This window comes from Aphis gossypii, chromosome 2 (assembly GCF_020184175.1).
Source record: "Aphis gossypii isolate Hap1 chromosome 2, ASM2018417v2, whole genome shotgun sequence".
Lineage (NCBI taxonomy): Eukaryota > Metazoa > Arthropoda > Insecta > Hemiptera > Aphididae > Aphis > Aphis gossypii.
The window spans coordinates 23,237,641-23,309,729 of record NC_065531.1 but is presented as its reverse complement, the minus strand read 5'-3'; the positions used below and the strand labels follow the sequence as shown (position 1 = coordinate 23,309,729).

The 72,089-nt window shown below is 29.3% G+C and overlaps 5 protein-coding genes and 1 pseudogene across 9 annotated transcripts in view; 2 read left to right on the top strand and 4 right to left on the bottom strand.

The window, feature by feature from the left end:
• The window catches only part of LOC114130693 (regulator of G-protein signaling 1-like), an 11,988-nt gene extending 1,494 nt beyond the window's left edge, over positions 1–10,494 (bottom strand). The window contains exons 1-2 of one of the 3 annotated variants that reach the window (XM_050200693.1): positions 10,416–10,494; positions 1–80 (exon numbers count right to left, since the gene is read on the bottom strand). The exon at positions 1–80 is cut by the window's left edge and continues 164 nt beyond it. In XM_050200693.1, the coding sequence (XP_050056650.1) occupies positions 1–80; positions 10,416–10,479 (144 nt within the window). In that variant the 5' untranslated portion in view covers positions 10,480–10,494. Of the gene's footprint in view, positions 81–9,086; positions 9,561–10,415 lie in introns of those variants that run through there. The other 2 variants (XM_050200695.1, XM_050200694.1) reach the window with 2 other exon arrangements.
• Positions 10,495–16,719: 6,225 nt separating this feature from the next.
• On the top strand, positions 16,720–38,966 carry LOC114130684 (electron transfer flavoprotein-ubiquinone oxidoreductase, mitochondrial). The gene is made up of 12 exons (XM_027995710.2): positions 16,720–17,001; positions 18,050–18,154; positions 18,215–18,367; positions 18,781–18,939; positions 19,009–19,205; positions 19,299–19,511; positions 24,725–24,900; positions 24,975–25,186; positions 25,657–25,836; positions 25,902–26,123; positions 34,780–34,975; positions 38,562–38,966. Exons 1-11 carry the CDS (start codon positions 16,974–16,976, stop codon positions 34,941–34,943), a joined length of 1,809 nt encoding a protein of 602 aa, XP_027851511.1. The 5' UTR covers positions 16,720–16,973; the 3' UTR covers positions 34,944–34,975; positions 38,562–38,966.
• LOC126549922 (uncharacterized) lies at positions 19,479–20,439 on the bottom strand. The gene is made up of 3 exons (XM_050200373.1): positions 19,865–20,439; positions 19,707–19,796; positions 19,479–19,627 (listed from the first exon to the last, which is right to left on the bottom strand). The coding sequence occupies exons 1-3, from the start codon at positions 19,892–19,894 to the stop codon at positions 19,523–19,525; spliced, it is 225 nt and encodes a 74-aa protein (XP_050056330.1). The 5' UTR covers positions 19,895–20,439; the 3' UTR covers positions 19,479–19,522.
• Positions 38,967–44,069: 5,103 nt separating the features above from the next.
• LOC126550213 (uncharacterized) lies at positions 44,070–68,136 on the top strand. 3 transcript variants are annotated; one of them, XM_050201307.1, is made up of 13 exons: positions 44,070–44,287; positions 44,369–44,446; positions 44,504–44,654; positions 44,720–44,841; positions 44,911–45,082; positions 53,048–53,259; positions 53,327–53,425; positions 53,481–53,581; positions 53,650–53,707; positions 53,770–53,865; positions 53,922–54,076; positions 54,140–54,256; positions 67,670–68,136. In XM_050201307.1, the coding sequence occupies exons 1-13, from the start codon at positions 44,171–44,173 to the stop codon at positions 67,680–67,682; spliced, it is 1,491 nt and encodes a 496-aa protein (XP_050057264.1). In that variant the 5' UTR covers positions 44,070–44,170; the 3' UTR covers positions 67,683–68,136. The 3 variants fall into 3 exon arrangements, with proteins under 3 accessions (XP_050057264.1, XP_050057263.1, XP_050057265.1); XM_050201306.1 differs by lacking the exon at positions 67,670–68,136 and having other exon boundaries at positions 54,140–54,269; XM_050201308.1 differs by lacking the exons at positions 44,504–44,654; positions 44,720–44,841; positions 67,670–68,136 and having other exon boundaries at positions 54,140–54,269.
• LOC126550215 (uncharacterized) lies at positions 54,377–55,353 on the bottom strand. The gene is made up of 2 exons (XM_050201309.1): positions 54,895–55,353; positions 54,377–54,832 (listed from the first exon to the last, which is right to left on the bottom strand). Exons 1-2 carry the CDS (start codon positions 55,133–55,135, stop codon positions 54,378–54,380), a joined length of 696 nt encoding a protein of 231 aa, XP_050057266.1. The 5' UTR covers positions 55,136–55,353; the 3' UTR covers position 54,377.
• Positions 57,870–60,368, bottom strand: LOC126550214 (uncharacterized; annotated as a pseudogene).
• Positions 68,137–72,089: the final 3,953 nt, after the last annotated feature.

Sequence of the window (72,089 nt, the reverse complement as noted above, 5' to 3'; positions counted from 1 at the left end):
CAAATCATCTTTGGAAACAGAATTACATGGATCTACGCAAGGAACGCAACTCATTACGACCCAGTTTGTAAAACAATTACCTGAAAATTAGAAACAAAATGATATTATTTAAAGTAAGTAAAAACTATTATTTAGTAGGAACTTAAATTAGATCCCTGTTTACTCATATGAATCGATCATTTATACATAGATTTGAAATTTAGACATCGTTAAAACCGTTTCAATTCCATTTACACTATTGAAATTTAAAAATGTATGTTAACGATCAAGCGCGCGGTTGAGGTCACGTATTATTATTTATTTGAAGAATAATATTTAATATATTTACTGATAACTGACAAACATCAATACTAGTTAGAAATATATTTTGTTCATTGGCAAAAAAAAATATAAGCAGTTAATTACACCAATAACTCTCCGAACGGACAACTAAACCGAAGAAATTCTCACACGGTAAAAAATATAAATTTTTTTTTTTAATTAAATAATTTAATATTTTTAATGCACATTTATACAACCTTCTAATTTCAAAAACAGGTAGGTATAACTATTAGTAACTAGTAAGCTGAATGTTTGGTTGATATGGTAGATGTTTTAAACTTTAAAACCCGTCACAACAACTAGGACTATCGTTTTATTTTTATTTGTTTATATAAGATGTACATACATATATTTCATAACTTATACCTTAGGGCTATTATCTAATTAGTTAGTAATTTATTCCTCATCATTTTTATCTATATATTATTTATAAATACGACTGCAAAACGTAAAAAAAAATATTTATTTACCTATACTATTTTATTGGATGTCATAAATACCTAGTTATACGTAGGTACCTTAAGTTAATAATCTATAATTAAATTGTAATATTGATATTGCTATTATTGCCAATTTAATACTAATAAAATATTTAATATCAGTAATTTTGTATTTTATAGTTAGTATGTTTGTACACATAATGGAATTCGAATTATTATCTAATTTTCAATAGATAAAAATAATAAAAAAATTTCCAATATTGAGTATTTAGGTCATGTATCTTTTTATATTTAAATTAACAAGTTTTTTAAAACTAGGTTCACATTAAAAAAAATTAACTGATTTTTAAAGTAGATAAACATTTAAGTATAATAATTCCTTTGGCATTTAAAATAGAAAAATGATACAAACTATTAATTCATTATTTTATAAGTTAAATTAGGTTCATTGATGCAACGTAAAGGTGCTGGGGCTGTACTCTTCCCCATTCCAAAAATATTAATTGAAATTATGTACATTCTATTTTAGGTATAAACTATATTATGGTGTATATTGATCAAAATGATTATAAACGTGTGTCATCTATGTTATTTATCATTACGGATGTAATATTCTATATATGGGTTTTATGTACATAGATATTGATCTATTGGAGGGAGGATCTATTCACCGTAAGTCATAATCCTCTATCAGTGTTCTTTATTTGTGTACTTTGCTGCAGCAGTCTGATATCACATAACATTTCCGTTCTCAAAATTCACGTTCATATCGTAAAATATAAATACAATCAGTGGCGGGATTTTAAAAATGTTACATCGTAGTGAACGGTTCTGAAAAATAATTTACCTACATTTAAAATCAGTTTTCTATGATAAAAATAAAAGTATTTCGATTTATACTGTATTATCAAACTTGACAACTTTTTTCTAGAACTCAATTACATATCTCTCATCGTTATAAGGCAGCGTTCGTACGAAACGTTTTCATTCGACTGTTTTTTCTCCAAGTTACTATGCAAATCTGACTACTACGAAAAAGTCTTTTCATTTTTTGGGTTAATATATAGCCTATAACATTCACAAATAATGTGGCTTTCTAATGGTAAAATAATTTTCAAAATAGGTTCAGTAGATCCAGAGATTACCCCCTACTACAAACTCACATACTTTATCTCTTTATAATAATAGTTTAGATATAATAATAATAACGTTTTAACGTCATAATATATTAGTTTAATTTAAGAGAGTATTTTAAATTTTTTATTGTATACCACAAATAAGTACACATAGACTAATCATAACAGCGGAAGAACATTTTCAACTATAATGTAGGTATATGTTATTTTCGGTAGACCGCGTTTTGGTTAGGTTACCGTAACCAGACTCAGATCTATAATTCAAGTTTCACATTGACTTTAATATTGAGTTCATATAATATAATCAGTTTGTGAGAATATTTTTGAAGTAAATAATAATATAATATTGACTCATTTAGCTATATATTTTATACTTGTATCATATAGCAGTATAATTAAAAATGTTATTGTTATTAAAAATGTAAAAAACTTTATGACATGATATAAAATGTTGATTTAACCAAATGTTATGTATCTAGATATTTCATTTTATAAAATAATACATTTCTAACTCAAGGCAATCGTCTTGGAGAAAATAATATGTATTCTAACTTGTTGAAGTATGAATGTTGTAAAGAAATAACTCGATATAAAATGTCTGTATACAAAAACGGAATATAGTACCTATATTAGAAGCATTGATTTTATATTTTTATATATCATTATTATTGATTATAGTCTATACTCTATTACTCTGTAATCAATGTTGGTAGGTACTGCATTTACATATCCCACGAATTCGTCATTTGACCGAATTTGGAGCAAAAAACGCGAGAAAAATCTTCCTTTGTGAGACGATCGAATACTAGGTACACAGTTAGGTATTAATAAGATAAATAATATATTATAATTTATAATATATCTATAATTATTGCATCTAAGTATATGTTAAAATTATAAAAAATTATGTCAGGTTAAATTATGAAACTGAAAACAGTGATAATTCAAAACAACGACACACATGTTATGTACTTCTATATGAACAACAATTACAACCGATGAATAATTTGTAGTTTTTATACTAATTTATACGAGATAACTATTGTTAACTGTTGTAACTATTGTATTTTAAGTAGGTATAGTCATCAGCGCCCAGCGGTTTGTCGTAGTGTAGTGACGAAGATCACTTAAATATATAAAATCAGAGAACAGCACAATAACGGTGTGACCAAAAAATCATTATCGAACCACTCGAACGGCATCGCAATACAAATCCTATAATTTATTGTCGAGCAATAAAACAAACAATATTATATTATTGTATACGCGATACGATTCACCTGCTTCAGAAGTATCGAACATCAGAATACGTATACGGGTCAGGTGCTATGTGAAATTATTGTTATATTATATTTTATAATACTATATTATGTATATGAATAATTTGAATAGTGTCTTACATACAGAGTGATTCTTTCATCAAAATCAGCAATCACCTATCTGCAATAGCATAACTTGGACGTTAGCTTAAATACTTTTTTAAATGAGTTAATATGGTTCTATAATGTAGGTATACATAACATAATATTAGCCATTATAATCCTAACCTATAGTTACCTATACAAATAAATAACATAATATGGTTTACTTATTTCCCAAGTTAAACGTTATTACTTACATTTATAGTAAATGATCTAGGAGTGAGATGGAACAAGCGGCAACCCTTTACTACCAAATCGGGGTGGGTCGAACAAATCGAATTTAAAATTTTGATTAGTTATATTTTTTATCTAACTTCTACAATTTTTATTCATAGAAAATTATAGTTTTTAGATTGAAATTAATATCTTAAGATACAAAAATAATACGTTTCAATAAGAGTCAATAAAAAATAATGATTTATTTTCTTGTTCAAATGGTAGAAATAAATCAGTTATTTAATACTACAATTTTATTCGTTGTTATTCGTTGAACATACATATATATTAGTATTAAGTATAAGTAATATGCAATAATTAAACGTAACATACTATCAAACTCATTTTCAATTTTATTTATTTATACCTAGTGAACCGGCACTGGAATTTTATTTTTATTTTATAAGAATAACGGCTAATGCATGATAATTGTATTGATATATTTAAATTATAACTTAGATCCAAATAGAGGGGGCGACCTACTGGGCAAAAAAGTGATATCAAAACGATCAAAAATAGAAAACCTTAATCTGAAAACGTTTAAGTACCTACGTCTTGGTACTGTTAATATAGAAGACTTAAATTATGCCACACAACGACAGCTCAGAAAATGAGTATGTTCGCGTTAAAACAATCGTTCTTATAATATTATTATATAAAGTGCGCGGTGCACAAGTGCGTGCCGTGTATTTCGAATCCACCTGTATGTTATTATTGTAATTAGGCATTGTTCGGATAGAAAACCGTCGCTCTAATTTCGACCGCATTACTCTATTTCGCTCAGTCATTTTTTTTTCGTTTCCGAACAAACGCGAAGGTAAGGTATAATGTATATATGGTATACATATAACTATGCAACTATATAAGTATATAACATTAATATTATTATATTCGTGCGCGAGTCTTGTACGTCTCTATAGTTTAGGTAGGGTGTACACGTCTATACTACTGGCATGGCATTGCCTTCACGGTTCGGCACTTACCGGCGGCGGTTTCGGCGTCGTCCGCCGTCGTAGTACATCGCCACACGACATTGTTCAATGCCCAAAAGAAGAAGCTCGAATGAAGAGCGCTATAATACGTTACAATCGTTACTTTATATTTGTTTAGACGTGCGCATAATAATATATTTTATCGGTCCATCGTGTTTTGTACGCGTAGGTACACTGTACACGACGACGAAGACAACGACCGGACGACGATGATATAGCTAGGCGAGTCTCGTGGAAAGAATATAGCGAGAATAGTGGACGACGAGGGGAAAAAATGATCTATTCGGATGTCTACACCGTCGTCTTTGCGCGCTATGGTCACGTTTTATATTCGGGGCCGCCGGTCGGGCCACGAATAGTATCACGTCTCGAAGTTTTCGTGTGTTACGAATCACTAACGCCCGCGGGAGCGTAGCTATCTGTATACGCTATAATACGATCGGCGACGAATGACGACACTACGTGTACTCATAGACGCATAGTTTCAGCTATATAACACTGCATCTAGGTGGTACCTATGCTGTCTAAAATATATTGCCACGCCGTTAAAATATAAAACACATCATTTCGTATAGTGTCCTGGTTTCATAATTTCAGGCGAGTCAAAACAATGACCGGCGCCGAAATAAAAACGCACGACGACGCGGCTATCGTGAACGTCGTAGATTCCGGCGATGAACAGCGAGTCTCGTAGAATCTACGAGTATATACAATTCTGTTATATAATATAATTTAAAAAGTCGGATCGCGGGTAAAAGTAATACAAGTCAACTTGTAATCGGGTAAAGTGATAAGAAAATAACTATAAACGTACCTTTAACTAAATTATAATTATAATTTAAGTTTATTGGATTTTTACACAGCACATCTATATAGATATAACCGCTCTTATACTTCAATGAAATATTATAAAATGTAGAATTATAAAATAAAATAATGTATTGTCCTACCAATAACGCTGTGACAATGTATTAACTATTAAATCAGCTAATAAAGTAAAATATTTTGAGTTAAATTTTGACAAGCAATACTTATTTTAATAGATATCACACATATAAAAACAATATACAAATCAGTCAATACGAAACTGCACTCTATCTTCTAAAGCCTTTTTTAAGATCCAAAATGTCTCTAACAAAATAAATTAACATAATATACAAGTCGATAATTCGCCCAGCCTGATTATACGGAATACAACTTTGGGGAACTGCCAAATCGTCTAATACTATAATCTTGCAAGACTTGGACTTCCAATATGTATGTCAACTTTAAATAACCTTTGCCCCTTAGTATAAAACAAATAAAAATTTCTACTAAAACTACTTTACCAAACAAACTGGCCAAATCTCATTACACTAAATTCATTCTAAATTAAACTCACACAGTTTAATCAAACAATTATTCTCCATATTTCTTAGGTCCAGAGATCTCTTAATAAGTAGTGACATAAAAAAACCCTAGTTAGAAATGCTGGTCGTCTAAACCCATTTAATTTATTTTTTATTGTTATATCACCTTCTATTTTACTTTAGTATAAATTTGTAAATTTTCTAATAATAATAAAATAAAAAAATAAAAAACAATAGCATAACTATTAATAGATATATATACTTATTACATTATAATTTATATAAGTTATTACATTTTACACAATAAATAATAACTGTAAAACGTAAGTAGGACAAAAGTCAGAAGAATAATTAGATTTGGAAATAAATTTAGTTTTAATTAATATTTATCTTGTGATCTTGCCAATATTTTAAAACCAATTATTTTCATGTGTTATATTATTTATTTTAAAATATAATTTTCTTGTTAGTTTTGTGCTTGAACAAAAATAGTAAGAAAAATAATAAATCTTTCTTATGATTGTATTTTCTATTTTTGCGTTCATATTATTACTACATCTGTAATATAATACGTATCCGCTGTAACTGACCATTATCATAGATTAAATATACTAGTTACAATATACTAGTATATTTAATCTATGCCATTATTATGTATTTTAAACAGTAAAATTGATAATTAAGCTTATACTTAATAAAATTAATTAATTAAAATATTTTTATAATAATTGTATTTTCATCAGTTACGTATAATATGTAGAAATCTAGTAATGACAGTCGTGTCAGTTAATTTTCCGGTTAATTTTTTTTTAATAGTTGGTTTATATTTTTAACAGTAAAATTAAGTATATATAAATTAAAAATAATTAATTTTAATGAAATATTAATTTATAATAATACAAGCTCCAAATTAAATTTAACATGATGTTATACGACCATCGTATTTATAAAAAAAAATTCAAATTGTATTTTAAGCTTGATTGAATCGAACCCGGACGTACATGCATTTGTACGGAATCTTTTGGGCATTACACGCCATGATGGTAAATTGCTATAGCAGTATAGCCAGTAACGGACAAGCCCGGGTGTGCCATTATTCCATTGCACAATGATCCGGTAATAGATTAAGATACCTATAATTTGATATTTGTCCTTTTTTTATTTTTGTTTTATGTTATATAGTAATATAATATTATTATATTGGACGGTAGCGACCGTTGCCCGTTACAAACTACAAATAGTCACATAAACACAATAGTTAGGTACAAAAATATTAACATAAACTATAATAAGTATAGAGCTATGCATAGAGTATATAAATTAATTGAAAAGTAAGTAACTAGCTGTAATTCAAAATATAATGCAGATATTATAGTGAAATTTTTCCAATGTAATACGATGCACATAACAAATAGTTTACTTTTACAATGGTCTAAAAAAAAAAAAAAAAATAAGAATAATAAAAAAACCTATTTTTTTTTTTGATTTTTATCAAAAATTTAAATTTAATAAAATTAAATTTACTACTTTTGAATCCTAAGTATATAAAAATGGTGTTTATTCGTTTTGAAAATAATAAAAGTCAAAGAGCCACTGCCAAAATATTTGGTAAGTTGCATCCCGAGAGGTTTGTGCCAAATAATAGTGTAATTGATAAGTAATTTACAGATAAATAAGTACTTATTATTAATTTGCACAACAAAAAAAATACGATATTTGTATTTACCTAGATTAATAGAACATTTCCGAACTACTGATATAATGTTGCCGAAATTAAAAAATCAGGTATATCCAAAAGTGTTTCAAGTGAGTATAAATATAGTATAATATTTATGTTTTGGTCAGTCCAATATCACAATCCTAACTCTCATTACGTTGTCGTGCTCGAGACACTGCGTATTAGTCATATGTCAATAAAAAATCTAACATAAAGTATCAACGAGTAGTGGGTATAATCTATTTAATTATAAAAATAGTTATCAAAGTGTGAAAACCATACAATTTTACATTTAATATTAAGCTGTATTTTTTAAAATAAATGTTTCTTTCATACATTTAAAATTCAATCGATTTTTTTTCTCTATATTATAAAATAAAAATAATTAAATCTATGAAATAGGTATTTTAGAATTTTTAAGTAGTTTTTTTTATTTTTTGAACCATTTTCAAAGGTAGATTGTTAGTTATATATTAGGTAAATCAAAAAAAAATTTCACTATTTTTCAGATTACACAACTGACTTTCCAACTATAATAATTTACATACTGTTATAGACATGTATAAACAAAACAATTAAAATATTTTATTTCACAAAAACATTATCGTCTTATCGGAGGTTATATTCCATAAATAACAACGTATTTATAAATAAATAGTAAATACCCAACGCCGTAAAGTGTATAAAAGCCCATAAGGATAATAAGAGTAACTATTTAATTTAATTTAGGGGGCTAAGCCTTTTAGTAAGATGGGAGTCTAATGAACTTAGAATAGTGGGCTAAAGTGGCTAGACCCTTCCCAGTCCACCCCTGGGCCTGTAGCTCCCCCCAAAAATAATCGTTTAACCTTGTTAGCCATTGATTATCACGCACACAGGCACCTAGGACACAAAATAATTGCAATAATGATTAAGACGTTTCCAAACTCCAGTGGTGCACTTCCTCATACTATGTGGTAATACCTATACATGCGAACAAGGTGGATGTATAATATAATATTATAGGTCTGATGTAGTTAAATTTATAATTGAGACACGCCGCAGATTAAGGCTGTAAACACTGATATCATGTTATTGTTATCATATACAGTAGCAGTAATTACGTTATGTTCTATGGTAGTGACGGGGGTAGTTTTTAGAAAAAAACGGCAAACATGAACAAAAATTCCTCGAAAAATTCTTAAAAAGTCACTTAGGCTAGGATCACACTATGCGTTTTGTCGGTGCGACCGCATAAATATACGTTGCGGTCGAACCGACAAAACGCATAGTGTGGTCCTAACCTTAGTGCCACTGCTATTAAATTGTCACCCCTAAGGAACTCGTCGTCTACATTATACATTATCATCACAGTAATAGGTACAAACGATACGGATGTAGTACAACGAATTTATAATCGAACATCAACGATAAATGGGTAGAGCATGTAATAATATTTTAGTATAGTCACATACTGTGTTATATTTATTACGAAATATAAATTCAACCACGTACTCACGTTATGTTCGTCGTTGTCGTCATCGTACCCGGTAAAACGAGAGCCGCGGTAGCAGCGCTGTCGTATAATAATAGTCTCTGTCGTGTCGCATGTCAACAATAATATCGTTCTACAGACTTTTTGCCGAAATCACGACTGGCACTGGCAGTGAGTGCTAACCGCCAGTATTATGTATGTTATATTATATATGTTTATATGACAGTAAGTAAACGGTAATATTATTGTAATAATAACGGTATTAATATTATTAATTCTTTATTATTAGGGCGTAAGAGCGTGCGGTGTTGGTGCCTCGCGAACGTTTCCGCGACGAACGGGCGCTTACGACTACGTACAGCCCGTACGGCAATCGCCGTAACGACCGTAAAATCGTGTTTCGCGCAGACGACGGCGACGGTGGCGACGACGACGACGATAGACGGATCAGTGCAAGGCCCGCCAGAGAACACATGGTCGTGGAAAAATATCAACTCTACAACCGCTGTTAAAGGGTGGCTACTGCTCGCGAAACAGCTGATGTGTTTCGTCGGAGTTCGGGTCGATAAGCCCGGTGCCGCTACACCGGTTGTTTTTTTTTTTTTTAGACGATATAATATTTGCAAAAGTATAATAATATACACATTATATAATATTAAAATATTCTTAGTATAGAACTGAAATAGAACTTAATTGATGTTGGAAATTTCGATTATTATGCGACGTCAAGTAGAAAACAATGCCAAATGCCAATAACTAGTACCAGTAGTACCGCCAAAATATAAAATAATTATGTTTGTTATTATGAAATTATAATATACATTTATGCGTTATATTAGCGTATTGCTTGCATTACTACTGCAATAATACACAGAAATAAATGCATAATGCAGAATAATTTCTATTGTTTCTTACGCACATAATATATTTATATAGTCAAATGCAATATGGATTAAAGAACCAAACAAATATAAAAAGGTATTAAAAATTCGTTAGATACCTACTAAATACAATATATATATTATATATAAATAATTTATTATTAATTACATTTAAATGTACCTCTATGGCTGTATATAACTACAAAAAATTAAAGATGGAATATTTCTGAATGATAATATCAATTTAAAATCGGTATTTTTATTGTAGTTCATTTATATTTTTTTGTAATTATTATTGATAAACCTTTTAATTAATTTAAAGTAATAGTATTGATTAAATATACAAAAACGTATATTTAATCAATGGTAATAGTAACTACTAACTAATACTCCAAATAAAGTATTGAGGACTCGTTTAATTTAATTTAGTAATAACTAAGAAAAAAAAATTTTAAAAGCTAATCTTACCATTGTAGACATCTCGAAATGGTTGGACAATATATACAGCTAATGCACCGTCTATATTATACATATGAAATGGTTTTACTATTTACATTAATATTCGTGAGTTGTCAGTCATTGATGTTGGTCTAAACTTTGATATTAACTAATAAAAAAATAATTATCTTAGAAATATTTCTCACAAAGCATTTAAAACATTTTAAATAGAAAATAGAATCAAATTTAACAATAATTAATGGTTTTATCTTTATATTTATTAGTTATTAGTGACTGATATATAAATATAATTGGCTTTAATTAATTGATAACGGTATTACTTTAAATATACTTATAATATTTAATAAATTATGCAGTAATCAATTTTAAACATTAAAAGCCATCCGACTAGTTAATTTTGTTATTTAAGTTATGCTTTTATATAATTAACAACTAAATCTAGTAACCATAAAAAAATAAATTCTATAAAACATATATTATACATTATAGCATTACATCGTTTAAAAGAAAATTAAAAATTGTTAAAATTGGAACTATAATTTTACACATTTTTAAATTTGATATTAATTATAAAAAATATATTATTTATAAATTTATATTATAATATGGAATTATAGGTATAGCAAATTATGGTGATGCATTTTTGCGTCGTTTATATTGTATCTACCTAATACTTATTAAAATATTTAAGAAAGAAATACTGTATTATACAATACGCAAGAAAATCATTGTTGAATATTTTTTGTATCTCTCCGATACCAGCAATATGCTGCATACTATATTATAGTACCTATCAATATGGTCAAAGAGTCAGCGAGTGCCGAGGCGGACTGCCGATTAATTATTATTGGTGGCCGATGGCCTATTTGTTAATATTTAACATTTTTTTCGTGTATACTGCGTATTACTGCAGTAGTATAATATGTTGGTTGTTTGTACAAATATTGTTATCTTATGTTTTCAGAAGGCCCAATTATAAGTGTAACTACAGTGTTAATCATTTTCTAACGAAAATGGGTATATAAGCACAGAATCTGTGATATAAGTATGTAACCAATTTATTATAACATTTATTATAACCAATTTATAACATAGTATTGATTTATTGTACAATTTTAAATTTTATAAAAGTAATTTTATCAAAAATAAATTTGTTTTTTTAAACGAATATACAGCAGGCGTGCAATACATTTTACACTCATACTTATAAATTATAATGTACCTATAATATCTGTATAATATTATTGACTGAACGTTAATCTAGCAATAGGTATAGCTATTATTATTATTATTTTGAAGCTTAACTTTTATTTTATTCTTATTCTCTTTAATTTTTAATGCATTTAATGTTACGTATTATTTAAAATTGTTCTACCACACCATGATGTACTGACTTCTGAGCTCAAAAATATGGGGAAAAAATGTATGCCTTTTATTTTACTTTTCATCAAAATTTCCACTTTATAATCAATACAAATCAATGCAATCTGTTCGATTCTCAAACTCGGAAAGTGGTTTACTAGTTTATGACTGCAGTCATTAATCTAAGTTCCATGTGGTGATTAAGTTTCAAAAATGATATAATATAATATATCAAATTTAGGTTTATAAACAGTATAGATACAGTAGTATAATTTCAATTTTAATTCTTGAAAACAATCAAAAGAATATAAAATATTTTTATACAAATGTTTACATTTACTCATCCGTGCATACTATAGATAGGTACTAGATAGTGACTTATAGCCTGGGATTTTGAGTGTCCCTGTAAACAATTCTCTAATAAATATTTCTTTCATTTAAACTTTTTAAAAAACATGATTTTAAAATAAATTATCTAATAGCTTTTATAATTATATAAAAAAATAGTTTTTAAAAGTATTCAAATTTATAAAGTAATATAGTATTATAACTAGTATTATAATAATATAGGCTAAAATAAACACGCTCAATGGGGGTGACTATGCCCCTTATAGCCCTCCTTGTTATGCCTCTAATCTATATAGATACTAAAGGAATAACTCAATAACTATAAATAAAGATATGATTAATTAATAATTAATGTTTATCCTCTTCAGATCTCGTTCTACTTTTAATTTTTAAAAAGAATAAACTTTTATGACTTACATAGTAGTAATGCTGTATGAGTGAAAATATATGGCTAACTAGGTATATATTAATTATTAGCTAATATTTACCAAACTTAAGAATATAGAAAAATATTTTAACTAATATTATAATTTAGTCTTCAAAGATTTCCATTTGGAATTCCTAAATTGATATCTTTAATGTTTGTTGTAGTACCCTTACTCAAGGTCTAGGTCTATTTTTTTATTCCTAATTTTATTAATGAAATAATCATTTTATGTTTGAATTAATAATTTTTAAGTATAATCAACACTCGGCATTCGACAGCTACTATGCTTACCACAATATTAGTTTATACTTCGTATTATACATAAACAACGGAATGGAAATAGTTTCAGATCAGTTTTATACTTTAAAATAATCATGGGTTAATAATTGATAATTAGATATTATATTATATTAAACGCGATGACCTGCCGCCGTGACGTATAGTAACGCGGCGCGCCGTAATTTCAGGTAGTAGTTAAGTTAGAAGTGCACAGGTGCATATATATTATATACGCATAGAGCATTACGACGACCAGTGGAATCAGTGGACGCTAATCTTTTATCGTGTTCTTGATTTTTTTTTCATTAGACTATTAATCTTCTAGGAGATCATATATGAAAGTATTTAGTACTGATTTATAAGTCACGACTCACGGTAATTTATAATAATGTATATATGCATGAATATCAGAATATAGTTATGTCTTAATTTTATGTAGTAGCCATAGGTACTAGCCAGTAAATATTATTTAGAATTTTAAATTATTCATTTCATTTTTCATGTTTGACTAAATAAAACGATTAGACAATACGTTGAATACCTATACTTTGTAAATACAAGAGTTACGCTATCTACTCTTATATTAATACGAGATAGAACATTAAAAAATGTACGTATATTAAGTTATATTTTATTAATTTCATTAAAAAAAATTCTGTTACAAGCTACAGTAATCATTGGTTATGGTAATTTGTATTGTATTTTATTTTTTATGAATTCGCGTTTAATCAATGCTGGAGTTATTTAACTTTCATCATTACGCCGTGGACGTGTGTTCAATATAGTTACTCATACTTTCAGGTATATTCGCGGGCATCTGCCGATTTATCCATCATAATATAGTTAATCTTTGAAATAATTTTTAGTACTTAACAATATTAATAATAATTATTGTATTATAGTTTATCAATTAATATTTTTAAATCATTGGTGAGTTATATTTTGATTTATATATATTATATTTTTAGTTTTTTTTACGCCAAGGTGTTAAATAGCATATTATTATACTATACAGGTAGGTAGTGTACTCCTATACTAGCAATTATGTAATAGAAATATATTGACTAATGCTGCAGAAAATGTGTTACCTAGTTAATATTTATAGTCAATAGTATAATTGTGTGGCGTTCACACGGTCCACGGTCACATACGTCATGTAGTTCTACATATATTACCTATAAAATATAATGTATTTATAATTTATAAATATGATATTTTATACTATATTATAGTGTTGATATGGAACTACATGATGTAGTTATTATATACGCCTTAGCCCATAGGCGTAATATAGCGACGAGACATCGACGCATTGACGCATCGTTTATTATTACACAATAATGCGTGTGATTTTAATGTTCCTCGTCTTCACCATTTTATTTTTCCCGTACGCACGTACGCTCAGCTATAGGTTATATTATCGCGGTTATGTATGTATACTACGTTCTTCTAAACGTCGTCTCCGGCCGAATAACTATAATAACAATATTAGGTACATACGAATATAATATAAAATATATGTGTATAATGTGTATATATATTATAAGCATATATGTATTATAATATGTAGGTATGCGTGTGTAACTACATTTCTGTTTTTACGGTTTTTAATCCCACGACCTCCGAGGAGATCCGCCATGACCCGTAAACGACGCCGAAATCACTATTACATCGAATTATATAGGTATATTTATATAATATAATAATATCATGGAAGTGTGTGTTGTAGTATTGTAGTATATGTGCGTATACAGACGTACCTTACTGTCCTTACTTAATACATTATTATTCGGCGATCTAAGACTAGGTACGCGTTACATTATTTTCCTGGCCTAATTGTAATTTCATGTTTTACCCGACATCATATTATGTATAATAATAAAAAATAATTAACGAATCGATTATAGTATAGGTACTTACGATCAAGCATAACGATCGCGACGGTGTCAATAATCAGACTAGACGTTTAATGTGATTTTATGATGAGGCCCCATGCCCCATATGAATTCATAAAATTTAAAAATATTATTTTTCAACCTAATTTTTCATATATTTAAAAAAAGAAACAATACTTAGATACCCATATATTGTAGACAATTTATTTTTATGTTATTACTTATTATCATTATTATATTAATATTTAACATAATAATAATATGTAATATATATTATTTAGCTAATATGTTTGTAGAGTAAATCGATATTAGAATTTTTTTTATCATATCATTACTTTTTTTTTTTAGATACCACCTTGCTTATAATATGCCTTGAAAATTGATTGGTGATACTAACTCTGATTTGATGGACAGGAGAGCAAGAGAATTCAAATAATTTTTGCCAAATGCAGATCTTAAATACGTTTTAATCCTTTTTAGACACGAAATCCTCCAAACATAGTAAGTTGCTAACAACCATACAGAAATGTATTCTAAAGCAATGCTAGCATTAGTAGCATTTACAAATGGTTCTTTTAAATTCTGAATTCGTATGATGGTAATAATGTTGTTATAAGAAAATTACAAACCAAACAACAAAAAGTGTATGATTTAAAATTGTATTCAATCATCAAATATCATTGTATCAATAAAATCACAAAAATAAAATGTTATGTTTAACAATAAAGATTTTCAACAGCAATAATGTATAGCTAAAACGTCAACAAACCGTTTTTTTTATCACTTAAATAACGTATTTTTACTAAAAATTAATAAATACCCATCGATTGAGTTTCTCAGAATTCCGCTGTCGAGTGCCCAACCATGAACCAGTAACGAATCATTGTGTAGGTTATTATTATTTTTAAGTATCAAATTGTTGATGTTAACCGCTTTTTGCATTTTCTGCAGTTCTGCTTGTAGTTAAACCTGACGCTATTGTGCTGATTACAACAGTTGGTTGTACACTTGTACCTTAATAATTGTGAACAAGTTAATGAAAATGGCATGATCTTAACTAAAATATTATGAAAGATATAAATCGAGAAATCGAGTAGTTCGGCAATACTAATGAAGTATTAGGATATCTGTAGAGTGAAGATTTAACTAAATTAAATTAATTTTATAAAAAATTCATTTACAAAAGCGCTGACTAGTGGCAAACGTGCGCGTGAACGATGAAAATGATTATTGTTTGAAGTTTAAAATGGTACGACGGTAGATGGCGTTGCCAGTATCGTTCGTTCGGATTATAGGGAATATTTTAAGACGGCGCGGCGGAGGCACAGTATTTTTGTTAGATTCGCGACCCTTGAGAAAAAGGAATGAAGTACCAAACTTAAAACAGTTAAAACACTTTATTTTAAGAAACGAAAAACATCTTTGTTTTGCATTGTGATTGTCAATCATCATTGATTTTTCATTTTTTATACCTACCTAATTTAAAAACTAAAGCAGAAATAACACAGCAATAATGTTTATCAGGCAAGTTAGGTAAAATCTTGGTCGCGATTTTTTTTTTCAAAACTATTAAGGTGTAAAATATACTAAATACGTTACGGGTTTAAACTGTTTGTATTTAAAAGAATCGTTTAAGATTATTCAGTATTAAAAATCATCAGATATTTTCATTAGACAGCATCATTGGCATAATATAAAGTCATGTTCTCACACGGTAAAATATTTGATTAAACTTTAAAACATCAAATAATCAAGTAGGTAGGTAAATTATTTCAATTATTTTAGAACGTTTAAACTGTAAAAGATATTTTTTTATTTATTTTATTGTATATTAAAAATTAAAATAGACAGCATTGATAGGCATATATTATGTATTTTTTTAATGTAGTCAGGAGTCAGCTGATATTACATATTAAAACTCATATGATCACAGAACAATAACTGTGTGTAATAAACTATTCTGTTTTGGTGATAAACCTATGTAAACATACCTTGATATAAAATTGTTGTTCGCCGTTCGGTGATGTGATTAAATACCATTTCAAAACGAGGCCAATGGGCAATGTCTATCGTTTTTATTATCGAAACTATTTTACAGTGATACTCGATAGTCCCACTACTCACAAGTTACAAAATCGAATACGGAAGTAGCCAAAGTTCAGTTTAGACATCGGTAAAGTCTTAAACTTATCATAAGTAAATTTATCAGGGTGATTTCTGTATGTTTTTAAAAATTATTGAGAACAAATACTCAAGATGATGACCACAACGTCAAATATGTTATGTAAGTATCTAAGTATTTTTCAAATTTAAATAACAACTGTACAAGGTCAATCCAAAAAAAAATGTTTAACATTTCGGATCAATTTCGTTGTAACAAAATCATAATTTAAGAGAAAAGTTGTATTAAAAACCTATTTAGTTTAATATATACTAAACTGTAATTAATTAATTTAAAGTTGTACCATTGCATAAATTATGCTTATAAAATCATTTTATTTATACATAAAACTAATTCTCGTATTCTTGAATAGTGCAGTTGTACAATATATTGTAATATAATTGTATATTATACTTAAGAGTAATAAAGTCAATATTATATTAGTATATTATATTTTAAAGATAAAAATAATTTTTAATTTTTAACTAGCTGAAGGTTGCAGTCCTCGCCAGGGTTTTAGAAAGAGCTAACTGTTAATTTTGAAAATTACTCGCTTGTATTGAATTAATTTTGTATATGTTAAAATAGTTTGCTCGATTAGATAACTAAAATATAATGGATAATAAATATAATACAACCAAAATATAAGTATTTTATTTACTATTTAAAACTCTAGAACAGTGGTTTCTAACCTTTTTAGTTGTGGGGATCACCTATTTTGTAAAAAAAATCTTTGAGGCCCACTAATAGCATACCTTTATATGTAGTCATATGCATATTATAATATTATATAATATTTAATATTACTGTTCGCGGCCCATGGGTTTGGAAGCCACTGCTCTAGAATGTTCGGTTTTAGATTTTACAGTTCAGTTTTAGCGGTGTCATACAAAATTTGTTTAAGGGCTGCTTTATGAGGACTGCTGTCTTAAGTATATAAATATAAGTTTAAGTTAATTAAACAAATTGTTAATATTATGTCTATAAAAAGTACTTAAGTAATGCACTTATTGATACATTTTGTCAACGATGTGGAATTAATTGAGTCAACAATTCAATATTATATTATTACATTTAGATCAACAATTTGTTTATTCATTTTAAATTATTAGCATATTATAAATAACAATTTATTAATAAGTTTAATGTTTTTGAATGAAATCATTTATAGTTCGTAAAGTGGGAACATCATGTTTTCGTCTTTATTCAGTTGCTTCACCAAAAATAACAACACATTATACTGTGCGTCCACGAGAAACTGACCAAAGATGGAAAGGTACTTGTATTGTTTTTAGTTTAATTTATTTATAATTATGCTTTATGTTGTGCTATATAGATATATCAATGGAACGTTATGAGGATGTAGCAGACGTTGTAATTGTTGGCGGTGGACCAGCTGGTTTATCAGCTGCAATAAAATTAAAACAACTAGCAACTGAAAAAAACAAGGAGCTAAGGGTTTGTGTGGTGGAAAAAGCATCAGAAGTTGGTAAGATTTTAATTATTATATATTTTGTTTTATTTATTGAAAAAATAAAAATAAAAAAATTTAATTAATGACTTAAATTAATAATAAAAGTATTTTAATTAACTGTATCAAATAATAATTTAATTTTAATTTACTGTAAAATGTATTAAAAAAAAAAAAATAATTAAATATTTATACAGGATGATCCCATAATTACTATGCTGTAAATCTATTTGTACTATTAAGCATTTACAGAAATAGTGGATTGTGATTTTTAATACATATAATTTGAGAATTATTTTAGTTTTTTTCATTGTTAAAACAGGAATAAAGTGGTTAGCTGATAAGAATCTAGGCTTGCAAACATTTGATTAGATTAAAATATATACTAAAATTATTATATTATTGTGCACATTTTTAAAAATTTTTTTTAGGTAATCATATTCTATCTGGAGCTGTTGTTGATCCAATCGCCTTAAATGAACTATTTCCTGATTGGAAAGATTTAGGTGCACCATTAACTACCCCAGTGAAAGACGATAAGTTTGGTTATCTCACTAAAAGTAGTCGTATACCTATACCTATTTTACCTGGTAATAAACTTTAGATGTATAATATTTATCTAAGTATTGATTTAAATTAAATAAATATGTATAAAACAGGTATGCCAATGGACAATCATGGGAATTATATTGTGCGATTGGGACATTTAGTAAAATGGCTTGGTGAACAAGCCGAATCCTTAGGTGTTGAAGTATATTCTGGATATCCAGCTGCAGAAGTTCTCTATCATGATGATGGTTCAGTGAAAGGAGTTGCAACTGGTGATGTTGGAATTGCTAAAGATGGATCACCAAAAGTATTTAAATATCTATTGTAGTATTATCTAATCATAGCTTTAAGTATAAAATGTTATTTATAAACTAAATATTAAATATTATTCTATTTGTAGGATAGTTTTGAACGTGGTATGGAATTGCACGCCAAAATAACTATATTTGCTGAGGGTTGTCATGGACATCTAACCAAACAGTTATTTAAAAAATTTAAACTACGTGAAAATTGTGCACCACAATCATATGGCCTTGGTCTTAAGGAAATATGGGAAGTAAAACCTGAACATCATAGTCCTGGAAAAGTAGAACATACTGTTGGCTGGCCATTAGTAAGTTGCATTTAGCCATGTCTTGGCTTAACTAAAAATTGAGCTGGAGATATAGATTTTAATGAATCTTGAAATTGCAAAAGAATTATTACGTATGTAATAATCATCTCCATCATCTAAAATGTTAAAAAATTGTAAATATTATTCTCGAGTAATACATTTAATAATAATTATACTAAAAAAAACTATACGTACTGAAGCAACAAGTGACGGTTTAATTATAAAAAATCCTTTCACTGAAAATTCTAGTGGTCTTTTTAATAGTTGTTCAGAAAATAAATAAAGCTAAAAATATAATAGGTTTTTATAAACTATTAACTATTAATTAAAATATTAAAAATTATTCATCTTACTTCATCTTCAATATCTTGCTTTTGTCCCATATCTAACAATTTATGAATTATCTGCGTTATTTGTGCTCCCTATAATTGAGAACAATTAAATAAATTACTTTTCAGAATTATATCCATTTTATAAGTAAACATTCACATAAATTGATATTAATTTGATTTAATTTAACATAGGTTCTCTATGATTTACTTTAGAGTCCACACCAACATTTATTTTTTCTATCTGTCTATTTGTATGACTGCTTGTATAGCAAGAAAAGTATTCCAAACTTCCACAATTATAACTCAGGTTTATTTTAGAATAAAGAAACTTACTATATTATGTTTTATATAGATTATAGAAAGGTGTATCACTATATTCTGTGTACTGGACAGATAGTTTTAAATATTTTAATTAATTAAGTGGTTTATGGTTAGTAATGGTTAGAAGTAAGAAAAATTAAGTTTATTGTTTAATTAAAACACGTATCATTAAAAAAAAAAAAAACTATGGCTCATGCAAAGGAAATATTGTTCTTTTTTAAACATATTATTGGTTACATTGTCCTAAACTGAACCAAAGGGTCATAATTGTGGAAATATGCATACTTTTGTTTTTATACTATACATACAACAGATAAAACTAATGTTGCTGTGATAGTTACTTAATTATGAAACATAAGCATATTATGTGAACATTTCACTATTCATAGTATTTCATACTTTTTCAAAAGTGTTACTTGTACATTTTACCAGATGAATAATTGGCCATATTGTGAGAATAATTACCGATAAAGTAAATATTTGAGACCATTTATGTGATGCATTATGTTCATCGGCTACAAGTGCTGTAACTATATTATAATGAACTGGCAATACATTTAAAAATATAATTCTTGGTACCAGTACCAATAGTTGAATATTATAATATGAACAAACTTCTGTAAATGATATGTATGTAAATAAATGCATACGGTTTAATACAGTTATCTCCTTTGGTCTAACTGTGTACCACTGAATCCAATAAACACTTTGTGACTTTTCCATGTATGCTTCTAGTATGTTTTTTATATAGTTGAATCGTTTTGATAATTGATTTAATTTAGCATTTATTTGAAGTATAAGTATCCAAACTATAGGTATACAAACTATATCAGTAAAATCAACTGATGGGAAATCATTTTCATTTAATGCTAAATGATAAAGTATTATGTAACTGGCTGTTGTTGTGATGATGAGTAAAAGTGTCTTGAAATTGATGTATGTAATTATACTGTCTTTGTAACTCAATTCTAGATTTTTTGATAGAAAATCTACATACGCAATGTTTTTTGTAAAACTTTTATAAATATCATGTCCCATTAAAATATTTAAGAAACATACTATTATGAGTGTTATATTTAAAGTTACATACGTCATGTATAGAAGTATACTAATTCTTGAATCTTCATTTTCGGATACGATCCATGTAAATTTATAATAGTAGTAGATGAGAAGTGCAATTATAATTATTATAACTATTACTTGAGACAACTTTTTGAAATTATTATGTGAAAAAATATGATTAAGAGATTGTTTTAGAACTACAGTTGTATTATCTGTAGCCATTTTGCAACAGAATTGGTGATTTTCTTTCAACATAGAATTTTGAAATTGATGTTTATACATTTTCAGTAAGTTGTGTAGCACTTGTACTTTGTAGTACATTAGCACTTCAAAAGTAGTCTATAGAATACATGCTATTTCCTGTATTATTCATTTTAAAATACATTTTTAGTATTAATACTGCAAATAAATATTAGACAAATAAAACATGTACCACTTGATGTTTTCAAATTATAAAATCAATAAATATTTTGTATTATAATGGATTCATTTTTAAAGAAGCACTTTGTTGAGTATTACTAGTATATTTGTACAGTATATGTGAAGTATTTTTACTTATTTATTTATATTTATGAATTTAAAATTTATGATGGATATATATTTGAATTTAATTTTTAAAAAGGTTTCATTTAAACCACTTAGATAAATTGATATGTAATCAGTAAAATTAAAACTTTCAGCATTATTGTCTATTGACATTAATATTTAATTATTTTATCATCTTGATATTATTAAGTATATCGATTTGAAAATAAAAAGGAGCATTATTTCTTTTTTAAATTCATGTATTTTGAATTATGGATATTAATGAACCAGCTATTATTTTTCAAACGATTCACCATCTATTTAGACCTTATTTATAGAAATTGTTTTAAAATCAAAGTGATAAATGTATTGTTTTTATAATATATGTATGTTTTTTCTTTCTAATGTTTTATATTAGAAAAATATTTCGATCTTAAAGCTCGAGAATAGTTTCTGGTAGAAAAGAAATTTAGTTATTATTTTTAGTAGGTCAAAAGTGAAGATTCTTAGTATTTATTAAAGTGATCATAAATATTAAATAAAAATTAGGGTGAAACTGAGGAGGATGTCTTATCAATATTGTTTTTGTCTTAGTATATAACATACAACATAGCAAATTTGTATTCAATAGAATCCATTTTATGCTGTTAGCTTTAATAATACAATCAATTTATCTATTGTAAAGTTTTTTTTTTTTTAATTTAAACTTTGTAAATACAATTAGTTTTAGCAATTACAATTGAAATACAATTATAAATTACAGAATACAATTATTGATACAAATACATTAGAACAGTACAATATAAATTTAGATTAAAAGACCTGAATGGTTAAAGAAAGATAATATATTTAATATGATGTTTTTTTTGTTTGTTAGAAAGTATATTTATAGTATCGAAAGGGATATTGGAGGTGTTCAAAATAGATAGTAGGTGGTCAGGATATGTTGATAGGCTGGGGTAGAAGAAAAGAAAATGGTTGATATCACAGACCATAGGGTCATTGTGTAGTGTGCAGAGAGGGGAATCGTTCAGTGACAGTTTAAAAAAATGAGAAGGAAGTCAAGTATGTCCAAACCGGAGGCGAGAGAACGATGTTATGCATTTTCGAGAAATATCGAGGTTGTTAAACTATGGTATTGTTGGTATGATTGGAGATATATTTCTGTACCAGGTAGCGAAGTGAGGAGAGAATGAACTCCAGTGTCTAAGCCAAAGGTTGGATGTACTGGACCAAGGATGGGGATAAAATCAGACCATGGAATTTTCGTACTTGAAGGGCATCTGAGGGAGTCAGAGGATTTTGCTAACTTGTCAGCAAATTCGTTTCCCGCAATTCCAGTGTGGCCTGGTACCCATATGAATTGAATGTCCAAGCCAGATTCCATTAGGGAAGATAAAATAATTGTAAAGTTAAAAGTTCAGAATATTGTCTAGAGTATCTCATGTATCTCATGGGATATTATTAACATTATAATTTTCAAGCAAGTTATGCGTATTTTAATCATGTAATATTTTACATGGCTTTAACTCATTTTAAAATGAGAAAGTTATAGTAGATATTCTAGAGTATAAGATGTATAAGATACAGTCTAGTATAAGATATCCTAGTTATTTACCTGTAAGTTTAATATTAAGTAATTTGATTTCAATATTAAAGCTATCAGGATAAAATAGATTCTTTATAAGTAAATTTCCCATGTTGTATTTAAGTAAGTTGAAGATAGCATTATGTAGGATTGGCGCCCTTTTACATTAGGTACTCAAAACTGGTTTTTTGAAAAAATTGATTTTATTGTTTTACTGTTATTAAAAATTAAATATTCATAGATACTTGAAATTTTCATTAAATAATCATTTTGGCATTTACTTGATATGAAATATTTTTTAAAATATTTTGGCGCTTTTGGTGTTATTCGATATTTAAATTTGTGACGTTTTAACAAAAAGTTCAGTTTTGCAGATATGATATTGAGGGGTTCATCTCTGGCTTTCAGAAATCTGGTGTGATCAATACATAATTTTTTAAGGATGGTATCTTCTTAGCTATATGAAATTTGGGTTCATCCATCAATTAATATAATTTTTGATCTTGTTTTATTTTGTGTTTTGTTTGTTCCAAACACTTAGCCTTTTATTTTTAGTGATAACGTTGATAAATTTTTTTTAGTCATATGATTTTTTTTTAATTAAAGAAGTTTTATTATTGTTAGTGGCAATTGTTTGTCGGTTATTTTATTACCTATTATAGAGTGACCAGGTTAGATCTTAAATGAATCATTGTAGATACTTATAATTTCGATTTTAACCATATTGTTTTAAGATGTTATAGAACTTGATATTTATTAACAATAATATGTAAAATAATAAATTAAATGTTTCAAGCAAAAATTAATTCAACCTATTGGCTACTGTATTACCAACAGTTAAATAAATTACTATGATAGAATTATAAAAATTAACTAAATATTCTTAGTTATAGGCTGACAGATTGTCTCTACTCAGATTTTTTTTTCATATCATGCAATTATTATTACTAAATTCAAATTGAACACATTTAATTCATTGACTTACTCAATGATAAGGTACACTTTTGATTAATCTTGATACATGTACTGTGAAATAGTTTCTTACTTTTAAATTTCAAAAATCATAATTTACTATGATTGCTATATTTTTTATATTTATCTTGAAATTTTAAATAATTTTATTTGATAATTTGTTATATTAGAAGTGATTAAGTGTCCAACATTTAGTATAAGATAGTTTAATGTTAAATAATTCAGTTTTAATTAAATAAGGTAGAATTTAAATTGTATTATTTTGTATTTACCAATTATTTATTTTTAGCGATAAAATATTAATGTTATTAAATACTTGAATTGCGTTATTTTTCTTATAAAATTATAAAATACATTAATATATTTATTTATATTTGTAAATGTTTAAATTAAATTGTGATTTTTATTTTTAGGACAAAAATACTTATGGTGGCTCCTTTATTTATCATTTGAACGAATCCACTCCTCTTGTTGCTGTTGGTTTTGTTGTTGGACTTGATTATAGTAATCCATACTTATCTCCTTTTAGAGAGTTTCAAAGATTTAAACATCACCCTCATGTCCAACCTTTGTTTGAGGATGGTAAAAGGTTAATTTATAATGATTACTTATAAATAATATATTAGCAATAAATGGATAAAATTATTATTTTTTCTTATACAGGATTGCGTATGGTGCTAGAGCTCTTAATGAAGGAGGTTTTCAGTCTATTCCAAAACTTTCTTTTCCTGGCGGTGCTTTAATTGGTTGTACTGCTGGATTTTTAAATGTACCAAAAATCAAAGGTACTCATTATGCAATGAAATCTGGCATGCTTGCTGCTGAATCAACTTTTGACACCATATTTAATACATCTGAAACAAATGAAACTACTGGTAAATTTTTATTTCCATATTATATGAATGTACTGTAATTCATAAGTATATCAATGCATTTTTTAGAAGACGGGTTTCAATACTGAATAATTATTTTTTAATTTGGTCTCCATGTAAAAATATAGCTTGTAATTTAATTTGTACCAATCAGATTACTTATAAATATATTTTTATATAATCAAAAGACTATTAAATAAATGGTAACTTATTTCGTAGATAATATTAGAGATATAATAAAATAATGTTTTTATTAAATTATGAAGTATTTACTCAAATAATAATTGTTTAAAGTGTCTAATGCCTATTAAAATATTATACTCAATAATAAATGGTAGGATGTAGATTTTTATAGTAATTTAAATTAAATATTTTTAGAACTTCAATTTATTATTTTTACTTTAAAAAGTTATGTCTAATCGTTTTACACATATAAAATATAAATAAGTTTATTATTTTATACATTTAAACAGGACTGGAACCTAAAGACTATGAAGAAAAAGTAAAAAACAGTTGGATATGGTCAGATTTGAAACAAGTAAGAAATGTTCGACCATCATTCCATACTAAACTTGGATTGTTTGGAGGTATGGCATATTCTGGATTTACACTTGTTGTTAAAGGAAAAGAACCTTGGACACTCAGCCATGGAGGTATGTATAAAACTTTTTATTCACTTAACTGTTTATTATAAATATATTTTCATGATATATGTAAGTTCCTGATAATGAAAGACTGAAACCGAAGACTGAAGTTTCTGTTATTGAGTATCCAAAACCTGATGGAAAAATAAGCTTTGATATTTTGTCTTCTGTTGCATTAACTGGCACAAATCACGAAGGAGATCAACCTGCCCATTTAACATTATTGGATGATTCTGTTCCTGTGAACACAAATCTTAATCTTTATGATGGTCCAGAAGGCAGATTTTGTCCTGCAGGTAAGAATATTTGTAATTTAACTATAAACAGATTTAAGAATTTACTTACCATAAATAGTGTATACTAGTGATTAGTAAACATAAAATAATTCATAATTATAGGTATATAATTAAGCAGTGGTGGTGTGAACTGTTTGAGCCTTTGAAGCAAATGGTATATTTTTACCATCAACCATTCTTTTTATTACAACAAAATGATAATATAATAATGTATTAGATTTGATTATATTGATTATAATATTAATTGTCATGACAGTTATAGAGTTGAGGTGTTACAATTATACCACCCACTTTCCTGTTGCCACTGTAGTCTGTAACTATATTATTAGATAGCTAATAATATGTGATACATTCATATTGTTATATTTAATTCTACTTTTACATCTACTAAACAGTACTGTAGTCTGTCACTGAACTTGGTTACAAATGAAAGACCAATTAATGTATTCACAAATTTAAAATCTATCCCATGTTGGGTAAACATTAAACATGGACATGTTTTGTACTGTAAGGAATTTAAAAAAAAAATTGTTTAGTAACTGATAAAAAATGTTACAAAAAATTAATAAAAATAAATTATTTTTATGAATTTTAAATAAATCCTCAACCAAAAGACATTTTAATTTAAAAAACTAAACATAGGGCACTGTGTAGCTAAAAAATATTTGGTACATTTTCAATTAAAATAATCTATATTATATTATAACTGTTTTTTTAACTAGTTGTTTTGTTAAGAAAAAAAAATGTTTTACTGTATGTGTTATTGTATTATATGTATAATATATTATTTATACTATTATGAATTATGATAAACATAAATTATTATTATTCACAAGTAGTTCTAATTTTAGCCAATAGATGGCAATAACTGTATCGATTTTCACTAAATTAAATCGAACATTTAAACAGACATTTTACAGAATTTAAACTTGAAAGCTCTTCAATAATTTAGGAATGTTTGACATGCCAAATAAGTTATAATTCATTAATATTTTAATTTTGTTTAATATAAGGAAGAGATATATTGAGTAAGTTATGTTATGTATTATTCAAATCATCTGATTGTGGTTTGCATTTTGTTTATGCTATAGTATCAATGGTATAATTAATAGAATAAACTTTTCCATGTTTTAGATTTTATTTAGAATCCAGAAAACACATTTTTATAATTATAAATTATTTTGTTTAAGTTGTGTATTTTTTATGGATATAATTAACATACCATATTAAGTTATTAAATCAAGTGAGCTAGATACTGAGATGATAATATGTATTCCAGCTATGCATATTATATCATGTGCTATAATAATATATCAATAATTTAATCCATTGTATTGATAGAATTTAGTTTGAATACTGGACTAAAAAACATTTAAATTAGTTATTAGAAAAATATTTATCAAAATAAAACAAGATTAACATATATAGTATTTTTAAATAAATTTTAAATTAAATCAATATTTTATAGAGCAATAACAGTAGTTAAAGATACGGTTAGATATAAATTTTAGTTTGTGGTTAAACACATTTATAACTATTATGTGACAAAAAGTAAAATTAATTTATGTCTACAACTCATTTATTGATATATACCAGTGGTGTATTTATGGGGCCTGGGCCCCTCCCGAAATGAAAAATGCATTTATTAAAAATTGTTATTTTTGACATGGAATGACATAGAATTTTTCTGAAGAAATCCAAATATATAATTGGCCCCCTAAGAAATAAAAACCTATATACGCCACTGATATATATATATAATATATGTACCTAATGTTAGTTATTAGCTGTTAGTTTAATTAATTAACTTATGTGTTTGTTTGATGATATAAAATTAAAAACTAGAAAATTAACATAAAGACAATTTTATAAACCTTTGAGAATTTACAATTTCACTGATTTCATATTATGTACCATAAAATATATTGTATGCATAATATAGCAACTAAAGTAGGTATTGCATAAATGATCGCTTTTTAATATAATAAAACCTATAAAATGTTACCATAAGGCATAAAGCATAGTCAATGCAGTGGCTTATTTTTACATATAAATTTGTCAATGTTTGTAGTAGATTAATATTATTCCTTTTGCATTATTTTTTATATAGTTGTATAAAGTCGTTTGACAAAAATTTGATATTTTTTTGTTACTTGAAAACAATTGTTTTTGACTATGTCCACAAAGAATTTAAGTTATAGGCTCTTAAGCTATAGCTCATAAAAAAAAAAATAATATTGTTTTATTATTTTAGAACTTGCTATTTTTTTTAATTTAAAGTGTTTAAGTTGCGTTGTAATGTTGCTCAAAGTACTTTTAATATTGTAATTTACAAACTTACCTATATATTTACAGTAGACACACCGCTTATGACTCATTTTGGGACTGGTAAAAAGTGAGACATGTAATCAAATGAATCTAACACAATTTTTATTTATTTATGAGTTTTATTTTATTACACATTTTGCTTTTACTTTAATCTACTTTAATACATTTTACTTATTAGTAAATAAATTAAATCAGATAATACAATAGCTGTGATAAATGTAAAATGCGATAACATTTATTGTACATACACTATACACACATTATGAAGCATGAATTGAAATTAGTAATAACGAATAAGTTATGATTACTAATGACCAACAAAAATATGTGATTTTTCAAAACCAATTTATTTCTAAATTTTAACCAAAAATATTTATTTTTTACCATTTATATAACCGGATTTTTTATAATGTATTTGAATTCGTCCGGACTAGACAATTGTGAGTCTAATAAGCGATTGAACCTTATATCAGCTAGTGGCGTGAGTATTTTAAGTGGCGTCTACTGTAACTATCATGACCACAAATAAAAGGAATCTTAAAGTTCCTCAAAAAACGTTTGATAAGTATTTTTATTTTAAACTATGTAAAATAGAACGATTTGTTGATATATACAAATTAGAATCTATTTAAATAGAAATACAGTTAAACAACTCAATACAATTTTTATTTTTTGCTTTTTAGAAGTATTAGGTTTGATCATGTTTATGTTTTATGATTTTAATTTAATATTATATTTTGCACTATAGGTAAATTTTATTGTAGGATACAGGAACAAAAATATGCTAATAGAGGGGTACCTAATACAAATTTGTTTGCTTATTCAAATGTAACTTTTGTTTAAAAAATTAAAAATTTTTCTAAAATTTGATTAAACCTCGTCTAGCCATCTAGGGACTACCTACGAGTATTCAGGACTGTTCGATCGCTGTATGGAAAAGTGTCAGTTACATATCCGTTATCTCTACCGATTGTGCCTGCAGTCGCTCGCTGAACGGTACCTATACAATTTGTGCCTCGTGTAGTTTAATGTTTAATACTCGCCAGTCGCCTCGCGCAATAACGTAATGCCACGGCCCCTCATCTCAACAACAACAACAGTATTAATAATATTAATAGTATAGTGACGCAGATCTGTTTTCCATTTTGTCGTCGACAGATTGCCCGTCGTGTTTTCGGTTTGGGTTATTTTACAAGTGTCGAATATTGTAATTTTGATGCATTGTATATGTATTTAGGTACGTTGTACAATACGATATTGAATTGGCTGCACATCGTCACGCGAGTCGCGACCCCGTCGAGAGCGCGTTTTGTGTTAACGTCGTTTATGAAACGTAAAAATAATGGAAGGGTATATAATAATATAATATATGCGCATAGGACGGGACGGCGGCTGTGATCCCATGCGTATCGTCCCCGGGCTATACTGGGGTATAGTTAAAGTTGAGCAGATGTGCCAAAAACACGTATTATTATTATTATTATTGTACGTCGGACCGAGGGATGCATTGTCAATCATCATATTATATAATACACACACACGTCGTGTATGAGCCACCGTGTGTGATGTGTGTGTGATTGTACATGCGTATTATTATATTAAACAGTCGCAGCCATTATGATACGATATTTAAACTCTCGTCCAACTACTTTACATTAAGTATAAATATGTATGATACATTAATACAATACAGTTGCTATACAGGTATACCGTATACCCACCATGTACCATTGTGAATTTAATAACAAAGAGGTTTTATCGTAATATATTAATTTGTATTAATTATTATGATTAGAGTTTAGTGTTTTTTAGCTTTTTATTTTTAACGCGTTTTGCTATTCATAGGTTAGATTTATTATTAGCTAGGTAATATTCCGACCAAGTTGTGATTTTCCGTAATCGTGTATGTATGACATAATATTGTCATTTTTGAAACTGTCGTTTTGATTTTATTTATTATTTTAGAAATTCTTAATTATTTAAGTTTAATAATTTATATTATATACATAATACATAATATATTCAAATATTTCAAAATTTATATATTATATTGGTTATTAATTGTGTGATAAGTAATTAGTACTCGGATGGTTGAGTAGGGGAGTAAAAATGTAAAATAGAGATATTTTAAAAATAAACAAATATTTATTATTTTGATAGTTTTTGATAATATAGAATAAAATTATTGGTTGTTTTATTATAATTAATATTAATTATTAATTACATAAGCACTATGGCGAGTGATCTGCATATGCAATATGCATATTGTACGTTCTTAAGTGTGAACCGTATAAATTTGCAACGATCTCTCAAATAGTTCTCTAGGTATTGACGTATAATTTTTTTTTTATAGATTATTATGTATAAAATATTTGCATGCATATATTATCTACTTTTAAATTTTAGTTTACACGACTGTGGCTTTGCCGTTATTCGTTACTATAAAAAATAAAAATACAGTTATTATATTATATTTATGCATTATTATAGTGTTGCTGTACAATTGAGTCGTCGGTACTACAACGACTGCAGTTATATAGTTCCGAGGTTGAGGGTCTGTATTTGAGCATTAAGCCTATAAAATTTAATATCTCGTTAATTTCGTATTCATAAAAATGCAAATATGTAAAATGTAATGTATTTTTTTTTTTAGTTTTTTATATCGCGGGATGCTACACCCGAAGGGGTGAAGTTTCTGGATATTACGACCTCTTCGCATCTGTCTTCCTTAATTCTGACTATTACTAGGCCATGTATAAGTAGCAAATTGATTTTAATTTATTGTCTAGCTCTGGGGCAGGCTATACGTGTATGCGCTTTCCTTCATACTAGTTTATGTTGTGGGAAAACCCAGGACTTAATATTCCCTCGGTGAACAAGAAACTGTTATACAATAACGGCCGTGTTATTTGTATACATACACATATACTGATAGGGTTATACCGTTAAATATCGATCCGTAGATAGTTGTACTTGGTAATAAGTTTTGAACTTACTTTTTCATAAATTATTGCTGTGCTGTTATAGTTATACTATTTATTTAAATACGCTTTAAGACAAAATGTTTTAATTATTAATGTTATTTACAAGATGCTTTTACTTATATGCACGTTATATTGTTATATTGTAGTAAGTCGTTAAATTGAAGTTCAAATGAAAAAAGTTAACAAGAATTATTTTATCGTAACGTAATAATATTTTTATAAATCAGATATTTTATCGAAAATAAAATTGAAAAATAATGATTAATATGAAAAAAAATATTATAATAAAAAACGTTCGATGGTGCTTTCTTCTCTGGATAGAGTATAAGTATTTTTCTAACAACCGATTTTTGAAATCGTATCGTAACGTTTCAAAAACATTTTATGTGACTATAATTCAAAATGAAATAATATGCTGTTATCTGTTGGTTTATGAATTTAATTTCAATCGCATTAAAATTGTATTTAAAATAATTATTACTGTAAAAAATAGGTAGGTATTTAGTCTAATTATAAGGCATTACATTGACCACCCGGCTTCTCTGGGTTATTATTTTAATTCCGTAAAATAGCAGTTATAGTTATAGTACTATAATATTAGTTAGTATATTATGTGTTGGTACCTATGTACATCATAAGGCTGAAATAATTTCATATTATTATGGTACACTAGACTATATTATAATGTATTCAAACATTATTCATCCTATTATAGAGCTATTTTATTAAAGTAAGTAAATTAAATCACTAGCTGGTACCTATAAATAATATAAGAATTAAGAATATATATATATATATATATGTATGTGTGTGTATTACAATGAACGATTCACCATTGATGCTCGTTTTCTGCTTATTATCTATGTGTAATATTATGTTCCGAGGATTTACAAAAACAAAATTAACGTTTCGCCAGTTCATTCGTGACTTAATTTGGTAATTCTACTATTCCAAATACCGTACAGTGGTGGTGAATTTAAACCGTAATTATTTACAGATTAGAATTTCGTCTATTCTTGTAGTCAGTCTACTGTAGTATAAATTGCGATTATTATTTGTTACTAATCAGCATTTAGCATCATAGTAACGTGTTAAGGTCGTTAATCGAATATGTCGAACGTATTAATTGAAGCGTTTATAATTTTTTGTGATTAATTATTGTTTGAGAGCGCAGTTAACATTTCTTCTCTGTCTTATATGCATATATAATATTATAGTATAAAAGATTTTTTCCGCATTTTACTCATTGTGGTTATTTTATTGAACTTAAATTATTATTACTTAATAATTATTATAGAGCAGTTATGAAGAATAATATTATCTGTGTTTTATCAAAAACTTTTTTTGGATATTTAGAAAGTTTTTAATTATTTATATAACTTAATAGTTTTATTAAAAATAAAAATAATTAAAAATGCTTCTGATAATACTTGAATAATGTAAAATAATTTGTATGACTATCGATTGTTATAATAACTTATCTATTTTATAAAAATATAAGTATAGGTATAAATTTTTTTTTAATTCATACTTTTTTAATTTACATTTTTTAGGATTTTGGCCTTTGGGGATAAAATTAACCAATTGGATAGGTTAAGTAGACTAGATGAAAAATGAAAATCTGTTATCAGAATTCTTATCACTTTACTTAATCGATCGGTGACGTATAGAACACATCTAATGTTTGTTGCGTGTGTATTAGACAAAGTTAGAAAGAATATCATTGCTTTAAATTAGTTTAAATCCCTTATCACGAGGGGTATGTTAGTTTTCTAAAAATTCTAGAAATTGCTTATTTAGAACCTCTTAAAAGCTGGTTTTTTTGTTTTTTTATTATATGATAATTAATTCACTCAATGTGTAATTCGTTTAGTATCCGAGATAAATAATATTGTTATTGCATCACATTATTTTTTTTTATGTTATAGACACTTGTATTGTATATTTTCAAATTATAAAAAAATAATATCATTTTTACGATTTAAGTTTTTGTACAAGCGTCTGTTCTCAAATTTGACCTTTGGTGGAACTTTATTCACTTATAACAATCTCGTCCGCCGACCCCTTTAGCTGAGTGAAAACCTTATTTTTATAAAACCATTTTACGTCAAAACAGTCTGTTCCGGCCGTATATACGTGGTTAAAAAAATATTTTTTTGTCATATATTTAAATTTTGCTTTAAATTGTTTATAATTTAATAACATTAAAATGTGATCTATTCCTATTACAATTAAATACTGGTTATTTTTATAAATACGCGTTATGCTAAGGTATAATAACCTAACTTAAGATACACCGTGCTTCGACTTAACTTTACCGTGTTAAAATTGTTACAATGGAATTATATAAAACATCGCCAACCAAATTTCAAGTACTAATAAATAATATTTTTTCTGAAATATTTTCGTAAAGATATTATTTGTTCAGAGTAAAAATTTTAGTTTGAATGTGCACTATAAAATAATTAATCAAAGGTTAAAAGTTACTTTAAACACCAGTACCTACGCATATGCTTTGTATTGCGTAAAAACAGTATATTTCGGTCATCCGAAGGTTAAATTAGTTTTTTTTACTGAAGGATCTTAATTTAACCTAGTTAAAAATAATATGACTTTGGCAAAAGAATGTTCAAATCGTATTTGTTTGCTAGAGTTAGAATGTTCGTAAATAATTTCTTAATTTTCAATTTTTAGAGTATTTACAAATATCAATTGTAAGTTGTGATAAATATATATTCTTGTTATTTGATCTTAATATATATTATTTTAAAAGTTAGTGAGGTAATAATTTTATAATATCATCATAGTTCATAGGAAATAAATTTGACTTAATTTCATGTTAAACTTATTCATGCTTTTGATCGTAAAATAATTATAAATATAAATCAAATTAAAAAAACTAATCAATATATCGTTTTATACAATGATGTATATGCAGTGAATACTGTGCGCGTACAGATAAAACTAAATACTATTAATAGGTCTTATACTAGGTCTGATATTACATATTTATTGCTATGTTTTAATTTTATTAAATTTTAAATATATATATTTTTTAAAAGAGTTAATTTGATATTTTAAAAACGAATAGTTTTTTTATTGTTTTATTATCATTATACTAAAATTTAGATTAGAAGAGTTATATAACAATAAAATATTAAAACACTGTTTATTATTCTGAATTTTGGAAAAAAATAATATAATAACATCCTATATAATGAATATGTATAGATATGCAGCTTTTATAATTATACGTTAATATGACGGTCGATAAATTATATACCTATATACTATAATATAATATGTATAAGATATTTTCAAACAATTTTATTTTTATTTTATAGGAGTTTACGAATATGTACCAATCGAGGAAGGCACAGGTGATCGGTTGCAAATAAACGCTCAAAATTGCATCCACTGCAAGACTTGTGACATCAAAGATCCCACGCAGAATATCAATTGGGTGGTGCCTGAACCCGGCGGCGGTCCCGCTTACAACGGCATGTAAACCGCGGAACGTTGATAAACTACATACTATAGGTACCTTTAATGTTATGTTGATACAAATTATCTTTTATCTCGGCCTTATTGCCATACATATCACGTAAGTTATCTATAATATATGCATGTATTTGTGCGTGCTGCGGGTGGGTCACATTTCTCTTTTTTATCATCTGTTAATTATCACAGTAATGGTATGGGATTATGGGAATGTGAAATTATTGGAAAACCGCGATTCACCTTGTATTTATAATATACATTTATATAATATAATATATGACGTGTTGCATCTTGCATCTATGTCTACGAAGCGTGTGTCCAGTTATTCTTCGGAAACCCTAAATTCGGAGTGAGGGGCTCATTCGATGTAATATTATTATATTGTATAATATACATGGCGCGTGATTAATAAGATATAAAATGGGTTTGAACATTGATTTAATGCACTTTAAGTAGCATAGGTACTAGTATAATATAACGTGAAGCGTACAACGAATTATTATTCGTTTTCAAACATCACATATACACACACATATTATAAACTTGTATATATATATTATATTGGTATAATTTTAACGGGGTTTTTTCTCGATATATATATAATATATGTATTATATGTATTTTTATATAAGATACAAGGGTTTGTGCGTTATGCAAACTTACTTTAATTTCCGGTCAAATCGCTCACATGGAGAGGGAACACAATATAAATATTATATAATGTGTATGTATACCTACGAGTGAGTGTCTATACTCCACGCCTAGACAACCATTAATACACTTCGGTGGTTGTTGATGTTTACATTTTCTTTAAAAAAAAAAGATATTATAATTTTACGTATATTATTGAAGGCGTGGAAGTTTCAATACCGTTTCTATTATGTTATATAATATACCACACAGTTTATTGTACGTATATGTAGCATATATTCAGTACGCCATCTGCAATATAAAGAATTCGTACACAAAAACCACGAGTTCCAAGTTCTAATAATATATTATGTATGTAAAATTGTATTTTTCGGTAGGTTGATTTGGCGGTCCTTAATAATTGCTTCAGCATTCAAATTAGATATCAGTTAGTTTATAAATTGTGATTATGTATCGTGTTATGTGTGTGTGTACCTATATTTTGCAGGGTTAGTTGGAAATGTTGTCATACGGCACACACAATTTATCAAACATTTTTTATAGTTCCGTTCAAATAAAAAAGTTAATATTAATTTAAATTAATGGTAATTATCTTTATATGCCGCGTTTATATCGTTCACTGTGGGTGTATAATATTTTAGGTAATATGCTAATGTATAAATATATACTGAGTGATTCTTTTATCAAATAACATTCAATATTTCAAAATCTATCAACTTTTTAAAAAAAATTTTAATATGATTTTCGGTCAAAATAAAACAATATTATTTTTAATATTTTTTTCGTTATAATTTTTAATTTTTTTACTTTTTAGAATGATACCATTAATTTTTAATTTCATATTCTGAAGCAGAATATTTTAGCATTATACTTTTATTTTAGTATTTTAGTATTTATTAGTATTTTTAAGTATTTTGATACATAAAAATCGAAATTTGGACGAGTAGCTTATAAGTCCCAAGTATTTAAAGTTTTTGACGAGGAGAGTGAAGTGGTGAAATTCCACAAAATGTTGCTCTACTACTCCGATCACCTACTCGTAAACTTTAAATATTTATAAGTTATAAATTATTACTCATAAACTACTCATCCGAATTTTGATTTATGTGTATCGAAATATCTTGAAAAATATTCTGCTTTAGAATAAGAAATTAAAAATGTATGAAGTTATTCAAAAAAGTTAAAAACTTAAAAAATTATAACGATAAAAATATTAAAAAATATATTTTGAAATAAAGTTTGATAAGAGAATCACTATATATATATATATTTATATAAATCAAGCAGTTCCGTCGATTTTAATTATTAACTATCCTATTTATAATATATTTTTCCTACGTTATATCTGCTATCTCACTGCCGTTTATTTTTACGAAAAATGTGGAAAATGAATTAAGTTTATTTTATATTCCGTCCTATATAGTTTCAGCAACATCAGTATTACAATGTAATACCACACTGTGAACTACATTTTTATTTTTGTGAATTTCCGTATCACGAATAGCTTTTTGTACTTCTATTTTAGATATTAGGTACATGTACACAACGCTTATTGGTATAAACATAGTTATTATGTTTATGCATACACTTTGGAGGTTGTAGAGTCTTTATGTAACATTAACCGTAATTTTAAAACTTAATGCGTATATGTATGGTTTATACGGAGTGTTCCATTTACAATTATTATTTCAGAAAACACAAACGTTTTTGAGAATTTTTTTTTCATAGGTAATTTTAAGTTGTTACAAAATAACATTTTTTAAAAAATATATATTTTTTATCGTTATATGTTTTTGAAGTTTCTTATTATTTTTAGTGATGACATACATTTTTAGTTTTATATTTTGAAGCAAAATATTTTTTGGGGTATTTCGATTTATAAATATTATTGAGCTTAGTAGTGGACCAACGTTTTATGGAGTACTTCAGTTATCGCTCAACTTACAATGATTATAATAAACGTATATAATATAAATACTTATCATAAGCTACTTGTTAAATATTAAATGTTTATGTCATGACATTTTTCACAAAACATTCTGCTTTAAAATTAAGAATTAAAAAAAATGCATAGGTATTTGTCATAAAAAAATTAAAAATAGATAACGATAAAAATAAGTAAAATATGTTGTTTTCAACCGCTTGAAATAATATTAAAAAAATAAATTGAAACTAATAATATTAACGTTTTAGAAATAATTAGTATCCTACTCTTAAATGGGTTACCCGGTATATTATGTATAATATTACGATCACGATTCACGGCATAGTGTGAGCATAATAAACTAAGCGTGTCCTTTGTTACTAATGCGTGGTAATCAAGAGCCCGTTATCGTTTACTCGATCCTTTACAATATTGCGTTTTAAATTGAAACACACTCTATAATTAAATACCTATCTTTAAGTTATATGTTAATGGGTTGTTATATATACAATTATATGTGTGTGCTTGTGCGTGTGCTACACTTGATCAAAGTTTTGGGGTTGTTCGATTTTAGGTACATTTAGATTCGAGTTTTCTTTTCTTTTTGTATTACATTTTATTCTTTGCTTTAAGAAATGCACATACTTTCATTAATTACACTGATTTAAATTAACGAAATTCTGTTTGATTTTACCTATTGTTTGGATAAATTTCCAAAGGTTAAAAAATTTCATCCGATTGACCAGAAGTCGGGTTGTGGATTTAGTTTCAGGGAGTTTTTGTAACAGATTGTCAGGTTTTACGAAATGGCCCCTATATGATGATTAATATACCTAATACCTATATAGGTAAAAAAAAAAAAAAAATGAAAAAAAAAAAAAAAAATGAAAATAATGTTTGTTTTTTGGCTGTTTGAGTTATTGTTTAAAATTGAACGCTTGGGCCACGAGTATTTACTACCTATCTATACCTACCTGTATCCGCTTCTTGTTTTTTTTTAATGACATTTTATTTTATTTAATTTTTTAATATTATTTTTGTTTTGAATAGGATACAACGCCATTTGTGTGAGATCATAATATGTTATCGTCTACAGATAAACGTGTTTACTCAACTATTGCTTCCGGCAGCCTAACATCAGTCATTATTATCTGCCCTACCCGATAACATAATATATTTTTGGTTCGTATTTACACACTCATAGCGTAATTCATGTTTGTATTTATCGATTAAGTTTATAACTCATAATTGTATTTTAAATACAACATTTGCCTTACGAAGAGGATAAAAGGAGGGTATACTGGTTTAAATTTTTTAAATGTTTCACTCAAATATTTATGTATTGTATAATTGTTGATAGTTTTTTTTTTTATGCAAAATGTTTAATATTTTATGTACCATATTAAAATATGTTATTATTTGTTATGTGCGTCGAATAAAAATACTTCGAATATATTGATAAAGTGTCTTACTATGTATTATATTACAGATAATGTATTTATTAGATTTTTTAGTTACCTTTAAAGTAGTTCGAATACTCATAAAAACGGTATGTGGAAGGTAAGTTGTAAAATCGGAAAAGATGTGCCACAAAAGTATTGAAGTTAGCTGCCAACAAATTTATCAAAAAAGACACCATTATTTTATATTTCTTATAATATTTTTAATACGTAAAATCACAGAGTAATTACTTTGTTGAATATATTTTAAATATTATTATGCATAAAAATATAGTTTTTTAAAATTTAGTAAAATAAGATATAGTTATTTTTATAAAATTGATATATATTACGGTTGATGAACAATTTCGGTTACCTATTATATAGGGAATTCTCAAAATATTATTTTCATTTCCAGTTTTAGTTTTATTTTATTTTTTTTTTAAATTATAACAATATGACGTAAAATAATAATATATATTGCAGTACACACAATAATGCTAATGGTTATAGACGATAATGCTTATTCGTAGAAACAACGATTGTTGGTGTGCATAACGGTTATAGTTTATTATGTATGCATATTATTTAATATACATATACTCCGTTTCGACGCATGCCGAAGATGATGGGTTTCATCGCAAAGCTTGAATGTTGAACACGGTAAAAGGTCGGGTTGTTTTAGAGAACGTATCGCTTTTTGTCGGTCAGTATAAATATAAGCATACAGCTTTTATCCGTTTTATTTAATTGCATAATTTGCTTAGTGAAACTTTCGGAGCTCTTGTATGCATGCACATCACTCCGAATAACTCCGTAAAACATACAATCATATAATATATATAATATATACATATATTTATAAATATATTATGCATAGCATACACTGTATATCATATTATGTGTATAAATCGCAACTCATATTATATTATATACGTAAAATCAATAGCGTCCCAGGCTGCGCACAAAATCTATAACGAGATGTCGTTTATTCTCCCTTGATTTCATTATCTGTTCGACCGTATTACATAATATATATGTATGCGCATATACTGCAGGCGCACAGCAAAGCAAATTAATTACATAAAAAATATGACGGTTAGGGGATTCAGAGGTCGGGTGTGCGTATGATGTCCTCTCTTCGCTCACCGCAGCGCGTAATAATATAAATTATTATTTGTATTCATATTATCCGTTGTATACTCGTATAATATTATAACAGTATATATCGTTAATGTATACAGGGCGATATAAAACTATACATTTTTAGATTACAAAAACATTTAATTTCGCACTGTCCGTCTACTGTTTTACGTTATGCGCCGCAGGAGTGACAGGGGGTGGTCGACGTATCGTCGAGTGGTAATTTTGATGATGTGGGTTCGAAGTCGATCGTAAACATATTTTTACAAATGATACATAGGCCCAAAATCAAAATATTTATGAGAAAGTTTCGGCGGCGGGCGTGACGCATCTCACAAGTCCACTATTGCTTCGTTGTATTTTTGATTTGAAAAAATCAATTACCTGCAGTTGTGATGTATATGATATATACATATATATAGTGGTGCCGGTCGTAAAACGCATACACACGTTGGGTATAGGTACTAAAACTTGCATTTGCATACCAAATATACTACCAATTTTCCACGCGGGACGGGTGTGGCAAGGTTAACAGGCTTCAGTGTGCCTAATATCGTTTAACCGAGGAAAAAAAGCTCAGTGCTTCAACATAGCGCTCGGCGCCCTTATGGCCAAGCCGACACATGGCGGCGTGTTCGATTCGGTTAATAATAATAAATAATGCTAATAATAATCAACTAACATTGTTAGATATGGTTCAATGGTCGCCATCGTACCTGAAACCAGTAATATTAATAGTTTTTCGGTAAAGTTTCTGGGAAAGTATGTTTTTTCTGGAATTAAAATGAAAAGCTATCAAGTTATTTTACAGTAAGTGTCCAGTGTATCTCGTTATTGAAAAGGTTATTGCAATATTTATGTGTTAAATTTGAATTCAATAATGAATCGTCGTATGGGATAAAAATCGATTCTTAGTGAAGTCGGTTTAACTTAAAGTTAAACAAGGTTACGAAACAATAATTTTAATAATAACGTTAAAACATTTTATCAAACGTTTATTAAATTTATCATAAAGTTTATTTTACATTTTAGCTCATAATATTCTTATAAGTATTTAATATATTTAAGTACGTTGCTTTTTCATTTTTATTATTATTGTTTGTCTGCTGTACGTGCATAAAATATTAGACGAACATGCTTTATTTAGTAACAATAACGTTTCAGAATTCAGATTTTTAAACAAAACTTTTTGGTTTATCGCATGCCGGTACCTTTATATTATTCAATATTATTTAATTCACTATCCGTAAACACGAGTTGATTATTACACAAAAATAATATTGATATAATATAATATATTTTGATATAGATATAATAGTTATTTTAGTATAAAACAGTTTATTAATTAATATTACCTGACATCCGCGGACAAATAGTTATAACACTTATAACATGCAATGTAAGCTTTTTACACGACGAAAAAAAATTCTTTTTTTTCTATGTTTGATGGTTGAAAACATCGATTGGTCTAGTTGTTTGTATATCTAATAATTATTTTCGTTTTTAAAAATAACAAAAAATAATATTATATTGTAATACTTTATTAGTATCATTATACGATTACACGGCGTCATGGGTAGGCTATTTGGCTACACCAATGTCTTGGTTTTTTTTCCGAAATAATAACATTATAAAAATATAATATTATAAAATATAAATGAAGGATAAAGAATGCGGAAACACGTTTACACCGGCTATAGAATAAAATTAACGGAAATTCGGCAGTGCTTTTAACGTCAATAATATAGATGAAACACATTAGCTGATATTTTTAACGTTAGACGCTTGTATATTTCTACGTCAATTTATTATTATGTAACAGTCGTTCAGTTGTTTTTTCCTATTGAATTCAAAGTATATATATTATATACAGAGTGTTCCAAATTTCATGTGACAGCAGATTTCAGTATGATATATTTAAATTAGGGGAAAATGACCTATTTGAAAACTTTTTTAAATCTTATAATCTAAATTAATTTGATAATAAATTTTTTTTTTTTAATTGTGAAGGGGAGGTTTGAGGGTTAACTTTTAAAATTCAAATGGGAACCTATATTTTTGAAATATAATTCGTGCACAGTTTAATTTTTAATGAATTTTGACGGGTCATTACATTAATGTGTTAATAATTAAAGGAGGTATCGACATCTCAATATTGGTGTTAATTTATAAAATGTTAACATAGGTACAGTGAATAATACTAATTACTAAAAGTGCTACTGTTGTACAACCTTAATAATCTAGGTAGTGGGTAACGGAATTATCAATTTATTAAAGAATACAGTAGTCAGTACAAAATGTTTATCCATATTATTGCTTGATATTAAACCAATTAAAAATCATTTTTATTCATGAGTCTTAATTAATTTTTTCGAATTTTTAATTGATGAGTTTAGATAATAATATGTATAATCATTGATTATAAATAGACCATAGATAATAAAAGAATTATTTATGAAATAGACTATTTATATTTAATAATAATAAGTAATATAATCTACGGTCTTCGAAGATAAGGTTGGACGTCTAGTACTGTCTTATCAGTGTTGTGCGCTTGCTGTGGCTGATTAATTAGTTATTCATGAAAGCTGCAGCATGTTATAATATTTATCACGGACTAAGATAACAAATTAGATAACAACATACTTACAACTTACTAGGAATTTACTATTAATGATTTACAAATTATAGTACCCTATAAAATTACCAATAATTGGCTGCATTCCATCGCAGATTCAAATTTAATAATTTAGATTATTTACATTGCAGTTTCATAGATTCAACCTAAATGATACCCACTCGATATTTGACAAAATAATGGTAAAGTTGCAGTTGAGCACATAAATAAGTATAATATGCAATTATCACAGTATAACAAGTAAAGTAGTAAATACTAAAATACTGTATATAATTCACTTCTTATATATAGTCATCGGAGAATAAAAATTAACATGCAACGTAATAGCTGATGTAAATTAAAAGTCGACAATGACCTTAAAAACAACAATAGACAATATAAGTTTACCATCGTCTTTGTTGGGTAGTTATGAAATACATTTTATATTAATACTGTTGATATAAATTTGTTGGTATCTACATTTTACTTTTTGTTTTTATAGTTAATTTTCTACGAAAAATTATGTAGACACTCAAGGACATAGTACCTATGTCCTAGAAAAACAAATCTAAAGCACTATTATAAAGTATAGAAACCATTAATAATTTAATTTTTAGTGGCTTTTATACCTGTGCTTTATGTGAAGTAATAACTTTATGAACCACTGACAATTACAAGACAAGCAGTACTTTTTTCATTACTACCAATTCAAAGAATAGTATATGGTTTTTAAGCTGTTGTTAAAAAATGGTTATAGATAGAATATTATAGAATAAGAAAGGTTTTGGATAATAGTTCCGTTGATAACGGTTAAATTATAAGGCATATAATATAATATTATATACTAGTCTATAGAAAATTTCAGTTGGAAAATTCGAAATACCGATGTACCTTACAACCACGCAAAACAGTTGTTCTATAAGATACAACGGGCAAACACGACGGAAAGTACACCATACAACCTAGTCATGACGGGCATATAAAACAAGCGGCTGTACATTCAAATACAAGGCGCGATGCCTATGCCGCCTGTTGTCGGCATAGTTTATAAAGACAAGGATGTTGGAAATGCTATTGTGTTTGAGTATACTGGAAAAGAATTATATTTGTTACAAAATTGGTTGTATTATGTAGTTGGGATATAACCATTGAACTAGTATAACAAAATATATAATATACACGTATCGTTGATTGATAAATCGAAATTTAAATATTTTTATTTTGACGAAAATTTGTTAACATAATAATTATTATCATGTATAAATAATAAATATATAAATTAAATATCACAATCTACGTACTATATTATACATTAAAAAATAGAAAAATCTTAAGTATATTTTCTTTTCAGTTGTCACCTAGGAACTACCATGTTTATTTAATAAATTAATCTTTGATAAACACAATAAATAAATACTTCAGGACTCAGGTTAAGTAAATGTTAGTGTGCATTTGAATTTATGGATACTATTAAAAAGTATTTTACTCAGTCTATTATAGACAATGGAAATAAATCAATGGATGGAAATGATGAATCAAGTTTTAATACAATTTGTAACAATACTCAAAATAAAGAGGTATGTTTTATAGTAATAATAAAAGAAAGGGTCATAAATTTAAATTATTAAAAGTTAAAATAATAATTGTTTATTATCTAGAATGAGATGATCATTTCAACTTGTTCTGACATGACAAGTATTCAACATACAAACAAGCATCTTTTACATAAAATAAAAGTAAGTTAAAGTAGTTGGAATTATCTTATGCATAATTTTTTATAAATATTTAAATAGAGTTTAGAAGAAGAAAATGACCGTTTGTTATCTATAATTGAAAACAAAAATATTATAAAGAATGTAAAATGTAATTGTAATGTTGTTAAGAACATACCAGACTTTAATACCAGACAAATAATAAAATCATCAGCATGTGATGTTTATACAAGTATATTATGTTATCGAATATTATAATATACTAGTATTTATTAATATTGTTAATTAACATTCTAGAAAACAAAGATTTTTCTGAACTAAAAAAATTGAATGATAAATGCAATTCATTGAATAAAAAGAATTGCAATTACCGAAATCAAATAATGCAATTAAAAAACGAGTTGCAAATAGCTCAAAATGTAAGAATGATTTTTAATGGGAATTGAATTATAAATAGACTAAAACAGTATTGATGATTTATAATATAGGCTTTATCTAATGAAATTGGAGATCCAGCAGTGATGAAAACAGTTTTAATGGGCACAGGATCTTCAAATTATATAGGACGTGCTCAAAAAATATTGGTCTTGCAGCAGAAAGTAAACGAGCTGCAAGCGAAACAAAGTGATTCAAAAACCAAAGAACTGCATGATTTAACTGGTATTATTATTATAGTTTTGATATAATATATACCTACTTATAAAATGCTCTTTATGGGAAATATTTTTGTTATGTTATGCTCAGAACTTGAATCTTGATGATTTGTATTTTTTAGAAATTTTCAACTATAATACATTATTTTTTTGTGTAATAAGAATATTTAATAAACTTAAGTTCAGTAAATAAGTTAAACTATACCAAATTTCTCTTTTTTTGACATATTATGTAGGTATGACAATTCTTTTATAAACACCCATTATTAATAGAAATTTTCTAAATCTATTGTTTTGAAAATACTTTTTTTACATAATTTCCAATTAAAATAAAACAATATTTTTTATCGTTATAATTTTTATTTTTAACTTTTTTGAATGAAAATATACATTTTTTATTTCATATTCCATTTTTTGACATTCCATATCCACAAATAGAGAATTCTGCTGTAAGTTGACATAATTATTTGAATTCTAAGTTAAGTTCCATTAATCCAACTGTTTTAAAATTAAACAATTTACTATAGGATTTAAGCCACCTAAGAAAAAAAAATTACAGATAAAATAAAAACAATTGCACAAAACTCCCAAAAAAATTCAATTAAGACTTTTTTTAGTACCAATTTAAAATGTTTATTTATATTATGACATTATTTATAACTATAATAATTAATAAGATTCATAACTTTTAATTTTTAATATAACAGTGTTATTATTATTATACCAAAATTTCTGCAATGTTTTTGTTGCAATAAATTGACATGGATCAATGGATCCAAATATTTAAGTTTAGGTTAGCAAGTGGTATGGTACAGGGGGATACCCCGCAAAATGAGAATTAGTTACTCTGGTTACCCAGTGGGGGATATAAATTGGAAAACATAATTTCCTCGACGGTGAGGGGGGTACACTTACCAACGTTATTAAACTTACTAGTAAAAAAAACACCAAGGGGGGGGATCTATCTCCCATATCCCCCCCGTAAATACGCCACTGTGCTTACCTAAACTTTAATTACTTATAACTTTAGTCAGAATTTTAGTTTTTATTTATTAAAATTGAAGTACTCCAAAAAACATTCTGCTTTAGAATATGAAATAAAAATTGTAAATGTTGTGAAAAATATTCTAATAACAAATGTTAACTATTCGCCGTCATCGCATAAATAAATTATAAAACAACAACCTTTTGGTCTTTAACAATACGTTTATTACCAGGGCTCGGAAGTTATAGCACTAAAAAAAATGATTTTTAGCGCCAAAATATGCACATAAAAACATTAATATAAGCGCTATAAATAGCACTAAAAATTGAAAAATATGCAAAATAAAATTTTTTATTTAAAATTTTTTTAAATTATACAAGTTTTTTTTTATAAAATATGATATAGTAAATATTTGAGAAGTAGGCACTTTTCCGGCTCTGGAACATTTTCTGTTAACATAAACATATAAAACAATTTATTAATAAATGAATAATATAGTGTATTAATTTTATTTACCTTAAAAATTGCACTGAATAATAAGATGTTTTCTTATATTTTCAAATTTGAATGATCTACGATTATTTGATAGTAGAGTTTTGTATGCCGAGAATGACCGCTCTACATCAACAGACGTCACTGGTATGCGTATTTAAAAAATGTTAAGTCGTTATAATTTAAGTCTTCAGGAAGACCATCTAAATTGACTTCTAACTTCTTCTGCGACTCTATGTAGTCCATTCACAACACATGTTACATGAATCATTTTTGAGTAAAGGCTTTTTAGTACTTCTCCCTAACTCCTAATTAGCAAAATATCTCCTATAATATGAATTTATGTGAAAATATACCCAAAAATAGCACTAAAAACCGTAAATATGCAAAAAATAGCAAAATAAAATTTCGTGTATGACATCAGAGAAGTGTGAAACATATTTGTATCTTACTTTGGATGTTCTAGGACGAACCAATAAAAATATGCATTTGCTAGAACTTCCGAGCCCTGTTTATTACAAAGACTAACAAACACATTAAGAAAATATAACATAAGGAAAACGCGTAGCCGAAGTTACACACTCTACGCCACGACACTACTGCTGGCTGCTGCCACCGAGAGAACGCTACTCTCTAGCTCCACTCGGCCCCTTCCACGTCTCAGGGGACGGTCCCGCGTAGGCAAGACCGACCCGTTATCTAGGGGAGTTTACAAGCGACCGTCCTGGCGCTCTGTCGTCCCCGACAGATGTCGTCACTCCTACTCATACATTTTATCTTAAAAATTTCCTTATAAATTATACAGTATATAAAAAAAAATACTGTCTGAAATTTTAACAAAACAACAGTAGTAATAAACAATCAACCCTTAGACATGTTACAACAAAATATATATATGAAAGAAAATTAAATCAACAGTAGTAATAATTGACTCTTAGACATATTACAACAAAATACATATATAAAATCAAATCAAATCAACAGTAGTAATAAACAATCAACCCTTGGAAGCAAAAGTCAGCCTTACCAAGTATAATCCCTCATCCAGGCCGGCTTACGCACCACACGCCGAGAACGCCTATCGTCAGGAATAAGGGTGCCGGGTGTGTCTGGCATTTGGGAATCAGGTTGGTCTTCAATGATGGGTACCCCAGTTTCTAGATCTCCTAATTCTCTTTCCTCTTCGCCATCAGACAGCAATTCTGTTTCGGCTTGCCTTGATCTCCTTCCACTTCATCATCGGCTGGCAACTTCCATGACTTCAGTTGGGAGACGTGAGCAGTCGTTGCGAACCGACTGCCTTTCGTTGTGTTCAGCTCAGTCACCCTGTAGACATCAGAAGACAGCACTTCAGTCACCACCAATGGCCCTCGGTACTTGTCTTGCATCTTAGTTGACTCTCCTGTACAGTTAGGCGCCCTCCTCATTACAACTACTTCCCCTACAGTGTAGTGTATATTGTTATGACGGTGTAAGTCGTAAACCGTCTTCCTCCTTGCGTTCTCCAACTCCATATTTTCACGAACTCTGGCTTGAAGTTCTTCGGGCGGTGTCCAATCATCTTTAGTCGCAGAGAGAGCAAGCAGAGCTCCCTGTTCAAACCTGGGACGATACCCGTGGAGCATCTCGAACGGAGTCTTACCCGTCACTTTGGTCTCGCTGTTGTTAAGTAAGCGCTGGACTTCTGGTAACATCTTGGCCCACTCACTGCCAGCCCCTCCCATAGTCATCAGTGTAGCCATCACTACACTATGGGTCCTCTCTACCTGTCCATTGGCTTGAGGATGTCGCGACGACGTCCACACCAACTTGATCCCCTGTACAGTGCAATAGTCTTCAAACGCACCAGATGTATAGCACGTTCCACGGTCGGTGATCAGCCTTCCAGGCAATCCATACTCCTTCACAAACTGCTGCACACACCTTATCAGCTGCTCAGATCTGGTATTAGGCACAGCATACAGTGTTACATATTTGGTCATGTTGTCTACCAAGACTAAAACGTATTTTAGTCCACCAGGAGCTGTTATGAAGGGTCCAACATGATCCATGTGTACCGTTCCAAACGGTCTTTTCCCAATAGGTATGGGATGCAACAGACCAGGGCGTTTACCTCTAGGCACACGGGTTAGCAAGCACTCAAAACATGACCAGATGTGCATCTTCACGTACCTTTTCATGTCGGGAAACCAAAAGTCTTGCAGCAGATTCGCCATCGTGCGATCCACAGCCGGGTGTCCACTCAGATCATGTGCTGTTACCACCAGACTTTTCCTCATTGACTTTGGCATAACAAACAACAGTTTGCCCTTGAACTTTCGGTATAACAGTTGGTCCCTCACTAAATAAGACAAGCCTAATCCTTTGTTGGGGCTCTCCTCGACCATCCTCTTAATGTGTGCCACATCACTGTCAGCTGTTTGGCACATCATCACACGTTCTTCCAGCGTTATCAACACACAAACGGTCTGTCGGTCGGCTAGTGCTGCGTCTAGGGACTCTTCGTCTCCCACCGGGGCTCTAGACAAGGCATCCACATGTGCCATACGCACTCCAGGTCGATACTTCACCTCAAAATCATATTCCTGCAAGGCGTCATACCACCCTGCGACTTGGGCATTGACACTTTTGCTGCTGTTAAGGTAAGTAAGGGCTTGACAATCAGTGTAAACTGTAAACTTTATCCCCAAGAGAAATTGCCTTAGTTTATTGACTGCCCATACTACACACAATAACTCTAACTTGCTGGAGTGGTATTGCGTCTCAGCATCACTGGTCTTTCTACTCGCACAATAAACCAGCTTGAGAGGGTCGCCTTCCACCGACGACTGTAATAGCATTGCCCCAGCGCGCTCGCATCGGTATGGAGCTCTGTACATACGGCCTCTTTTCTAAACATGGTTTGGACCGTGTCACTAGTCAGATTCCGACGTAGCGAGTCAAACGCCACCTGCTGCTCCTCAGTCCACTTGAACAACTGCTCGCCACGCATCAGACGAGTCAACGGTTCCGCTACAACCGCATATTTGTTGACGAACCGCCGGAAGAATCCAGTAAGTCCCAGAAACCTCCGAACTTCGTGAACGTCCTTGGGAACTGGATATTCTTCAATGGCACGCACCTTTTCTGTTCCTGGCCGTATTTTGCCATTTTCAATAACAAACCCAAGAAAGTTGATCTGTTTAGCGCCGAACGAGCACTTTGAGGGCTTCAAAGTCAGCTGCGCCTCGCATATTTTCTCCAATACGGCTCGCAAATTGGTCAGCAACTACGTCCAGTTCTTCCCATCCACCACCATATCATCAAGGTAATTCCGTACGTGGAGCCCTTGGAGGGGACTTAGCACTCGTTGCATAAGTCGGGTAAATTCCGCAACAGCTCCCGACAGTCCAAATGGCATTCTGTTGAACTCACCCGTTGTGTCTGCTGTAATAAAAGCCGTTTTTTTGGAAGCTTCTTTCGTCAAGGGAATTTGCAAATATCCGCTTGCCAAATCAAGTTAAGCAAACAGCCGACTGCTAATGACTCCAACTGCTCCATCATGTCAGGCAATGGGTAGTGTTGTCGAATCGTTTGTTTATTCAGACGACGATAGTCGACGCACAGTCTGTTTTTACCTGTCTGCTTGACTAGAAGCACGGGACTCGCATAGGGCGAAGTCGTCTCACTCACCACACCACATCTTTTCCAGTCCGAGACTATCCTATGAATCTCCTCACGGTCCGCTTGCGTCGTCTTGTACGGTCGACAGACGACTGGCAAACTACCGGGTATCTCCCTTATATCGACACTCATCATCGGAGTACATCCAAGTTCATCGAGGTTCTTGGCAAAACAGCTTCGGTACTCGTTAACGAGGGCTAGGAGGTCGTCTCGTTCCTCTGAAGTGGCTTCTGCGTTGACAAACTCGAAGTCGCTCAATTCCAAAGCCTGCCGGGTCTGTGGGATGTGGTCAACTTCCACGACCTGCAAATAGTTGGCCTCCTTGGCATGACTGGTAACTCCAACTGCCATACTGTCCATACCGACCTCCGCGTTGTAGATGTATAGACGCCCATGAGCCTTATGGTAGGCCACTGACGGGTGGTCCAACCACGACCGTCCGACAATCATATCCGGGGCCTGGACCGCGTCCGGCACCACGAGTAACAAGACCTTCCCTGGGTTTACTCCGTCAAGTACTACATGGGTTTCAACTTCGCCTACGGCACTCACCGACGGAACGGTCGTACTTCCGATCCCGTAAAGTGGACGTGAGGACGGCTTCACACGTAAGTCACACCGTATCGCGACACTCGCCTTAATGAGCGAATGGTGACTACCCGTATCGAGTAACACTTCCACTTCTCTATCGTTTACTAGCCCAACCTTCTTATACGGATGGCTCGACGCCACAGGTCTCACCTCCGCAAAGTTCGTGTGGCCTCTCTCCGGGCAGTTAGGTCGAATATGCCCTTCCACTCCGCAAGCAAAACACACGATTTTTCGACTCGCCTTGTCTGGACAGTCGCGTGACAAATGACTCGTTTTCTTGCACACCCAACAACTGGCGGGGGACACCTCGCAGTTCGACCCACTCGTCTCCACGACAGACTTATCTAACTTTTTCCATTTATTAGGACTCGCCTTCTCTTCCACCCGTTTCCTAGGTAGCTGACGAACAGGTGTAACTCTCGTGTTTTGCGGAACAGCATACTTTGGTGTAATTGCCGAAGCGTGCAAAGACGACATGCGTTCCCAATCGAGCAGATCACCCAGCAACTCTTCTTCGTCTGCGTGCTTCCGCCCGACGGCGTACAGAGCCATTTCTCTGGACCTCAGTCCGCGCAGGACGTAGTCTTTAGACACTCCGAAACTATGTCCGATACCCCGGCACATGCGAAGTTTGGGCTGTATATACGATATGAGCGTTTCGGTAGATCCTTGTTTCCGTGCACGCATCTCATCTTCGCGGTCGGCCGCACACGCTTCACGCACAAATACGAGTCGGAATTTCCTCTCTAGTTCTTTCCAATCAGAAAAATCACGGCCCGTAAACCAGTCTTTGGCCGGACCGGTTAAATGCATACGGACGTACTGCAACACGTATTCGAACGGCCATCGATTTAGAGTCGTCATCCCTCTTATCTCTTCCAACCAATCTTCAGCCTGCAGCGGAGACTCGTCTCCAGTGAATGTAGTCATTGCCCGGCTCAGGTCGGGGACTACCCGGTACTCCGGCCGCATCGTCGGAGTCGCTACAACAACGGGCGCGTCAACTTGCTCGGGTCCATCCGCAACACTGATTAATTTCCGTAGCGTCTCTACTTCAGCTTGTAAAGCCAACGACTCGTCGTTCTTCCGCCTGAGCTGCGCAACGAGATTCACCAATTCAACATACGACGGAGCTTTGATACCCGTCGGTTCCGCGGGCTTATCGTCGTCCATGTTATCAGCCGTACTTATCAAATCGGTTCACTACACAACGCGATTTTTGATAAGCACGCTATCAGACATCACCGCTAACCAGGTATCGTTATCGCGGTATACCGGTCACAAGCATGGAACACGTTCTTCGTCCGCTAGTTGCGATGGAACAAGCTAACCTCAAACCACTCGAAACTGCCGCGTAACTTTAAACGGTAGCCAAAAACACGCGGTCCGTCGGTTATTATTTTCGAATTTCGAAACTACCCGTAACTTTTGACTTCCCGAATTCTGCTTTCGGCAAACTCACGCACGAAAGCGTATTCGGTAACACGTATCGTAACGTATCGCACTAATAACAATGCCGTTTGGCCCCGAAACGCACTACGTTCTTTACGGAACAAATCCCACTTCTGATAATATAATAGTATGTTAACTATTCGCCGTCATCGCATAAATAAATTATAAAACAACAACCTTTTGGTCTTTAACAATACGTTTATTACAAAGACTAACAAACACATTAAGAAAATATAACATAAGGAAAACGCGTAGCCGAAGTTACACACTCTACGCCACGACACTACTGCTGCCACCGAGAGAACGCTACTCTCTAGCTCCACTCGGCCCCTTCCACGTCTCAGGGGACGGTCCCGCGTAGGCAAGACCGACCCGCTATCTAGGGGAGTTTACACAAATTTTAACTAAATAAAAAGATAATTGTCAAATGTCAGCCAATGGCCACCACTGCGGAGGCTTAATTTAATAACAAAAAAAACATAAATAAAAACGTTCATTCAAAAAAATTAAAAACTTAAAAACTAATGATAAAAAATTTTATTTCAACCAGAAATTATACAAAAAGATTAGTAGATTTTAAAATAATTAGTGTTATTTGATAAAAGAATCAGCTAGTATCCAGCAGTTAATTCATTATATTATACTAATATTTTTTAAGTGATATAGAAATAAATCCTTTATAAGTGAGTTTTTGAATTAATAAATAAGTAAAAAATTATTCAAACAAAAATATTTTTAAAAAATAAGAAATACCTAAATAAATCAGTTCTTACCATCAAATGTTTTTAGTTAACACCAAAAAATTGGAAAAAGCACGTAAGGCAATTAATGAGCAGGTATTAAAGGATACTCAATTGAAGGTTACCGAATTGACTACATCAGTGGAAATATGGAAAAGACGTAGTAAAGCATTGGATGTAGAAATCACTGTCTTAAGAATACAAATTCAAAAATTATTATCCAAGTCTGAATCAGACAACCAACTTATTGATCAATTAAAAGTATTGTTAACATATTATAATAAATCTAGTATATATTCATTACTATTAATTGTTCTATATGTTATAGGCAGAGTTAGGTAAAAATAATATGCAACGGCTTAAAACTAAGGACTCTGTAACAAAACTTGAAGAATCAATTGCATTGCTACAGTTGAAATATGATAAAGTTTGTTTAAATATAGATAAAGTACTAATATGATTAAAAAAAAAAACAATTACAGGCGGAAAAAATTATTGAACAGCAATCATTTAATTTGAGGGATAGAGATATGAGAATATCTCATTTAGAATCAAAAATACTAAAGAATAATGATACAACTAAGTAATAATTATAGTAAAGACATATATGATAATATATTAAGTACTAAATACTAAATTACAATTTTACAGAGATCATAAAGATATCAGTTCAATAGACTTTATGGAGCCTAAAGAAATTTTTGTTAAGGTAAAATTTAATACCAAATGAATAATATAATTTTGAGATTATAATATAGTTTTATTAAATAGAAATTAAATGGATTCGAAAACAAACAACTACTGAATCTATTATGCATAGCTCATAATAAAATTTGTGAACACGTTCTAGATGCTGTTGATTTTAAAGTAAGTATATCAGAATTAAAAATTTTATTATATTAACAGAATAATTTATTTAACAGAATAAATATTTAACGGAAAACCTAAAATTCCAAAAATTTAAATCAAAGATGGGTTACTTGAGTTCATCAACATTATTTAACAAAAGATCAAAATCTAAATATCACTTTAAAAATGAATTAAATGCGAATGAGAAATTATTAGAATTACAGAATAAGTAACACTTTATAGATAATAATAATAACCAAGATTATAATGAATACTATTTTAAAACATTCAGACTAGAACTGGTAGAAGAGGAGCGTGCTGCTTTTAAAGATAGATTGGACACTCTCATAATGTTGAATAAAGAAAATGTACATACATTTACCCGATCATTAAACAATATGAAACAGCAGTTAATACATTAAATGGAATACTAAATTGAATATATTTACACAATGAACCCGGTGTAGTACTCACTAACCTGTATTCGCTGGGCGATAAATACAAAAACGGATATTCGACTGGTATGTGATTCAACGAAGTTGTTCCACGTGCAATCCTTTTACTGTAGTAGATAAGTCCAACATTTTCCAAGCCAATCCGTATGATATAAATGAATGACATTTTTTGAATACCATAGTATAGGCTGTTGTAATGTGATTGGGTCTAGGTAATACAGCATTTTCAGGACTGGGATTTCCCGTATCGCTGTCAGAAGCAGTGGCGCTAGCAGTACCAGGTAAAACCATATTGGATTTCTTGCTAAAGGAAGCACCCGCTGGGGAATCAGCAGCCCTCTTGGACGACGATGTAGGAGTTTCCATATTATTACCGCTAGTTGAAAAATTATTATCGAAGTTATCGACGTGCTGGTGATCAGTACGCAATTGTCCGTTTGAGTCAGTGTTATTTGTTGATTTTGCTGGGGTATCAGGTGGTTCTTCATTACCCTTGGACTCTGCTCCTTGTGCGGCGTTGTCCTTTTGTTCTACGAAAAAATGTGTTAGATTATATTGGATAAATGTATAATGGAGTATAACGCATGCTTACCCGGTTCTACACGACCGCACTGTGGATATATTGCACTATTATTGCCGGTTATGGCTTCGTGTGTACGTTCTGCAATGTTTTTGAGTCCGAGGCCAACAATGGTGGCAAAGTTACCATAGTATTTATCGGTAGTGTTCATTGCTGCCAATATTGATTTTTTATCCGCCTCCCATACCTGATCTTTTGTCGGGTTGGTCATATTGTTATAATCGACATCGTGTTGGAACGTGACTTTATCCATTTCTGTCCTAGGCAACGAACATCCGATAAACTTATTGTTCGCGTCATATAACTTATTACCCGGTCCTGTATATTAACTTCCAAACCACGTGATACCACCATTATCACATGCTGCCTCTTGATTATGAATTTATATGATAATAATTTTTCAACTAGCGGTAATAATATGGAAACTCCTACATCGTCGTCCAAGAGGGCTGCTGATTCCCCAGCGGGTGCTTCCTTTAGCAAGAAATCCAATATGGTTTTACCTGGTACTGCTAGCGCCACTGCTTCTGACAGCGATACGGGAAATCCCAGTCCTGAAAATGCTGTATTACCTAGACCCAATCACATTACAACAGCCTATACTATGGTATTCAAAAAATGTCATTCATTTATATCATACGGATTGGCTTGAAAAATGTTGGACTTATCTACTACAGTAAAAGGATTGCACGTGGTAACAACTTCGTTGAATCACATACCGTCGAATATCCGTTTTTGTATTTATCGCCCAGCGAATACAGGTTAGTGAGTACTACACCGGGTTCATTGTGTAGAGATGTGTTGTTCGCGAACGAACGGATCGCATTGAACGGGTCAAAGTAGTGAACGAGACCGATCCGGATCGCCGAATGACCTTTATTCGGGTTGCCAAATATCGTTCGTTTTTTTTTACATCTGAATACCTAGGTACACTGTATGTCTTGAATGTGATAACAATCGAATCGATCGTGATAATATAGAATAAATATTACACAATATTAGTAGTTATGCATTAATTTTAGAGTATGCAATAGTCAATACATATAATTAATAAAAAGTCAATAATACAATACATTTTTACACAATGATTACACAATATTAGTAAGTTATGCATTATATTTAGAGTATGCAAAAGTCAATAGATATAAGTAATAAAAAGTCAATAATACAATACAGTTTTACATATTATGATTAAGGAATAATATTTGCGAAATTTTAGATTTAGAAAGTTCAAACCAAAAATGATAAGATCACGGATATAGATAATGACATAGATAATGTTATGCCGTATCCATATGTTTAATATCTATGGTTCCTATGCACCCCCACCCTAGACTTGCCACTGCTGAAAAAACGAACGAATACTATTGAACGAATCACACGAACGGGTCTTTTGGAAGATCCGATCCGAATGAACCGGATCGTTTAATTGACCCGTTTTGCACATCTCTGTCATTGTGTAAACACGTAAAAGTAAATGTTGTAATGCGTAATCCACGAACGGCCTTCGAGACCAATGCAACTACGTCTAGTTTGGCTACACTGAATCAAAATAAATTTGCCGTTGTCGCACATAATTTAACGAACATTACTCGTGGTGTGAATTACAAATACGGTTTTGGAACTACCAATGCGATGAATCCAACATCGTGTTCCGATGACAATGCTAAATATCAAGAAGAAACTATACAAGCAATGTACGGTTGTAAGTACGACGGAAAACCAATTTTTACCGGTGAATTCGACGGTATACCAAATTCTTTTTTTCACTTACCGTTTCATAACAACCATTATTACACTATGGTCGCAGACAAAGGACACAGCACAAAACTGGGTTGGCCATTATTGAATGAACTCATCACAAAAATTGATGCTAGTTTCACAACCGGTAAAACTATTGCCGAGTATTCTTACAGCCCTAAATTGGGATTGTTGGGAAAACCGATAGAAGGAGTTTTTAACGGGATATCGGGTAAATCACTTACGGGAAATGACATTGTTATTATGGTGAATAAAAAAAACCGAAGAGCTGGATTCACACAGATACAAATCAATAAAAATACGGAAAAAGTGAACGATACGGAAACCGAAGAACTTCGAGATGATTCGTACACAAAATTATTTAACAGCAAACGCTATTTTAAGCCTTTGGAATGCGGTCAATACATATGGCGTCACGGTGATGACAGCGCTGTAGAAAAACAACCATCGTTGCACGTAGGCGTGTATCCCGTACACAAATTGACTACTACTAGTCAAGCGATAAAACCTAGCAGTTTCACTGACATTGAAGTCGTATTTGAGGCAGAGATGTACAAAACGGGTCAATTAAACGATCCGGTTCATTCGGATCGGATCTTCCAAAAGACCCGTTCGTGTGATTCGTTCAATAGTATTCGTTCGTTTTTTCAGCAGTGGCAAGTCTAGGGTGGGGGTGCATAGGAACCATAGATATTAAACATATGGATACGGCATAACATTATCTATGTCATTATCTATATCCGTGATCTTATCATTTTTGGTTTGAACTTTCTAAATCTAAAATTTCGCAAATATTATTCCTTAATCATAATATGTAAAACTGTATTGTATTATTGACTTTTTATTACTTATATCTATTGACTTTTGCATACTCTAAATATAATGCATAACTAATATTGTGTAATCATTGTGTAAAAATGTATTGTATTATTGACTTTTTATTAATTATATGTATTGACTATTGCATACTCTAAAATTAATGCATAACTACTAATATTGTGTAATATTTATTCTTTATTATCACGATCGATTCGATTGTTATCACATTCAAGACATACAGTGTAGGTATTCAGATGTAAAAAAAAACGAACGATATTTGGCGACCCGAATAAAGTCATTCGGCGATCCGGATCGGTCTCGTTCACTACTTTGACCCATTCAATGCGATCCGTTCGTTCGCGAACAACACATCTCTAATTTGAGGTCAACACTGAAATGGTTGTTGAATTCGGGGCACCGTTTCAATTCACGCACTTCGACAAGATTCATATTCCATTCGAAGACGGTGTCATGCATCACAATTTGTCTACTACGCAGGGGCAGTACTTTTTCCGCGACGATTTGTCAACGATGTATAATCAATTTGTAACAATAGAATAAGATAATAAATAATAACACATGGTTCAATAATATGTAATATTGTATTTATTTAATAAATGATAAAAAAATAACGGTGACAGTTTTTTATTATACATTTTTAGAAAAGGTGCGCTTATCCACGTGTACACTGATAAACGGTCTTTGAATGACGGGTCATTGATTATTGACAAATAGTGATTGGTCAATAATATTATCGGGGGGCCTTGTAGGGGGACATCGTTTTTATATTTAACATGCACTCTGGTGGTATCCCCTCCTAATAGCTCCTTCATTTTTTCCAAATGATACACCTCGTAATTGGGTTCGTTCCATATGACGAGACGTTTGCCTTCGCCATCGGAAAAACTAAAATTATTCGTTTTGTTGGCAGTTCCGAACATACCGTAATTCAAAAAAAAGGCGGCTACGGCGTCGAAAAAAAAATTTTTGCCCGCTCTTGGAGGAGAATGTATTAGCATGCTATTTCTTTTTGGAATTTTTTTATCCAATATATTGACTAGAGTTTGCAAAAATCGACAAACAAGACCGTCGTTATTTTCAAATTGATACATCAATAATTCGGAAGCTATTGAAACGGATTTTTCGATATCATAATAAACTGTTCCAGGCCTCTAGCATATACGTTGAAATACGGTTTTACATTGGGTTTATTATAGTATTCTACAAATTCGTTGATACTCCAGTCCCGTATAATAGCGCACCAATTCCTAAGAGCTACTTTACACTTTTTATCCTCTTCCAATATACTATTTAATTTACTATTCAAACAAATTCTTTGATATTCGTGAACACGTCGGGTGGGCAACAAGGATAGTGGTACAACAAATTTTTCAGCGACGTTGGGTACACGCATACTGGTTTGACACTGGAACCTCCCTCATCGTGTCCGAAGTCTTCATCAAAGGAAGAGTGGTTCGCATTGCCGTCTTGATATTCTGCAAATGCACCGAGCTCTCTGGGAACGTCGTTCGGCATTTCATTGACGCATACTTCCACATTTCCTTCATGTCCCTGAGTCCTTCGAGATCTGACTTCCTAAATTTACGAAAAGTCAATATTATCCATATAATTAGGATCGTACATGTGGTCGAATATATCATCATAAGTGGCTTGATTTAAAAACGGATAGGATAATTTTACCAAATTTCTATTCGATGTGTATTTTCCCTAAAGTGTTGATACAAACAAAATTGACATTTTTCCGGAGCAATCATTTTTCTAGTGCCATTGTATATTTTTAATTTTTCAGACATATTATAAATGAGTTGGTTTAAATGAATACTGAATGGTTTAGGTTCAAATGGTTCATAATAGTTTTTATGATTCCTAAACAATTTAGTTTTATTTTCGTAATTGCGTACACTGGGTAAATGTCTGTTGTACAAAATGTCAACTTCTGTAGTTTGAAATTTATATTTTTTATAGTGAACGACGTTAAATTGATACGATGGCCCGTATTTTTTTCTCATGCTTGATATGAACACTTCTTTTAGATACGATTTACGAACATATTGCAAATAATTTTGTACTACATACTTGTATAAAATTGCGTCCATCACGTAATCCTCCATAGGAACCGACGCCGTCAATTTGTTGGGGTTCCCGGCTGTCTGTAGAAAAATATCGCACGATGCTTTCCCAGTCCGACGACGTGAGGCGTATCGCCCAAACGCGTCTTCGAAGGCGTCGTCGTCCATGTTGGCGATAGAGGACGGATCGTTGCAACCATAAACACCGACAAGCCGAGTTTGACTGTCGGCAGACGTGGACGCAATGGACATGGTCGCCATGGGCTGTGACGATGACTGGGAGCTTTGATGGGTATTGTCGCAACATATTTTGTAACTCTTTAGTAACTTCATAAACTCCGTTAGGTCCACGGGGGACAATAACGTCGCTGATGTATCGATCATTTCCTCGAAAATCGATGTCACAAATTCTATCGACAATTCTTCTAAGGATGTGCTCATAAATTGGCGAGCCACGAGCAACAAGGCCTTGATTCTGTCTCTCATTGGAGTACCCTCCATATTGCATTCCTCCAGTAGCTCGTCGCGGGCCGGATTCGTAGTCGTCCATTTCTTTCTGTTCATCAGTGTGGAAAAATGTTCCGGGTGCCATATTGATATCAAAACTATCCAAACTGAAATGTGAAATTGCGATCCCACCTTCAGTTTGAAATCCGTCAACAGCTGTGTGACGTGAACCAGATTGTCCACATTCAACTTCTCTATCTCCATAGCAGCCTGAATTTGTAGCAGCGGAATATTGGCAAACGCTGTCGACGTTGTCTTGGCCTTCTTTATCGGTGCCGCAGTTTTTTCCGCCTTCCTCTTCTTGCATGTAGATTCCATAGCCACTTCCGAACATACGGTGTTGTCTCCGTCAAACATACTTACAGTCAGCCTGGGTAGGTCTGTATAGTATGTCGATGTTAGACTGACCGTGCATTGTACATTACGCTCTTTTATATGCGTTTATACTGTTCATTACGGATGCAATTCTTTATTATTAAGTAGAATACTAATAAAAAATGTCGACAAAATGCATAATATATAAATTGGTATCATCATGTCGTATGCAATTTCTAAGAACCATATAGTTTATAGGTTTTTTAATTAAACACACAATATTGCAATTTGTAAGGTTTGGAAATTTTTAACACATGGTCACTTTATTATTATTAAGTATACTTGTAAAAAAGTAAAAATGCATAATATAGGTATTTTTATTACCATATCGTATGCAATTTCTAAGAACCACAGTTTATAGTTTTTTTAATTGAAAATGATAACGGATCCACGTGGAGCAATCACCTTACATGGCCGCCCAATTATGACGTCATCGCGCAAGGAAAAGAACTGGGTGCTTGCTCAAATTATTCTATAATTTCGACGACGACGACGACGACATACGCGGGTCCCCTCCTCTCTGCACCATTACATTTGCCGCATTTACGTACTAAGCCTCGGCCGAATAGCCCCAAAGGGGCGGCCGCTGTACACTGCGGCAAATGTAATGGTGCAGAGAGGAGGAGAAATTTTCAACTATAATACATTATTTTTTTGTGTAATAAGAATATTTAATAAACTTAAGTTCAGTAAATAAGTTAAACTATACCAAATTTCTCTTTTTTTGACATATTATGTAGGTATGACAATTCTTTTATAAACACCCATTATTAATAGAAATTTTCTAAATCTATTGTTTTGAAAATACTTTTTTTACATAATTTCCAATTAAAATAAAACAATATTTTTTATCGTTATAATTTTTATTTTTAACTTTTTTGAATGAAAATATACATTTTTTATTTCATATTCCATTTTTTGACATTCCATATCCACAAATAGAGAATTCTGCTGTAAGTTGACATAATTATTTGAATTCTAAGTTAAGTTCCATTAATCTAACTGTTTTAAAATTAAACAATTTACTATAGGATTTAAGCCACCTAAGAAAAAAAAAATTACAGATAAAATAAAAACAATTGCACAAAACTCCCAAAAAAATTCAATTAAGACTTTTTTTAGTACCAATTTAAAATGTTTATTTATATTATGACATTATTTATAACTATAATAATTAATAAGATTCATAACTTTTAATTTTTAATATAACAGTGTTATTATTATTATACCAAAATTTCTGCAATGTTTTTGTTGCAATAAATTGATATGGATCAATGGATCCAAATATTTAAGTTTAGGTTAGCAAGTGGTATGGTACAGGGGGATACCCCGCAAAATGAGAATTAGTTACCCTGGTTACCCAGTGGGGGATATAAATTGGAAAACATAATTTCCTCGACGGTGAGGGGGGTACACTTACCAACGTTATTAAACTTACTAGTAAAAAAAATACCGAGGGGGGGATCTATCCCCCATATCCCCCCCGTAAATACGCCACTGTGCTTACCTAAACTTTAATTACTTATAACTTTAGTCAGAATTTTAGTTTTTATTTATTAAAATTGAAGTACTCCAAAAAACATTCTGCTTTAGAATATGAAATAAAAATTGTAAATGTTGTGAAAAATATTCTAATAACAAATTTTAACTAAATAAAAAGATAATTGTCAAATGTCAGCCAATGGCCACCACTGCGGAGGCTTAATTTAATAACAAAAAAAACATAAATAGAAACGTTCATTCAAAAGAATTAAAAACTTAAAAACTAATGATAAAAAAATTTATTTCAACCAGAAATTATACAAAAACATTAGTAGATTTTAAAATAATTAGTGTTATTTGATAAAAGAATCAGCTAGTATCCAGCAGTTAATTCATTATATTATACTAATATTTTTTAAGTGATATAGAAATAAATCCTTTATAAGTGAGTTTTTGAATTAATAAATAAGTAATAAAATTATTCAAACAAAAATATTTTTAAAAAATAAGAAATACCTAAATAATACAGTTCTTACCATCAAATGTTTTTAGTTCACCAAAAAATTGGAAAAAGCACGTAAGGCAATTAATGAGCAGGTATTAAAGGATACTCAATTGAAGGTTACTGAATTGACTACATCAGTGGAAATATGGAAAAGACGTAGTAAAGCATTGAATGTAGAAATCACTGTCTTAAGAATAAAAATTCAAAAATTATTATCCAAGTCTGAATCAGACAACCAACTTATTGATCAATTAAAAGTATTGTTAACATATTATAATAAATCTCGTATATATTCATTACTATTAATTGTTCTATATGTTTATAGGCAGAGTTAGGTAATAATAATGTGCAACGGTTTAAAACTAAGGACTCTGTAACAAAACTTGAAAAATCAATTGCATTGCTACAGTTGAAATATGATAAAGTTTGTTTAAATATAGATAAAGTACTAATATGATTAAAAAAAAAAACAATTACAGGCGGAAAAAATTATTGAACAACAAGCATTTGATTTGAGTGATAGAGATATGAGAATATCTCATTTAGAATCCAAAATACTAAAGAATAATGATACAACTAAGTAATAATTATAGTAAAGACATATATGATAATATATTAAGTACTAAATACTAAATTACAATTTTACAGAGATCATAAAGATATGTGTTCTATATCTTAAATCGTGGTTTCCAGTCCTGTTAATCTTAGTCCGTGGGTTTCATGTGTTTGTTTCATGTTTGTTGATAAAATGATAACACATTTTTTTTAACATTTAGTTATTGACTTCTGAGTCCTGACACCTGAGTTTCTGACTTCATAATTTTTATGACATTTACAATTTAAAATTTAATCTAAATTTAAATAATTATTAGGTACATATCTAATTGTTTCAATCAAGTTGATATTTTTGAATCATCATTATGTGAATTTTTGTCAACGTGTTGTTATCGTCTGGAAATTTTTGCGTTAGTTTTAAACTGTCATCAGAAATTCAGAACATGTAATTTTGATAATTTGGTACATTTATCTATAAACACTTAAAAGGTACTTTATAATTATTTAATATTTTATTTAAAACGGTTATAGGATGTGATCAATAAAGCAAAATGTTTAATTAGTCTCAGTCATTGTACACCATTTGTACCTGTCTAAGATTTCAAATTTCAAATTAGCTTTTTCATCATAGTTCAATATGCATTATTCAGTTATTTAATTTTTACTTAACCTATTGATTTAAATGTAAACTTTTATTGCATATGATCTATTTTCTTGAATCAGTTTAAGACAAAAGTTTATTGAAGTATAATATGTATGGTAGGTAACTAATAAGTTAGAATAAAGCAAAATATTTAATTAGTCTCAGTCATTGTACATTTGGATCAGTCTAAGATTTCTAATTTCAAATTAGCTTTTTCATTATACTTCAATAAAATTCATTATTCAATTATTTAATTTTTACTTAGCCTATTGATTTAAATTTAAACTGTTATAGGATATAATCTATTTTCTTCAATTAGTTTTATACAAAAGTTTATTAAAATGTATGGTAACTAATAAGAATAAAGCAAAATGTTAAGTTAGTCCAAATGTCATTGTACCTACATTTGTACCAGTCTAAGATTTCAATTTTCAAATTACCTTTTTCATTATAGTTCAATATGTATTATTCAGTTATTTAATTTTTACTTTGCCTATTGATTTAAATTTAAACTGTTATAGGATATAATCTATTTTCTTCAATTAGTTTTATACAAAAGTTTATTAAAATGTATGGTAACTAATAAGAATAAAGCAAAATGTTAAGTTAGTCCAAATGTCATTGTACCTACATTTGTACCAGTCTAAGATTTCAATTTTCAAATTACCTTTTTCATCATAGTTCAATATGTATTATTCAGTTATTTAATTTTTACTTTGCCTATTGATTTAAATTTAATCTGTTATTGCATATAATATATTTTCTTCATTGAGTTTAAGAGAAGTTTATTGAAATATAATATGTATGGTAACTACAAACTAATAAGTTAGAATAAAGCAAAGTGTTAAATTAATCTTAGTTATTGTATATTTGTACCTGTCTAAGATTTCAAACTTCAATTTAACTTTTTCATCATAGTTTAATATGTTTTATTCAGTTATTTAATTTTTACTTAGCCTATTGATTTAAATTTAAACTTATTGCATATGATCTATTTTCTTCATTGAGTTTAAGATAAAAGTTTATTAAAATGTATGGTAATTAATTAGAATAAAGCAAAATATTTAGTTGGTCCAAATGTCATTGTACATTTGTACCTGTCTAAGACTTCAAAATAAATGTAACATAAGTTTTTTTATTACCTAAATTATATTTTTTTATTGATATTTTAAAGTTTGATAATTGATTTTTATTTTCAGCAAATTTCAGCACCTAAATATTGAAATTTGCTATTATATTTGACATTATTTTACCTTATTCCTGATTCACGGGCAATCGCTCCATAGAATTCAACAATTTATTTAATAAATATTTTCATTTATGATTTTTTGTTAGTTTGTGTCAATAAAATTATAAAATGTATAACTTTTAAAAGTCTATATTTTATAAAATCATTCATACAAAAGCTAACACTTTGATCTTATGAATGTCTCATTTTTTTCTACTAATTTGTTTAAACACTGTTCGCATAATGTAATGTTGCATTAATATTTGGCTTGGTGTGGTCGGTGCTTCCGATTTATCACGCAATGTGATTCAGAGTAAGCTCCGGCCGCTTCTACTAGTTCCCGGATGGGTGACCACCCGGGAATTGTAGTGGTAAAAAACCTTGCCACACATACATGAGTCCAACCACAACCGTACCGTCCTCCACAGTAAAAACAAACCTATAATTACAGCTTATGGCCATAGTTGTCGTGCTTTAAAGATCAAAAAAAAAAAAAAATAGTTGTTCAATTGAATTTATTTTTAACCTCTAGCACGAACCAAAAATCTGTAAGTTAAAATGATCAATCATGTATAATATGAGGACGGAGTGATACTTAATTCTGCCAAATAGGCGTTGGAACTAGGCCTTTGTGCCTACTCCCGGACATACAATTAAAAAAAAATGTTTAATATACATTTATACCTAAGTAATAACTAATATTATTACTTGTTGCAAATAAATTTAAGTATTGCGAGTGTTATAAACAATTAGTACATACCTATATCTATCTAAATTTTAAAAGACTTGTAGTTATATTTTATAATGTTGTTCATACAGAAGCAACTTTTTTTAAACTAATTTGAGCATATGAATAATTAAATATAATTTTAAATAATATATTTAAACATTAGTCACATTTAATACTATAATAAATATAGCAAAAAATAATTTAGTTTACCATACATATCTTTATAGGTCACTTATTTTATACTTCAATGTACTAAATAACAACAATAATTTGTCTTAATATCAAAATTATAGATACATATTTCAAATATCTTCATATTAGTGGAAATTAAATTACAAGTTTTAAAATTGATAGTCTTTGAAAAATAAATAATTTAGGTACTTTTAATTTTAGTTTACCATACATAATATTTTGATGACTCGCTTATTTTAATGCACCTACTAAAATTTACTAAATGATAATAATTTGTCATTATGCGTATTAGTTATTATTGATTCTTAAATATCAAAATTATACAAATTTCAAATATCTTCACATTTATGACAATTAACTTATAAAAATGGATAGTCTTTCTAAAACAATGAATTTGCTTTTAAATTTAGTTAACCATACATAATATCTTGATAGTTCACTTATTTTAATATACTCAGAGATATTTTTTACTGATGCAATTGGACATATTTAAAATACTTACTAATAATGTTTGATGTCATGATTAGGACTTTGATGTTGTTATAATAAAATTAAAATCTTTAACTATAATATTTATAATAATATAAAACTTTACATTTTGTATGTATGTATGCAACTGCATATGTATTTTGCATATTTTATGTACTTTACTTATTGAAAGATGATCTATGTATAAACCTATCGGTTTTTTTTTTATCCGATGACATAGATATTGAAGTAATAAGTATAATCATGAACTACTACATATGTAGTAGTTCGTGAGTATAATTATTAAAAAAAAAAAAAAATAATAATACAAAATAAATAATAAATAAATTTTTAAATAAATTCAGTCGAAATTGTATTGTTTTAGTGTACATATTATGTATGTATTTAATCATTTTATTATTTGTCTGTTTTTAAAGCTTTTAAGTTCCTTAGTCTAGCCATAACCGTCTTTAATATTTTAATTAATTTAACAACATCTAAGCCCTAGTTATTATAATTTAATATTGGATTGATCATATCTTAATGTTATGAAAAGGTAATGTTCTTTCAAAATCTATTTGATTTTTATGCATAATTTAGCATTACGCTGAACGCGAAGTTTTAATCATACACGGTTTTGAAACCGATGTTGTCGTTTTGTAGTGTTTAGAAATGTTATATCAAATATTAACTTGATTCAGACAAACTTTGAAAGTAGTTATGTTATTATTCATTATTTAAATTAAAAAATATATTTGTATACATAATTGTATGTTGTATAATATAATTTATACAATAATTTTGTATAATTACCTATTTATCTACTGTATGATCTTTTTTTATAACTTTATTTTATATGAATAATAAATGAATAAGTATTATGTAAAATTATTGAAAAGATAAAAACCGTTTCAATGATAGCATTATAAATAGTACAATTATGTAATATACATAATATTATAGTATTATTCTTTTTTTTTTAATTATTATCAATTTTACCCATGTAATATAAAACTAAATTAAGATACTAAACACACGTTTTATACTATAATAAATTAATAGTTACAACCTTAATTACCTGTACACTATCTGTACAGATTATAAAGGTTGTACAACAATGCATCGTCGTATGACAGAAGCACAAAAATATATTATTATTTTTATTAATGACATTTAACAAATTTAATTCAAAACTTAAATGTAAATAACTTTTTAAATTATTGATGCATAATGACGAGTGAAACATCAAAATTTATTAAAAAATAAACCCTACATGAATCATATTTCAAAAATATAGGTTCTCATTTGAATTTTAAAAGTTACCCCTCAAACCTCCCCGTTCCAATTAAAAAAAAAAAAAATTAACATCAAAATAATTTTGTTTATGTGATTTAAAAAGGTTTTCACATAGGTCAATTTTTTCTAATTTAAGGACGTCATGCTGAAATCTGCTGTCACATGAAATTTGGAACACCCTGTATATATATATTTCTACACGATTGATGATATTTTATGATACACGTGAAAACGTTATAATTGAACCGTTACATAACGTTCAGATATTAAATACTATATAGGTATATATATTACTGGTGCACGGTTTCGGAGAATCTGATATAAAACTAAAATCTCGGTTGCCGTCCACGGAAAAAGCACAAAAATACAAAAGTTCTAAAATCAATTGAACGGAAAAACAAACTTCAACAAAACAGTCGAAAAACGAGTTATAAAACGATTACACACTGTGTCACTGTGGTACACTGTCCATATAACGCGTGTTGACAAAAAGAATAAAATAACCACTTGTAAATGACGGTGCAGCTTGTGTTCTAAATAACTACGCTATACTTTATTATAATGTATAGAATTATAACGCGATGCATATCGTTTACGACACTTTATCTGTTATTGTTATGTATGGTTTATTATGTATAGAGTCGTGGCACTTGAACTCAATTTAAAAGGTTTAATTAGGCGTGGGTATAAAAAATAAAAATTCACTCAACGCGCTATATTTTATTTAAATTATTACCTCAAATGACCGTCCTTATGATTTTTATCATTTATATTTTATACTACACGGTGCCGCGGTTTATCACATCAAATAGTGTAAGACATACTTACACTTATGATCTAACCTACTTTATTCCGTAGTAATTATTTATTCTCGAATTTTACTATTTATCTATGGTTTTATTGCAAACACACGTTGTTTACCGCTCTATTTAGAAAATTTCCCATTTAATTAAACCGCATTATACTGTATTTACTTATTATAAATCACGCATTTTCTATATCGTTAACAATGAGCTAATCAATAATAATTTTTATTCAAAACGGCCTTTTTAAAAAATTTGAGGTCCACGTATTTAATGTTTAATATTATGCCTTTTTTTTTTTTTTAATGTTCTTGAGTTGTTTACTGAAATCGATATAAAATTGTCAAAAAAATTATTGACTCAAAAGAATTGATGTTTTACTGTTTATAATGATACTTAAAATGTATAATGAAATGAAAAATGTTCGTAATTTTTTAATTTTTGAAAAAAAAAAAAAATTCAATTTCAAGTGAATCTTAAAAATTTAGCTATTTAAAATCAAACTGATGAACACGAAAGATACTTAAATGAAATTATGTAATCAAATGTTTATATTTTTGTTTTTTCCCTCCTATTATATAGGCGAGACTATAAACTATATGCATAAACTCGTCGTCGGGTAGTTTGCGTTTTCATGGATTCTAAATATAACGACATCAACGATATTAATAACGGTACAAATTAATATATCGTATAACCATCGATCGTTTATTGCTATATGATTTTGTGACATTTAAAATCTGAGCTGACTGGGATGACGCTGACACCACAGCGGAGACCAATATATGTGTATAATAATAATATAATACAATATAATATGATATCCGTTATAGAGGATTTCTGGTTTTGACGTACAGACTAATTATATTATATATTTTATAGTATATAAATGTATATAATATATATATATATGAGAATTGAGGGTGTTTCGATGTTCGGACAAACGACTACGCTGCACGTCCCCTACCGAAAACTTCTCCGAAGATTATATTGTATGGTCAAGGGTCGTGTATATTATATGTATTTACGTAAGTCTGTGTGTGTGTATGTGGTGTATTCGATTCGGAATCGGAAGTGACCAAATCTCATTAATGGCCGTCGTCGCGATTGCATTCAAAATGAAATGAGAAACCGGCCCTCATAAAGGAGATCGCGTGTGACGTTTGAAACGAGTTAGGTTTTTATACTATTAACGTAGTTGTCTTTTATTTTTCCGCGTGTCCTTGGACCATCGTGAATTATATCGACACACAGTACTGCAGGATGATTCGGAGACAAAATGCACACCGCTCACCTCCATATTTTCCTTTAATGACGAATTTATTAAAATTTTCATTTTTGAAACTATTATCAATTAGTTCAAATTTTATATAATTTAAAAATTTAAGAATTTAGGAGTATTTTGTGGTGGATACTTTTTTTTCAAATGAGAATCAACCCTTTATTATATACCATAAATTCGTAAATATGCGGTTTTTTTTTTAATAAGCAGTAAACATTTCCGTTAAACACAGGTAAATTTAATTTCTATATTATTGTTCTATGATATTACCAGCAAACCATTGGTTTCTGAGGAGTGGGGGTTCGATTAACAGATCGATTTATTTTTAGCAAGTTCATGTAATTTTATATTCGTTCGATAACAGTTTGTATGCATATTTATTAAAATCATTAATTTTTAATAAACAAATGTTCATTGATGATGCAGTAATTTTCATTACATATCGACATATTGTATGTGAAAATAAGTGATTGTAGGCTTATGGCATACTGGCACGTAGTACAGATATGGTGTGTATTATAATATTTTTCAATAAAACGAGCATTTAATTATAATCAATTCATATTAATTATGACGTTATTATAATATTTAACGGGATTATAGATATACGGTATAGGGTTTTTTATGTGATAAAAAATTATGTTTTGAATTTTGATTACAGGGTCATTGGTTTACAAACATTTTCGGTGCATACACTCGGAAGCTAGAATTACACGTTATATTTAGAAACTAGGAAGTATTGAACTAATCCGAAGTTCATATTTTTGCAATCTATTAATTAGTACGTATTATGAAACGAATTTGTGTAAAATCAAATTTTGAATATGCTTAGTTTCCTATGGAAATTTGTAAATAGTTAATAGTTTGGGAGTTCTAAGCCCTTTTTTGGGTACTAGAATATACTAATCAATTGCAAAATAAATAAGTAAGTATGTTATAATAAGTTACGCATAGAAACATATCTATGTGTACGTTTTTAGTAAGATTATATTATTATTATTATATTCTTTCATATCGTTTGTAGTGAGTAATCCCGGCGACCTTGAGACAATGGACACTATTAAGAGTAAGTATATAAATCTCGACAACTCGTACCGAATCAAGCCGAATATAGTTGCGCCTCCGAAAAAAACAAGGAATTAAATAAATCGTCTTACATAAGTAAAGAAAAAGCCATTCTGGTTGTCGTAGCAACCGTTGGTTCTCTGGGGTGGGAGCAAGTACTCTGTTTGCTCCCCTCAAGAATGGTCGACCTTAGCCAACAAAAAAATGTGATTGTTGTTTGATTCCAATTTCAACAGTTGGCAAGCCCGAGTTTAACTAAACATATACATCGTGAACAATCGTCTAAAATATGTTTATTGTTTGATTTATAGAAAAATCAACTGTTGCGTATTTATTTTTCTTGTCAGTTGTCGGCAATATTGATAGTTTGGTTGTAGGTATTACCACGCACATTCAATTACTGTTTCTAAAATGAACGTAGTTTACTTAAAATCGTTAAAAATATTGTTGTGGTGGAGGGGTACTCAAATAGTTCCAAAGTGTCTAAGTCGCCGGGATATTAATCATTTTCATGAATCAACCTACTTTAGAAAAAATATTACTTAGTGTTGCTACTATATTATTTTTTAGATTCCTTTTAATATAATTTTGTTGTTTTTGATTGTTGGACTTTAAATCGTTTATACAAGGTCACCGTTATAATATTATTAATTATTATTATACAGTTACTAAACATGGTATTTAATAAATGTTAAATATTTTTACTCATAAATTATATTTTCTATTTGAACATTAGAAACTTGAAAATAAAATAAAATTATAGTTAATCGAGTTTTTTAATCTATATATTTTCAAATTAAAATATATACGTTTATATTATGCATATATGTTGGTTTTATCTCATATTCGTACAAAAAAAAAAAAAAAAAAATGAATGATAGTAACAGTTTTCTGTTTTTTCATGATTGAATGTACTATATATATTATATAATACTATTTATTAATTATATTATTCAATTATTCAATTTTACAATTTATTATTACATATATCTAAAAAATAACGAATAATACGATTCTTTTATAATTATATTTTTTTAATAGGTTTTCAGTTGGAATGTTCGTGTTTTACATGTAGTTTTATACTATATTGGTCTTAAAATTTAGAGTATAGGAGTTTAGACCGTGCACGAATTGTCTATACCATTTAACCGTATTTTAACTTTGAAGTATCTATTTAATTTTATTAATTTTTTTTATTTTTTTAACATTAAAGTTTTTATTATGACCGTAACTAGCATTTATCAAGGGTCAGTGTGTTGTGATTTTTATGATATGAAGTTATATCAAAATTAGGGATTTGCAACGAAATTTTCTTGGGTATGCCTTGAAAACTGCATGTATTCTTTGTAGAACATTTAATAGGAAAAATTCGTCTTTATTGTGCTGACAAAACTTCCAAATTTTTA

Bases quoted from the DNA above. Each gene is read 5' to 3' on its own strand.
- LOC114130684 (XM_027995710.2), top strand. From the start codon at position 16,974: ATGATGACCACAACGTCAAATATGTTAT. The intron at 18,368-18,780 runs GTAAGATTTTAA...AATTTTTTTTAG, and splicing joins GGAAAAAGCATCAGAAGTTG to GTAATCATATTCTATCTGGA. The intron at 25,837-25,901 runs GTATGTATAAAA...GATATATGTAAG, and splicing joins TTGGACACTCAGCCATGGAG to TTCCTGATAATGAAAGACTG.
- LOC126549922 (XM_050200373.1), bottom strand. From the start codon at position 19,894: ATGGGACAAAAGCAAGATATTGAAGATGAA. The intron at 19,797-19,864 runs GTAAGATGAATA...TTATATTTTTAG, and splicing joins AGCAAGATATTGAAGATGAA to CTTTATTTATTTTCTGAACA. The intron at 19,628-19,706 runs GTACGTATAGTT...TTAACATTTTAG, and splicing joins AACCGTCACTTGTTGCTTCA to ATGATGGAGATGATTATTAC.
- LOC126550213 (XM_050201307.1), top strand. From the start codon at position 44,171: ATGGATACTATTAAAAAGTATTTTACTCAGTCTATTATAGACAATGGA. The intron at 53,426-53,480 runs GTTTGTTTAAAT...AAACAATTACAG, and splicing joins TACAGTTGAAATATGATAAA to GCGGAAAAAATTATTGAACA. The intron at 53,582-53,649 runs GTAATAATTATA...ACAATTTTACAG, and splicing joins AAGAATAATGATACAACTAA to AGATCATAAAGATATCAGTT.
- LOC126550215 (XM_050201309.1), bottom strand. From the start codon at position 55,135: ATGGATAAAGTCACGTTCCAACACGATGTCGATTATAACAATATGACC. The intron at 54,833-54,894 runs GTAAGCATGCGT...ATTTTTTCGTAG, and splicing joins GTGCGGTCGTGTAGAACCGG to AACAAAAGGACAACGCCGCA.